The sequence below is a fragment of the Chroicocephalus ridibundus genome, chromosome 19 (assembly GCF_963924245.1).
Source record: "Chroicocephalus ridibundus chromosome 19, bChrRid1.1, whole genome shotgun sequence".
Taxonomy (NCBI): Eukaryota; Metazoa; Chordata; class Aves; order Charadriiformes; family Laridae; genus Chroicocephalus; species Chroicocephalus ridibundus.
In genome coordinates this window covers 3275313-3342218 of record NC_086302.1, presented here as the reverse complement: position 1 = coordinate 3342218, position 66906 = coordinate 3275313, and the positions used below count along the sequence as shown (strand labels likewise).

Here is a 66906-nt window from a genome sequence, read left to right as displayed (position 1 = left end):
GGATTTCTTTTTTTTTTTTTTTCCCCTGATTCGTTTCACAATATGCCAGAAGCATGGCTTGAGTTAGGGCTTTGGCAGGGGCTTTTATCATGATGGATATAGTGGAGGATAGAAAAGAAATTTGGTTATCAGAGGATGCCAGAACTCAACTTCCTAGCACATACATTTAATAATGCAAAAGTTCTCCTTTAAAGGTCTCCTTAGAACAAATCCTAGTCATCACAAAATCCATGGAGATAAATTAAATTACATTTTAATAGTGGAGGACTCATTCCTGGGCTGGGTGCAACAGTGAAAGTATGTTCTCTCTTAGACAAAAGTAGCCTCATCTCCCATCAAAATTCTGAATGTTACCATATGAAAAACTTAATTGGAAATGAAACCCTGAAGCTCCCAGGGCAGAGGCACTATGAGAGGCTGTCATGGCGATGCTAGCTGTCTTGCTGACATTGCAGTCACTGGAGCATCATTATTCTCCCCCCTTGGAAATGAAAAGGCATCTCCAAGAAATAGCATCTCGTCTGTTTGCTGGAACTGCCTCTGGAAGCGGCTGACCGCAGGCAGTTTTGTCCAGCAGAACCTCAGCTCTGCCTTGGGGAGAGAGTGGGCAGCCAGGAGCATCCCATGCCGTGCTCCCCGCAGCCCCGGCCTGCCTCAACCTTCGACTCGGGTCATTGCTTTCTGCTCTGCCATCGTTCGACGCCAGGCTCAATCCATTCTCTCTTTTACACTGTCATCTTGAAGATATCTAAAACAGGTACAAACGCTTCCCGTGCAGACACAGTTATTTAAAGTGGACGGTGTGTGCAATAAGTGCTGCAGTACAGGGCGGTGTGGGGTGATGGGGGCAGGGCCAGCCTCACCTCGAGGTCCTGCAGGATGAGCGCTTGCAAAAACTGAGAGAAAGGAGGAAAAAAGGCAGAAAGAGAGAGACGGAAGAGCTGCCACAGCTCTTCTGCTCATCCCTCCTGTCCAGCCGTGGGCCTGGCAGCTGCGGCTGGACCTGTCCTGGCATGGCGGCCGTCCTGCCCTTCAGTTCCTCATCTTCCCCTCATCCTCCCCATCTGGGGCTCCCCCTTCCCCTTGCTCCAGCCCCGGCAGCCTGAATCCTGGTTCTCTACCCTGCCTGCTCCATCCCCGAAAGCAGGGCCCGGCCCCCCGCGCCGCCCGGCCTCCTCCCTGCAGCTCCCTGCCGTGCGGGGCCGGGCCTCGCTCCTCGCAACGTCTGTACAATTACCAAAATCCCTCGGCAGAATTAGCTCCTTGCAGAGCACTGCATTCAATTAATTATATAGTTTAAAACACAATGCGTAGACATACCCCATCCGCACCAGCACAGCTTTTGGCTCCACTGGAAAATTTTCTGGAAAGTCACAGTGCAGCAGAAGGCAGGCCGTACGCACAGCCCTGGCTGGGCTCCTTCAGCACAGTCTTTAATTGTAATTACAATAATTATAGGTGTACTGCAAATATCTCGGAGAACGCAGTGGACCAAGCTCATTTCTACAGTTTCTGCCGCACAAGGATGCCCTCACATATGCGTTTGATTTATTTAGGTTCGTTTCAGTACAGTGATATTCCTGCATGGGCCTGGGCTGACCAGCATGGCTCCGTCCCCCGGCTCCGCCGGCCCGCCATTCCTGGGGACACGGGGACAGGCACTGTCTGCCCTTCCGTGCTGCTTCGGTACAACCTGGTGCACCAGTGTCAGCGCTGTGGCCCTTTGCGGGTCAGCAGGGTTCCCAAATCACCCTGGGGTCCCAAAACCACCCAAGGGTCCCAAAACTGCCAGGGTGCCTCCTGCCAGCAGCCTGCTGTCTGCGAGGGCACAGCTGGGGCAGGGAGGAGCCGAGCCGGGGCTCACCCTGGCCCCAGCCGCTCCTGGCCCCATGTTGGTCCCAGGGCCAGCCCAGCCGGCCGTGGCTCTCTGCTCTCGCTGCTGCAGGTCACTGACAGGGAGACTTGGGACTCCCGAGGTCACCAGCCCATGTCTCCATGCAGTGATGGGAGCCCACAACAATTACAAGCTTCCTGCGTGTCCTTCCTCTGGGCTTTTGTCACACATGATGTCTCACATCTGGGATTCGACCAGTTGGTGGGGATGGTAGTGCTATTTCCATGCCAAGCTGTAGCTTTTTTACCCCCAGCCGTTTCAGGGCTTACAGCTATTGTGTGTTTTTTTTTTTTAATGTTGCAAGAATTTATATTGGGAAAAAAGTGCTTTTTTTTTTTCTTTTCTCAATGCCCTGGGAAATGTCATCCAGCAGGAATGTTCCCAAGAGTTGCTCGTGGCCGAGAAGAGGATGGGCTCGAGTAGGGGCCCTCATTCCCAGATCCCATCCCTGTGCCCAGCCCCCCAGGACCAGCTGTTTGGGCCGTGGCTCCCCCAGGCTCCCCATCTCCGCTCCCCAAACTCTGCCCCACGGTCCCAGGGAAATGGGGCCAGCCCTGCCCCATGGCAGCACCAGCTCCTGCCCTGGGGCTGCTGAGCGCAATGGCAGTGGAGGCAGAAGGGAGGGGGCAGATGCCTGTAGAGGGACAAGCTGTTTGTGGAGCCGCTCCTGCTGCAGAGGCTCTCGGTTTCGTGTCCTCTTGGCTGTGCCAGTGGCCTCTTCCACTTCCAGCTCTGGACGGAGTTACAAGAAATGCTGGAAGTCCCAGCCCTGTGGTGTGTCATCATTTAAACTCGTCTTTAATAGCGTCCCAAAGCAATTTAATTTTCCCAAACATCAAAGCCCCCAGAGCAATACTGGGAGAGGCAGGGCTTCCCCCATGAATCCTGGTGGCTCCTGTGCCCCCCTGCCCTGTCCCACTCATGGCGGCTAGTCACCCTCCTTGGCTGTGGCCAGCACCCTGGACTGGTTGTCCCTCATGTTGGCCCACGGAGCAGACTTGAGTGAGAAGTATGATGTGCTTTGGAAAGGGATTAAGCACTGTGTGATGGATCAGGGTTTCAGAGGGCTGGAGCATCTCTCCTATGAGGACAGGCTGAGAGAGTTGCAGTTGTTCAGCCTGGACAAGAGAAGGCTCTGGGGAGACCTTAGAGCCCCTGCCAGTCCCTAAAGGGGCTCCAGGAAAGATAAGGAGGGACTCTTTTTCAGGGATTGGAGCGATAGGACAAGGGGGAACGGTCATAAACTGAAAGAGGGGAGATTTAGCTTAGATATGAGGAAGAAATTCTTTCCTGTGAGGGCGGTGAGCCCCTGGCCCAGGTTGCCCAGAGAAGCTGTGGCTGCCCCATCCCTGGAGGGGCTCAAGGCCAGGTTGGACGGGGCTTGGAGCAACCTGGGCTGGTGGGAGGTGTCCCTGCCCAGGGCAGGGGCATGGAACTGGATGACCCTTAAGGCCCCTTCCAACCCGAACCATTCTATGATTCTATGATTCAGCTGGGTTTGTTGAACGGCTGGACTTTCATCTTGGGCAGAGCAATGCATCTCAGGTGGGGTTGTGAGAGCCAGAGAGGGAAGAGCAGAGACATTGCATGCAGGATGAGAAGGCAGATCTTCCCCATGAAAATACAAGAGAGGTTTATATCGATTGCCCCACTGTGAAGCTGCTGGATGCCTTTTTCCAGGCTTAGCGTTGTATCACAGACCACTTCCACAGGACTCACTAGGGGACAGAAAGGCTGCGGGCCAATGGTTTTGCTATGACGGAACTCGGAGGGGTCTGTCTTATGTGTGGGGAAGGGAGGGCAGTGAGGAGCTGAGCTGGTGAAGAGCTGAGTGTCCAAGAAAGGTGCCGGCAACCCGGCCTGCCTGTTGGGCTTTTACACAGTGAGAAACTAGTAAACTCAGAGAGAGACAGCAGAGAGCAATGCCTGGGGCCATGCGTGGCGTAACGTATGGGGCAATGAGCAGGGCAGCGCACGGGCCGTGTGTGGGGCCATGCGTGGGCAGTGCAGAGGGACCCCAGCACTTGGTGTGAGGACCGTGGCAGCCCCAGCTGGGCTGGGGACATGCACCCCTTGCCATAACCCTGCCATCCCCAACGATGACAGCAATGCTGGGGAAGAGCAGCACGGCACTTGTGCTCCGGCACTGGGGGGACGGCTCCGCCTGGCAGATGTGAAGTAAAGGTGACCTGCCCAGGTATGACACAGGGACTGGGCAGGTGCTGGCTGGTGGGAGCAGGCACGGCTTGGCTGCAGCTGTCACGTGCGGCCTGATGACAACACACTGCAAAAATCCAGCCTCAGGAGCAGGTACCATGGGAAAAAAAATAATTAGGAGAAAGAAATAGCAAGGAGATGGCACCTCCTCTTCTGCCGGAATCCAGAGTGGCCCTCCACTCTCTCGCATACCAGGGGATGCTGGGGGATGCAGGTGGAGCAGCTCCTCAGCAGGACCCCCATGCCCAGGGTGCCCCCACTGTCCCACCAGCACTGCCCTCCTACCCAGCCTCAGAAGTTTTGTAGAGGAAATTTTATAGAAAAAATTGTAGCAGCTCCTGCCTCTACAAACACAGTGCGCTGCTGTCTCTGCCAGAGCTCAGTGCTGGTTTGCCTCAAGGAATCTGTGAGATCCGTCCTGCTGTGATCTGTAACAATATTGGGATTAAATTAGCTTCCCTGAGCTGCAGAGGGGTCAGTGTGTGAGGCCCCCTGGTTAATCCAGCAGGCCAAAGAGAACAGAAGCCTCCCTGCATTGGGAAAGGAAAACAACGGGGTCTGTTTGCAATCCATGGAGCTAATTCAAACAGCATTCCTTAAACAACAGGGGAAAAGGGCCTTCGAAGCAAATGAGAAAGGAGCGTTTCCCAACATGCGCATAATGTCGCTCCTTGGAAAGAGGCGAAATGTCCAGCCTGCACAGGGCACGGTGTCAGAAAGCCCGGCAGGCATGAAAGAGAGATCCTGAAAAGCAGGGCAGCTCGCCGGGGTGCACACGTCTGCCACTTGAACTCTGCCTTCCTGCCCCACGCCTGGCAAGCAGGAGGCAAGTCAGTCCTGTGGACCCGTCTTGATCTGCCCATGGCAGTGCAGGGGGTGCAGGCAGGCACCCAGCAGGCCGCCTGCGCCACGTCTGGGGTGGGTTGGGGCATGCGGATCTTGCTCTTCCATCATCCACAAAGAGTTTTACGCAAAAGTCATCTTCATGGCTCTGCAGCTCGCGGCTTCTCACCACCAAACCGGGGTGACCTCCCCGGGGACACTCCCAGACGGAGACACGCTTCCCACACGGGCCGCTGCCAGCGCTGGCCCCTCCGAGCGAGGTCAGTGAGCAGCGCTGCCCGGCTGAGAGCCCAGGCTTGCTGGCTCTGCCCGGGAAGAAGAGGCACGCCTGGGTGATCCTACCGGAAAGTCAGCTCCCTTTCCTCTCGCTCTCAGATCTCCCCGTGGAAGGCATTATCCTGCGTGCCCCCATGCCTGACCCCCCAGCGCGGCTTGTGCAGCCTCTGTCAGGAACTTGATAGTTGTCTTTGCAACCAGAGCAGTTGTTTATGCAATAAGTTAGGCACTTGGGATAACTGTATTACCAGGGACTGAGGCCTGCAGGTGTTCAGATATTATTAAAAACAATTGCCCAGGCTATCAATCATTCTGCAGGAGATAAGCCTTCTGCGAAGCAGACCCCTGTGTCAGAGCAGGATGCAGAGAAGCAGCACACCGCAGGTCGAGGCTAGGAGCGTCAGAGACAACTTCAGGACGTTCTTGCTTTCCTTCTGCTTTCTCGGCGAGCGTCTTTTTTGCTTTTTGCTTATGCTGAGATATTATCAAAGGCTGATGAGGCACTAAGAATGAGTAATGCGCCCTCGGTGCCAGCCAAGAACTTGTAGGCACTGGTACCTGCACACAGGGTTAATGCGGAGGGCACAGAGCCCTGGGTCTGACAGAAGCTGTGGTGCTCAGTGCCGGAGCTGCTGGGTTGCAGATCTGCTGCCTCTGCCCCAGGGACTCCTGCCCTCAGCTGGGACTGGAGGCTGAGGGATGCAGCTCCTGGCAGGAGGCGTCTCGGCCCTATCCTGGAAGTCCCTGTGGTCCCCAGGCAGGGTGGGCTTGCCATGGAGGAGAGGCCTTTCCCCTGGCCAAGAGAGGCAGAGGGGGATGCAGGGCAGGAATTGGAGATGGATGAACTCAGACCAAAAAATGGCAGGTTTTTAATTGGGAGAGGAACCCTGCACTTGAATGGTGGCCTGAGGGATGTGGGGAAACCAGTGGATGAGGATCTTCCCTTGGCTTCCTGCAGAACAGGACATGGAGCCCGGCGGGGAAAGGCTGGAGCCAAACGGGCAGGGTCACCCAGGCTGGGTGATACCTGTAGCGGAGGGCTAGACCTGCTGCTTGCTTTTCCACCTAACGCGACTGCAACTGGTGAATTCAGGCAGCCTTTGTCTGCTCTGGGAATACCCCAATGCCCCTTTCCCCGCACAGCGTGTTCCCGAGGGTGAGCTGTGGGCCGTGGACAATGCTCCCCTGGCACCGGGAGCTGGGACTGCAGCTACTGCCCGCATGGCCCAGCCAGAGGAGCCCAGGCTGCCGGGCACCTGCTCAGCAAGGACTTTTGTGGGCGGCAGAGAAAATCTCCCAAGTCAGCAGCTCTGCTTTCAATCTGGAGCCGCTTGGCGTTTTTACCCTGCTAAAATGTGGAATTTCATATCCTTTTGTACAAGAGAGAAACAGCCTGTTTAGGATTAATTTAGGATCAGCCTCAACAGCCATTAGCTAAAGAAAAACAAAACGGTAAATTAGCTGCCTGTCAGAAGGGGAAGAAATGTGGGACGATGCTGGATTTATTGTGGAGGGTGTTAAGGCAGGATTTAGTGTGATTTATTGTCCTCTGCAATGATACCTTCTAACACCAGGGAGCTGGCAAGCACGTCCCCTTTGCCTTCATTCAGATATACCGCTCTGTTCGCTAATTATTGACGTGTCCAGTAGCCCTGTTCTTGCAGCTGGGTTTGTCAGCATTTCCATTATAGAGCTCTGTCTTTGGGGTTTATTGCTCAGTTATAAACATTTGCTCCAGATTGAAACTTGACCTACAGCTGTCAACTGGAGTTGCAGTGCTTTGAGAAAGATTAGAAAGAAAAAGGTTTGGCTATTCAATGCAAGCATAAAATACAAGATCTTCGGTTTATGAGATCTTTTTACTCTTACAGTTAACTAAGTGATTTTGGCCCAGAGCAACGTTTGATGGTACTTCAGAATTTCCTAGAATAGAAAGTGAAAAATCTCCAAATATAAACAGAAAACATCTTTAATATGGGGACTCGCAACAGCGACCACTTTGCATCTGCCCAATATTCAAAACACATTCACTAACGCTCCTGTGAGATAGCGATGATCTCAGAAGATATCGTTTACAAGTAGGAAACTGGGGACATTTAACGAGGTGCCAAAGAAAATTCAGGATGAATAAAACTTCTATATACACACGCATTAACACAAACACAACGCAAAGGAAAAGCTCCGTGAAGGGTGAATTTTCCTTTTTGCCTCTTTTGGGTTATTTTGCATCTTTGTGTTCATACCTGCCCCTACACAAGCGCCGTGCAAAGCAGAGGTGATTGCAAGTGTGTGAAGAACACAGAGCCGTGGGACTCTTCAAGCCCCAGCGTCTTTGGGGGCTGCTCCGTGCCACCTCCCATACCCCAGCCCTCCTCTTCCTCAAGGCTGCCGTACCAGTCCCACAAAGAGCTCCAGGGCTTGTGCCAGCAACTGCTGGGGATGTTCAGAGACCCATCTTCAGTGGTGGCTTGTGGGCAGTGGGGTATTGAAGGGGACCTGCCCTGGCCCGCAGCAAGGGACCCAGGTGAGGATTCATGAGCCACTGTAGGGCCCTTCACAGCCTTTGGAAGAGCCTGTGCCCTCCGGCTTCCAGCTAGGAGCCCTGCAAGCTTGGGGAGGATCGAGTGAAGATAATGCTGCTCCTTGTTGCTCCAAGACTTTTGCTAAGTGCTACAGGGTGAGTCACTCTGCTTGGCATGGGTGTCTCACCCATCAGCGTGTTGTCCTGTGATGTCCCTAGGAACACTTGGAAGCTAAGACAGAATTTTACTGATTACCGAAGAATTATGGCATCTGCTCGAATGCATCTTACACCTAAAATAAATACTGAAAGGTGTTCAGATGGTTGGAGAAGTTGACTCACGAAAGGGGGAAGATAAATATGGAGCATACAGTGCATCTCCCTCTGCAGCTCGCTGACTCTTGCCTATTGCAAGTCACTGGTTTGGACTTCAAGGAGGCTACCTTCTGTTATGGCCAAATAACCTTCCTGTAGAGAGTTTAAAAAATATTGCCATTGATTTTTGCAGCACCTCTCAAAAAGCACAGCCTGTAAATTACCTTCATCCAGAGAAAGCCAGAGGCAACTGGACAAAGAAAACCTTAGAGAGGGGCAAGCTTTCTGTCCGAGATTCCCAAGAAAGGGAAGGTGAACATGAAGAAGCAGCAGCCTCCTGCCCAGCTGTGGAGGCCAAGAGCACGGGTGGTTCAGCAAAGTAGGGAGAAGACATACTGCATCCTCATGTACTAAGGATGATGGTCTTAAATGGTAAGGAAGGGAGGATGGATAGACTTTGCTGTCCCTTCCACCACACCCTTGTATCCTCCTGAGCCCATCCTTGGGTGGGAGTAAGCCCTGAACCTGCATCTTCCCAGGCTCTCGGGGGCACCAAAGGGAATTAACAACCTTCCCCGGGAGACTGCTGGGGTCTGAGGGGCTGGCCGGTGACTTGTCACACAGCCATGCCCCTGGGACCACCTGCTGGGGCACCAGGTCTCTTGGCAGAGTCCCATGGCCACAGGCACCACATCAGCCCCGCGGGAGCTGGGAACAAGTGTTGGTCATGCGCGGGGACCTCCTGCTGGTGGCCACATGGCACTGATGGGAAGCAGGCAGACACGGTTCCTGTTTATGGCTTGCACAGAGGCACCGACGCGGGGTCCAGCATGGCTCCATGGCCATGTGTCCCAGTAGCACCAGCTCCCCCACCCCCGGTCCCCAGTGCGGGGGACACACAAGCAGCCAGAACCCCCTACGCCTCCCTCAGGCTCCCCTGGGGCTGGGGTACTTCTGCCTCTTCCCTGGGGGACAAGTGTGCTGGGGATGCCCGCTGCCAAGTGCAACCTGCGTGGAACAGCATCGCCTGCCAGAAGGCTGGTGAGGGCGAGATGCCGGACACTGCCCAGGCCAGATCCTGCTCAGCCCACCAGGAGCAGTGCATCCTGGGGAAGGTCCCTGCTCCTTGACGTTCCCCTGTGTGCCCAGGCGAAGCAGGGGTCCAGCCCGTGCCCCTCTTGGCTGCCCCAGCTAAGGCAGAGGAGGGAAGGGGAGCTGACGGCGGCACAGGGAGGAGAGGTCCTGGGCTGCTCAGGTGTGATGGAGTGCAGGTATCCCAGCACAGCCTCACAGCAGTCACGCTGCTTTCCTGAGCACGAGCATTTCCTCCTGCTGTACAGCCAGAGATCGAAAAATAACCAGGCTTTCGAGCTCTTTGCCTTAGTGCCTTCCCCCCTCCAGAGGATAATAAGCTGCTTTTAATATTTGACATGTTTATTAACAGATGCAGTTGTGACAGCTGATGACTTCATATGCCAGTTACCACTGAAATGTTAGTAATAACTTGGAATTAACTGTCATAAATAAAAAAGACTACAAAGACAACTAGATGGTGTGTCACTCTGCAGTAATTTACTGAGACCCCGTTGGCTCTGGATGCAACGCTGGAAGGTCCTTTGTGGAGCTCCAGTCCGGGTTTTGCAACAGTCACAATATTTTGGCTGGATATTGTCTTAGGAGGTGGAACTAGTGGGGTGGAATTCCCTCATGCAGGAGTTTGCACTAGATGCCTTTACAAAGCTGGATACTCTGGTAATAATAATAATAAAAAACCCCTACCCGGTGGATGGGGATGGAGTCTACGGCATTGAGACCAGGATTTATTAATGTGCAAATTGCTCTGATATGATCACATACTTTCTGCTTTGCATACGCAGGGAGCAGCGTGGGCTGATGGAGTATGAACTAGCCTGGGCGATCTTTACGAGCTGAAATCCTGCACATCACAGAAGGGTTTGTTTCTCTGCGCAAAACCTGGGAAGCTGTTAGAAACCTGCTTTAAAAAACAAGTGAACAAAATCCCCAGACCCAAACGCACCAGACTGCTCCATGAACTCGCCATGAATATATTTTTCATTTTTTTTGACAGAAACGTGCATGTAACTTTCTCTGGAGGAACCGAGGATTTTTCTAGTTGGTCTTGTAGTCTTTTAAAACTGAGAAACCAGTAGAGTCTTTTCAGCAGTGATGAGGGAGTGACAAGTCAGAGGTAAGGGTTTCAGAATGCATGTTTGTTTAGATGAAGCTTTTGCAATGTGGGCTGCTAATGAGGAACGCAAGCCTTGTCAGCATCCGACTTGCGGGTTTGCCTTGTGCAATGTGGATAATGAGTTCAGACAATGAAAGCTGTGAGAAATCACAGCACGATCTGTTGGGATCCCCGTCTCCCCCACCCCCAAGGTGCATGGGGCTTTGCAGGGAAGCTGGGCTGCTGCGCGCTGTCCCCTGCCACTGTTTTACCTTGCCAGACCTGGGAAGGGGACACGGAGAGCTAGTCGCAACATCGATCTGTTCGCTGGAGCTTGTTGCTGATACTGGACCAGCCCCAGGGTCCCGCTGGCCCCAGCACAGACGCTGAGTGCCGCACAGTGGGCTGCAGTGCCCTGCCTGCTTTCCCACTGACTTCCAGAGCCGGGAGCGTGCCCGAGCTGAGCAATGAGGGGACAAGGTAGTTAAGCGGTTGCTGTCTCAATATTGTCCTGGCTGCACCTAACTCAGCCTCCTGCAGAGGACGGCACCCATGGGGGCATGGCAGGCACCTGGAGAGTGCGGGGTAAGTACGTACTCCCTGGGTTTTCGGACGGAGGATCAGTGGGGAAATGGTTAACAGCGATCATGGCAATAATTAGACGTCCGTGTTAACACCCCATGCTGATGTGCAGGGGAAGTGCTGCTGGATCTCGGCGCTGGGCTGCTGAGCCTGTGGGTTAGCGAGGGCTCGGGGCTCGCTGCAGCGTGTTCCCGCAGCCAGGCAGGGACACGGCTCCCCAGCGAGGGCTCGAGTCCAGGTGATATTTCAGCCTCCGTCCTCCTGGTCCTCTGTGCCGACTGAGCCAGGGTGCTGCGAGACGCGGGTGCAGGCGACTGGGGAATGGTCACCCCTGGGCTGCTGGGGTTTCTTGTAGGCTCAGGTGCGTGAATTCCCTTGAACAGCCCCAGAGGCAGACGAGGGGGTGTTCAGGTGATGCGGTTTGGGTTTGAAGGGGTGTCTTACAGTAAAAGGCATTAAAATAGGGTAGTACCAGCAGAAGCAAATGTTGCAGGGCATGGCAGGCATGGAGCCTGCGTGGGTCGGGGGGTACCAGTGCAAAAAATCCTGTTACCTGAAGGTCCGTGAACTTGGGGCAGGGCTTACAGTGCTGTTTGTGGTGGCCAGGTTTATGCTGAGATCCTGCGGGGACCCAGCACTTGCAGCGAAACATCTGCCCAAAGTGTTCTCCAGTTTGAAGGATTTTGGCTGAAGCCTGCCCGTGACCCTGCAGCAGGTGAGCTCCTGACTGCCCGATCACCTCATCCCCGCTGCGGGGCCGGGGCCGCGGAGGCTGGGTGGGAGGATGGCAGCAGCACCGCAGGCCTGGGAATGCCGGCGCTGCGACATGCCTGGAAACCACCCTGGAAAAAAGGCTCATTTCAGCTGGATCAGCTCCCCAGCCCTGGCGTGGCTGCTGCGAGAGCAGCAGCACCACCCTGAGGGACATGGCGGGGAGCGAGCCGGGGTTCAGGGGCACCCGCTCTGGGGCCAAAGGGGCACAGATATGACCCCCTGAGCACAGCCGAAATAAGCCGGCCATGCCAGCCCGTGCAGGCAGTGGCAGAGCAGAGCATAAACGCCATGTTTCCATCTCAAGATAGTCTTGAGCTGGCAGAGCAGCTCTCTGCCCATGCTACGGGGCTGTGGGACTGCGGTGAACGCCAGATCTGGGGGGCAGGTCAGCCTCCCCCAGCCCGCGGGGATAGCACCGGGGTAGGAAAGCAGGGACCTCGCAGCCGACAGAGGCAGGGACTGGCTGGAAAAGTCACCTTCCCCAGTGCTGTGTGAGAGGGACATGTCATCTCCCCTGAGGACAGAAGTGCCCGTCTTTGCCTGAGACCTTGGCAAACACAGAGACAGCTTTCCAGCCGTACCCATCAACAACCCGCCTCCAAGGATAATCCTCTGGGATTGCAGCTTCCCCACACACTCGTGCGCAGCCGGGTGGTGTGGGCTGGCTGCACAATGTCCTTTGTCGCAAACCGCCCAGGCGATGCCAGGCTCTGCAGAGCTCAGAGCTGGGTTTCCCGGTCCCAGCAGTGCAGGTTGCTGTCACCCCTCAGAAAGGCAGAGCTCACAAGTGGTTGTGGCAGGTCTGGAGAGAGCTCAGGCTGCCCGGCCTGCTCCCTCCCACCAACCGAACGCGCTGTCCTGCCCAGTGCCCAAAGCTGAGGCTGCTGATTATTTTTCCCAGTTGTGTTTTCTTCTGCTGCTGAAATCAGTGCTGCCTCTGGCTCTGCAGGGCTCAGGTTTCCCAGGCAGTGACATTTCGGTGGGAGAGCCAGTGCCCCGGGAATCCCTGCAGGAAGCTCACACTTGGCAGATGCTTCCTTTGCACATGGCCAAGCGGAACGCCCCAGGTGCTGTTTAGGGTCTTTGCCCCTGGGCTTTGTCTCTGCTTTTGCCTGAAGAAGCTGATTAGCACAGTAGCTTGTGACTCCCTGGGCTCCTGTAAGCCCTGGAAACTTGCTTTTAAAAAGCATGCATTTAGAGTCAGTTGTGGACGGTTGCTGTTCGGACACATTTACACTGAAATAAGAGGGGAACTGGGTATTGACCCGAACGGGTGCATACTGGTGTAGAACAAGAGCCTGAGCAGTACACCCTGGCTGTGCTTCCCATCTTGCATTAGACCCCCTGCTCCCCGCACGCTCAGGGTCTCTGGGAGCAGGGGCTATGTGCTAACACCGTGTGTGTCTGCTCTGCACCTCCCGGGGAATCTGCTGAGCGTATTGCTGCGCGGCAATAGGGCCTTTAGGGTTGTTGAGGACCCCTTTTGATGGAAAAGCGAGGTTTTCAGTGCCTTGCTCTGTGTTGCTCTGAGATGGACTGTTTTGCAACTCCTGGTCTGAAATGTGCTTTGGTTGCTGCTGTTCTGGTGCATTTTGTCCCTGGCTGGCACTCAGTAAGTGAGTTATTGAACTGTAGGAAGGCTTAAACCTGCAGGAAGTTGTACCTAATAGAAACAGGTTTGATTTTTTCAGTGACTGCATCTAAATCCCTGGGCAGCTTCCTGGTCTGCAGCACCGGAGCTGTGCCTGCCGGGACGACTCCAGTGCATTTTCGGATGCTGCTCTGTTTTTGTGGGAGAAATAGCACACACCGAGCCTGCAGCCTGCTGCAGGGCTTCGCTGCTTCCTTCTCCTCCAGACCAACGTGCCGTCTCTCTGCGCCAGTTAGACGGTAATGGAAATCCCCCAGTAAAATATTTCCTGATGTTTTACAATGCTGAAGCACAAGCGCTCCCGGAGAGAGGCCTGTGGCACTATTAATCGCAGCATTACTTGGAGCAGCTACTGTGCCGGGCACGGCACAAGGCGGGCGAGGAGCTGGCACCGAGTGGAGCAGGGGGCTGGAGCTGGTGGGGAGGCTGGGGTGCTGCTGCAGCAGAGCCCGAAGAGACTCCCGGCCACCAGGCTAGGGCAGAGGGGTGGCCATGGGCAGGAGCCTCTCCTCGGCGTATTCCCCATCAGCGGGTCACAGCACGGCTCCGCAGATCCGGGGAATGCAGTGCAGAAGCTGGTGGAAGGAGTCAGACCTCAACAATGCTGTGGAGAACTCTGCTGCCAGATTGGTTTTTATTATTTTATTTTTTCAGTGAAGTTTATGGGTTAGGGATTTTGCAGAACTTGGCACTGGGATATAATATCAAATGAAGACCTTCTGGTTCGGAAATTTGACTTAATGCAGCCTTCTTTTATTGCTTCGGGGATTAAGCAGAACAAAGTGGCTCTGCATGTGCATGTGCAGAGATGTTTGCCGGCTGGAGGCGCGTGAGACACCCTGTGGCAGTCGCGATGACCGAGCCGTGTGTGCATGGGACCTTCTTCCGTGGAGGGTTTCACAGCGCTGCTCGTGCAGCGTTAGCACTATCTCTGCCTTGCTGACAGGGGAACACCTCTCGGAAAGACAGCGGGGCAGAGAGACTTTCCCAAAGAGCTGCCCGCCAAGGTCAGCTCTGGTGACAGTCTCTTCCTGTGCCTGGATGGAGGCTCCCGCTCCATGCGCCTGCCGGCACTCGCCTCCCAGGGCTGGTTCCTGACACCCGCATCTCCTGGCAGGCACCGGGGGAGCGAGGGAAGATGTGCGCTTTGGAGCGCGCTGGCTCTGCTCCCTCGACGGGCTGGGGAGCCGCACAGCCACACCTGGGACTGCGAGCTTCAGATGTCTTGGGGAAACTTTGCTTGCCGGAGACTTTTGCCAAGGGAGGGCAAGGCATGCAGCGAGATAAATGCGTGTGTGGGCTTCTGCTTGTTTGAAAGATGCCTCCTCTCCTGCTGGCTCTATCCCATCTCTTGAGGTTCAGACGTGCTGCAAGAGCAGCTCGCTGCTTCCCGGGACAGGGCCAGGCTGGGTGCAGGGGCTCACGGTGGCAGCAGTGCCTGCCGAGTTAGGGTGCAGGGTGCCATGCCGGCATCGCCACATCCTACTGCTGCTTGACACTGGCCCGAGGGCTTTGGTGGGTGCCAGGGACCTGTACTACGCCTGGACAGGACAGCTGGTCCTGATGCCAGTCTGAAGGAGCATGTCTCCTCCTGTCCCTGCATAGTCTCCTTTATCTCCCCTCCCGTACCCGATGGGATTTGTCCTGCTCTGAGCCCTGCTCAGACATTGGGCAGCAGCTCATCGTGCCGGGAGAGAGGACCAGTGCATGCCCCACGGCCCCCATCCTTTCTCGCAGCCCTGCTCTTCTTAGCAACCCTCTCGCATTTCCTTCTCCTCTTCCTCCTCCTATCCGGGCACCACTATCATTATTTGATGGGCTTGTTGAAAGTTTACACAAAGGCAGGTTGGGGAATCTGCTGGCAGCATGGAGCTGGCCCCTGCCATAAAGAGCCTCCCCGGGGCCAGGCTCTGCCTGCCCTGGGGCTGGGGAGGGCGCGGGGCGATGTGTCCTGGGTGCCGTCTCCCACCCCTGAGCCTGCCGGGCGCAGGGCTGGGACCAAACAAAATCAGGTGAACCCCTGCAAAACCGCGACTCTTCATGCAGGCAAAGGCACTTCTGAAAACCCTTCTCCTTGCATATTTGCACCCCCTGAACAGACTGCCGAGGTGGAACTCAGATTCTCTATCCAGCTCCAGGACCTGGAAACCCAAATTTCCCTGCGCTCATAGCTGATGTCCAGCCGGCTGTTGGCAGCTGACCTGGCAGTTCCCGGGGGTTCATTACTGAAGCTGCTGTAATCAGACTTTGTCCTGCCTCCAGCCCTCGCACAAGCATCTGGTCCTTCTCTCCCAGACTCAGTAAACCTTTGGAGAGCCCGTTTACATTACGGATAGCCTGATACATTCAGCAAGAGGCAATATATCAGCAATTTAGTTATTGTGGATTAGGTCTCGAATATCCCAGGGATATAATCTTGGTCTTTCTCACCTTGTGTGTAGGAGGACTAATGGTAAATTATCTGGATGGTTTACATTTTCTGGTTTGTATTGGAGCTCCCAACGACCAATTTATCCTGATTGAATTGCAAACAAGGCTTACTGTCATCTCAAACGCAGGGGCCAGGTCTCGCCATAAATGAATTCAGAGCAATTCAGGTTACCCCAAATTCTTTCTGTCGATGGGATAATGGCATAAATCCTGCTAATGTTTACACTGGAAATTGTTTGCAGCAACCTGAGCTTGACTGATGGCTGCAACAGCAGAAAGAATCATAATTTGTGTCCTGAGCTGAGGGTGGGAAGAGCTGAAGCCTGGCCCTCATGCTGCAGCCTCTGCCGGTGGGCACGCCGCAGACTCTGTGCTTGCGGGGAGGTTTTGAAACACTGGGGTTATGCTAGTGACCTGCCTTGGCACTGCCTTTTCAGCATCCGCGATGCCAGTAGCTTTTCTGTTCTGAGTGAGCAGCTGTGGCCAGAGGACCAGGCTCACTTTGGGCTAGAAAGCAAGGAAACAAGGAGGAAAAAGTGTATGCTTGTCTGGTTTGTGCTTGTGGCCTCAAGGTTTCCCATGGCACTTCCCTGCCCTTGCGCTGAACAAGCTCTGAGAGATGGGGTATGTGGCGGCGGCATAAGCTTCACGCTGGCTCTTGGCACGCTGGGGCTGTATTTGCTCCCTAAGAATATCCCTGCACCGAGGGGACTTTGCCTAAACTGTGAGTGTTGTTGTGTAAACACTGCAGGACGCGGGGCAGGTTCAGCATGTACTTCCTGCGAACGCGCTTCACCTGCAAACCCACCGTAATTAAAAACAAGGAGCAGGCAGAGCGGGGCAGCGGCACCATGCTCCCTCCAGCGCAGCTGGCGCTCAGCACTAATTTGGGGGGAGTTTGGACCCTGTTGTACTGATGCTGCCCTGCTCACATCAGCCAGTGTCCCTGGGGTCCTCTGGCCGTGCTGTGCCGTGCCGTGCTGTGCCGTGCCGTGCTGTGCCGTGTGTTGCCATACTGTGCCATGTCGTCTGTCCGGAGGGTCCCTCCTCACCTCCGCGCCAGGGAACCCCACGTAATGCCCAGGTCCCTGCACATGAGCACGGTTGGAGGGTGGCTGCGGGGCCAGGGTGGGATCCCCTCTCCACACAGCTCTCCACTCTGGTAAACACTCCCAGCTTAAGCACTTGACAGTGTTTATAAAGCAGCTTGCAGCAAACAGACTTGGAAGTGCAGAACAAGTTGGTGTTTACACAAGCGACTAATTATTTATTTGAAAATCCCGTGGATGAGCTGTGGGCTGTAACGACAAGCACATGGGGAGCGCTGTGCTCCTGCCCCAGCAGCGCTCGGCAGAGTCGCAGCAGGGACACGGTGAAAAGTTCAAAGCCGTCGGGGCAGGAGGACGACGGCAGCGCTCCGCAGCACCCGATGACCTCTGGGCTCCACTGGCACACGTGGGCCAAAGCTGCCGTGAGGTCCCCGCTTCGGGACACCTCTCAGCATTGAGGCATGTGCTGCCACCAGGCCCGGCAGTACCTGGGTCACGTCTCCCTGCAGCGGCTGACTCAAGGTGCTGCCAGACTGCTGCCACTGCTGTGGGCAGCCCTCTCCCTTCAGCTACTTTGCTGCCGTAGCCATAACCACTCTACAGCTGGGCTGGGGCAGGGGAGCCCCTCGGCAAGTCCCCCACCCCGCGGGGGGCATGGGAGGGGGCCGGCAGCCTGGGGTCCGTGTCCGTCCCACGGGCAGCACATGGATTGTGGCCGGGCTTTGTTCCAGCACCATTGCCATTGGCCATTTGGGGCATCGGTGATTGCGCAGTTATTATAAAGGGATTAAAACCATTTTCTGTTTCATTTGACCTCACAGAGTGAGTGTTGTCACCTTTATTCCCACACAATGGCAGCCGTTGGCTGGGCTTTGCTCTGCCAGCTGCAGAGAGAAGAGCATGGCCCTGCCTGTCAGTGCCAGAGCTCTCGCTGCAGCCCGGAGGTCGCCAGTCCTGCACACCAGCCACAGGGCACATGGAAAACCACCGCCTGGGTCTTTTCCTGAGGGAGCAGCACATGGCTCAGCAGCAGCCCTGCCTGCGTTGCCTCTCCCCAGGAGCTGGGCAGTGCGGCTGGCAGGACCACGGGCTCGGCTGCACCAGGGCAAGGACAGGGCACGTGGTGGCTCCCGGGCTGTCTGTGCCCGGAGCCCTGCGCGCTGGGCTGCCATCCGGCAATTTCCCACCTCATTGGATTTTATTTGCTCTCCAAGAAGTTTATGCAGAGCGATTGGTTTGCTGCCCAGCCTGTCCTCCCAGCATTGCCGTCTCGTGGCCCTGTCCTGGCATGCACTTTGGGCACTCACCGCCACCGCTGCTTGGCAAGGGCAGCGCGGCACTTACAGCCAGGCTTGCTGCCGAACGCCGGGCTTCCTCCATTGGCAGGGCCATGCAGCTCCTGCGCTCAGCTCTGCTCAGCACCGCCTCTGCCCTCGCAGGCAGCGCTGACCCTTCCCTGCCGCTCCGGGGGAATTGGGAGCTGGGAGGTTTGGAAATTCCCTCTGAGCGAAAACGCGGCGCTTTGGGCAGCTCCTGGGACGATCCCGCCCCGTCCCCAGACAGCCCCGTCTCCAGCTTGGGACTGCAGGCTCGCTTTCGGCTCGGCTCGACTACCAGCCCCAGAGGTGCCCACTTGATGGGAAACATCTTGTGCGCTTGGCAGTCCACAGAGGCCATCTGCTACTCGAGGAGGGGCGGCCGAGGGGGACTGGCACTATTTTAAACAAGTTACAGCTATAACTGTATGCAGCATCGGCAGATGGCATAGCTGTGTTAGGCGTTTCTACGTGTGCTAACTGTTATTAAGCAACAGAGTCACTGGTGGATGAGGTTGGAGGGCGATTCGCTGTCTGCCTGCACCCCCTGTGCGCCGCTCCCCCAGTTTGCCTTGTGGCTTCTGTGCTCGGCCACCGCAGCACCCAGCCCAGCCGTTACAGCGGCGATGTCGACCGGCGACTTAATCTGTTCTCCTCTTCCTTTGCAGTTCCTGTGAGTGCGCTTGGAAACTGCAAGCAGCTAACGCTCACTGCCAGAGCCCCCAGATGGGACTAGAGCCAAGCTCCTGCGCTCCTTACGGGGATGAAGGTAGAGCCATGTTACCTGCTACCTAAGCTCGCTGTTGCTGATGTAGTTTGTGGATATGGTCCCGTACCAGGCTTCGTGCACAGACTCTCAGCTCTGATCCTGCCTGAGACGTTTTAGCAGCAGCAGAGAGATCCCCAGCTGTGGAGCGGGATCCTCCGACCACCCTGCGACGGAGGGGCTGCAGCGCTGGAGAGTTACTATGCAGCTTGGACTGTTTGTGGTGGTGGTTTTTCTAAGCTCGATGGATCTAACAGGCAGCAGCAAAGTGGTGAAGGGCAAGAGGCAAAGACGAAGTATGTATGAAACGCTTTTCTTCTCTACTTCTTCTTGTGATGCTGTACAGTTCATGCAGATGGTGAATGTGTTTACCAACACAGAGAGCTGGGCAGAGCCTTGAGGTGCCCCGCGAGCCCTCGGAGCTCCCCAAGTCCCACTCCTGTAGAGGTGTGCGTTACCCTGTCCCGCTGGACCTGCTGCAGCCCTGAGCCGCAGGCAAGTGCCCCGGTATCCGCAGGCAGTGCCGGGCAGGGACAGGGAGGAGCAGCCCTGCAGGCTCCGGGTCCGGGCAGGGACCGGCCAGCACTGCTCCCCGGGAGCTGCGGCACTCGGGTGAGCTGGTGCCCACAGCAGTGCTCGCGGCCAGAGTAGTTTGCTCTGCGGATAAGGATGGGGTCGGCTTCCCCCCTTCCGGCAGTGCCGGGGCTGCTGCAGCCCCTGATGGTCTTTGTCCCTGCAGGCACAGAGCAGGCAGGCAGGCAGCAGTGCATCCCACTGAGGCTGGCTCCCCCACAAGTGTCATGCGCCTTCCCGGGAGAAGTGAGTAGTAGAGGGAAGGGAGTGTGTGAGCAGGAGCTGCGCATCACTTCCCACCTGCCTGCCCAGAGCTGCCCTGCTGGCAGGCTCCCGTCCTGCACCGTCCTTTCCCCCGCGGCCACCCTGTCCCACCTGGACCCCCCATCAGGCTCTGCCCCAGGCAGCGTCCATGCACGGGTGCCCGCTCAGCTGCTGCAGGGGTGTCAGGACGTGGGGCGGCTTGGCTGCTGTGGGACCCCCGGTGCTGGGGGAGTGCGGGTTTTAATTATCCCTCCAGCCCAGGCAGTCCTTGGCCAGTCCCAGCTCAGGGCTCACACAGGGCATCCAGGCTGAATCGGCACAATGGGTTTGCCCTCGTTTATGTAAGCTAGTTTGAGAACTGTTTTACATTAAAACTGTTTTAAATTAAATTGTATAAAAATTATTTTATATTAAAACTGGGACTGCTGAGCCCTGTGAGAACAGGGAAGACTTGATGTCATAGCTAATGTTATAAAGTGCAGTTTCCAGCGAGGGCCCAGTTCATACCTTTGCCGTAGAGGCAGACCTTGGCACCGCGGCCCGGCACTGCAGGAGGGATGGGGTCGGATCCCCTGGGGGTCCCTGCGTACAAGGGGCCAGGGCCCAAAATGCCGAGGGTAGGTCCCGGTCCAGACCCAGCAAACCCTCCTGGCAGCCGGGCACTGAGGGTCCACGGGGATGGGGACCCCTGTCTGCTTTCTGTTTCATTTCCCCAGGCGTTGGCAGCCTCTGTGCCCACAGACCCAGCGATGGGGCTGGGACAGGCAGCAGGGGAGCTGCTGGGGTCTCAGGTCACTGTGGGGGGAGAGGAAAGTTTTCTTACCTCTCAGTCTGGCATGCGAACACTGCGGTGCTCCGCACTTGCTTTTGAAGTGTAGTAAACACAATATTTAAAAGAATACATTTTTTTAATACACAGCTTTTCTATAAACAAGGACACTGCTTGCATAATAAACTAATAAAAATAACCTGCATTCTAGCCTGCAAAGAATGCTATTGGTTTCAAAACAAGCAGCATTTTATATGATAATTAAAAGCAGAAAACTCTCAAGACATGGGACTGAGTATTTTTCTTGGACTGAATTTAGGAGCTGAGAACACATCTCTATTTTGGGGGCAGTGAAATCTCCTGCACTGCCAGATAAAGTTAACGTGAGCAGGGTCAGAGCGAGATGTAGCTTGGGACACAGCCTGGCCTGAAGTGCAGCGCAGAATTAGTCAGACGGTTTTGCTCCGGCACCGTGTGGCTCTGGTCCCCGCTCGTCCTGCAGCGTGCCCGTGGCTCGGCGGGGCAGCACCGCCAGCTCCAAGAGGGGACATGGCAGGGAGTCGCTGGCCCACCCGGGCACGTGTCCCTCGTGGGTGTCTGCCCAGCGCGGGCGGCAGAGCTGATGGTCAGGGCTGGGAGGCAGGGGGCTAGTGGGTGGCAGCGCTGGGACTCTGTAGAGTTGGTGGCTGCTTCTGGGTCCTGCTCCTCACTGCTGCCGCTGTCACGACCCTCATGCCTGTGCTCAGTGCGGTGTTGGTGCCTGTGGGCATCGGGCACAGGGCTACGATGCCCAGCTGGAGCGGTGCCGGGGGCTGCAGTGAGCGCGTTGGTGCAGCAGGACCCCAGCCCTCGGGCTGCCCCAGTCCCTGCCCTTCCCGCCGGTGGTGCCAGTGCTTTGGGTCCGCAGCCGGTCGTGCAGAGCCTGGCCACATGGGCGGACACTAACCGCTGCCTCTCTCTTGCTCTTCCAGTTAGCACCGAGCTGAGTCAGGGCTGTGCCAGGGGCTGCGACCTGTGCTCCGAGTTCAATGGGTGCCTGAGATGTTCCCCCAAACTCTTTATCCTTCTGGAGAGGAATGATATCCGGCAAATTGGGATTTGCCTACCATCTTGTCCACTGGGATACTTTGGCCTTCGCAATACAGACATGAACAAGTGCATCAGTGAGTACAGGGGTGGGAGGGAACTTCCTTGTGAGGGTGGTGAGCCCCTGGCCCACGTTGCCCAGAGAAGCTGTGGCTGCCCCGTCCCTGGAGGGGTTCAAGGCCAGGTTGGACGGGGCTTAGAGCCACCTGGGCTGGTGGGAGGTGTCCCTGCCCAGGGCAGGGGGTGGATTGAGGTGATCTTTAAGGTCCCTTCCAATGCAAACCATTCTGTGATTCTGTGATCCCTGAGTCTTCTGCTCACATCAGACTACATGACGACTTTGTGGTTTTTTTCCCCAGAATGCAAAATTGAGAACTGTGAGTCCTGTTTCAGTCGAAACTTTTGCACAAAATGTAAGGAAGGTTTGTATTTGCACAAAGGGAGATGTTACGTCACATGCCCCGAAGGCTACTCTGCTGCCAACGGCACCATGGAGTGCAGCAGTCCTGGTAAGCGACGCTTGGGCACCTTTCACTGAGCTTTTTGTGTGTCTGTCGGGTCCAGTTGCACGTATTGCTACAGTTTGGTTTAGATGATAAAATGAACCCCTGAGAGACGATGGCTCATCTTACCCATGTTGAGTGGGTGACGGTAGAGGCCAAATCCAGCCCTTCAGAGGGCAGAGTCCTCTGGACACCAGCCTAGACGGGGAGCAGCACCCCAGCGCTGCTGCCGTGTTTTTGTGAAGTGTGACTCAGAGTGTGCGTGGTATGGCAAGGAAGGGGGTGCCTTGAAAACTTAGGAAGCTGCTGGGGAAAACACATGTACCCTTCAAGCCTGAAGTGGGGGAGAGGTGCAATGGAGTGCGAGGGCCCTGGGAATCCCTGAGGCAGCAACGGAGAAACGAGAGTTACCGCTGTCCTCTCTCGTCATCTGGCAGCACAATGTGAAATGAGTGAGTGGGGCCCCTGGGGGCCCTGCTCCAAGAAGAGGAAGCTCTGTGGCTTCAAGAAGGGCAATGAAGACCGAACGCGGCGGATCCTGCAGGCTCCCTCCGGAGACGTGTCCCTGTGTCCTGCCACCACGGAGGTGCGGCGATGCACTGTGCAGAAGAACCAGTGCCCTGAAGGTGAGCAGATGTGGGATATCTCGCCATCCCTCCCCAGCACCCCTTATTTGTCAGGCACAAGTATTCAGCCAATTGTCCAGTATCATAAATGCGCTGCGCATCTCAGTACCCCTCTGCGGTCCAGGGAACAACGTGACGGCAGCTAGAAAGAGCCCTGGGTGGAACCAGCACAGACCCCGGGTGGGTGATGCTCAGCACGACTTGCTGTGTGTCCCTCGGCCTTTCAGATGTTTTAGCTTCTTCCCTGGCCAGAGAGCAGCAGGGCAGCTGAGCAGGCAAAGGCGCACGCCTGTGCGCTGCGGTGATGGGAGTTGTCTTCCCCTCTACCAGAATGCTTAGGTCTGGGTTTTTCCCAGGAATTAGAGTGTCTTTGGGATGAATGGTGGTTTGGTCATCCTCTTATGGGATGGACGAGGATTGCAGCTGGGTTGAGTGTTTTGAGGGAAACCGGTTCTGAGCAGTGAGTAACACCGCAGGGATTAAACCGCCGGGCAGGGGGAGGCAGACAGGGCCGATGTGTTCCTCTGCTGCACCCAGCAGCCTGCGTTAGCTAAGGGGCTTGGTATGCAGCCGCGGAGAAACGCAAGCGTTAACACTTCTGCTGGAGACCGACAATTACACAGCTAAATCCAGATTTGATCCTTCTTCCCTGTTTGTGTTTAGGCAACAGCTCGCAATGCCAAGCACGGCCTGGCAGATAGGGCGGCTCTGGGGCACCTTTGTGTGAGGAGGCTGCAGGCCCTTCGGGCCACTGCCGGCAGCAGCGGGCCACGGGCCAGCTCACTCTGCCGGGGAACCTCCTGATGCCCCTTTGCTTTTCTGCAGGGAAAAGGAAGAAGAAGGAGGAGCAAGGAAAGCAAGATAACGCGAATGGGAACAGAAATCGGAAAGACACCAAAGACGCTAAGTCTGGCACCAAGAAGAGGAAGAGCAAACAGAGAGGGGCCGCGGTCCCCGCGACGTCCGCCAGCCCTGCCCAGTAGCTGCCCCTTTACGTCACCTGATGGCAAGACTTCATTGCTGCTATGTATATGAAAGCTTTATTGAACCAGAGCACTGCTACACAACACGTACACATGTCCAGAAAGACAGACATATACTCCCAGACCGACCCACAGGCCCAACGAAACCACATACACAATACTTAAGGAGGCTGCACACCCCACCACCACCCAGGAGCGCAGGAGGACGCTGCCGAGGAGTGGGAGCGCGCTCGGAGGGAAGCCCACCTCGCCGGAGCTCCGCGGGGGACGCTGCAGGGAGGAGAGGTGGAGTAAGAGTCAGCCAAGGACCCGGACGAGAGACTTCACGACCAAAGGTCTCACCCTCGAGACCGGGCGTGTGGCCCCAGCGCAGCACGGCTGCAGCCCGTGGGACGAGAGGACGAGACTGGACCCGCATGGCAGCTCTCCCCGACCTGGGACCTGGACTCATGCAAAGGCCTCTCTCTCTTCCCCCCACCCTTTATTTTGTGTTTTAAGCTGTATGACTTTATCATTGCGAATACATGTTAAACGTTTGTGGTAAGAGGTCAGTGGTATCTGCCCTGAATCTGCTTCAAAGAGTTATTTCAAATTAAAAAACAAAAAAAAACCCAGAATGACAACCAGCTTCCCGAGTGTGTGGTTCATGCCTTGGCCCCTATGGAGGCTGATGTCCCACAGGACAGAGACTCACTTGTGGAAGGGAAACTCACCAAAGCTTTAAGAAAATCCCAGAAAATGTTGCCAGCTGCACTGCAGCCACAAGTCAGCCGTCCTGCGCTTGCAGGACCCCAGCTGTGCTCCGCGGAGCCCCCGAGGAATTTCCCACTGAAGGATCCAGTTAACATGCAGCAGATTGAGAAAATGAGAGGTTACAACAAACCACAGGTTGCCGAAACATTGTGACTCTGCTTGCACAGTCACAGCTGCGGGACTCCATCCCGGGCTGGGGACACGCTGCTCCATCTGCCCGGCCACCACCCAGGCGTGTCACAGGAGGGAAGGCAGGCGGGAGGGGGAAGGCACAGTTTGGGCACTGCAGAAGACAAGCAAACCATTATGTTTGGTAGAAACTACTGGTCTGCATGCCACCGACTGGAATTCCCTGGATTCAGCACAAGTGCTCCTGCTCTGCAAGAGCCAACACCTGGGCAGAGGAACTGGGACGAGGAACGTGCAGGACGGAGACCCACGCAGGGCACAGGCGAACGCTGCCTTCTCTGCAGCGAGAGCTCTACCCTCGGCAGCGTCATGGGTGGCATACTGCTCAGTTTTCCTTCTATTCTAACATGTTCTTCCTCGATATAAATATGTGCAGACATTTAATTCCTCTGGAGTTCAGCAAAAGCCCGGTGGTCCTGAGGGACGGAGCCAGGGGAGGTGCCGTGGCTCTCCGAGCTGTGCCTGGGGTGGATCAGTGACACGCTGCTGAAGCTCCCCCAGTAAGGTGATGGGCAGGGAAAAGCCCACCCCAAAGCTAAACCTGGCGAATACAGTCTCTGCTGCTCTTGCTTTTGTACCATTCACACCACCTGCGGTTTTGGAGGGCAGGTTTTGGAGCGAGCCAGTGTGCGGGGATGCCTGCGGGAGAGCCCCCGCTCGCCCCGATGGGTTGCCTGCCCGTGCCGCGCAGTCCCAGTCCTCTCCTGGGAAGAGCCGGCAGTTCGTGGCGCCGGCCGAGGACTCGGCCCTGGCAGCGGACACCTGAACTCTCCCCTCGCCCCGTGCGCTCTGCGGCTGGTTTGGCTCAGCGCAGGACGTGGGAGCTGCACAGTTGTTTCAGCTCCGGAGCTGTACCAAGCTCTCCGTGACTGCTCCGCTGGCAGCAAAACCTTTCAGCCCATCATCCACTTTGTGTTTAAGTAAACAAGAAGCCGTTATATCTTTTAAAGGGGATTCCATTTCAGCACAATGATAAACGACCAGCATACCAAGCAGAGAGAGAAAGAGGTTCTTAAAAGTCATCCTTTGAGTTGTTTATGGATCATGTTCAGACGATTCCTGAAAGCCTCCCAGCTGAAAGATCAGATCTCACTTTATTTTCTAGCCTGTGAGATAAGTATTTTGTTTGTGCCATGGCGTTGCATGTAAGCAGAACCATTTTTTCCCTTCCGCTTTTTAGCAGCAATAATCAGTAACCCTTTCACGAACCTCAGCTTGCGAATTCATAAACGACTCCTCCTTCCCTCCTGCTGCAGTATCTCAGTCCGGTTCTCAACAAGGATTAGAGAGAAGCCAGAGTGCATTAGTAAGGTTTTATTCACTCCGTTAACTGACTGGATTCCCTTCGGTCACTCATGGCAATATTAGCACAACTATTTCAAAACTCAACTGCATATAATAAATCAACACAACCTATTTTGTAGAACTTTCTAGAGGTTTTTTTTTAGAAAAACGGACAAACTTCTTTCTGTTGTAGCCTTCTCCCTTCTTTCTTCCCTTTTTATAGCAAAACGGGAAGAAAAATGGGGAGAAAGGCAAAGGAAAGTTTAAAATGCATATTAAGAAAATCCAAGATTTTTTCAGTATGGGTGATTTTAAAATTAAATGGTTTTAGAAAAATTAGGAGGAAAATATAAAAAAACAAATCAAATTTCTTTTCTTTTTTTCTAATCAGCTCGAGCATTGTGCTTATTCCCACTCCCAGAGAGCTGGTTCATTTATGACTTTAGAAACATTTTGCCTTTGACCCATGTGATCTGCGCACTGAGCTCCGCGGTCCAGGCCGGAGATTTCCTTAGACAGGGTGATGTCATCTCAACTCACATGCACACCAACGCTCTCTTTCCGCCCACCAAATGAAATCTGTTGTGGTGTTTTCTCCATGGCATCACTGTAAAATATGCTTCTTTAAACAAATAAATAAATAAATGGGTTTGCTGAACAAGCTTTCTTTGCTTTATTCACCAAAACTGGAGTCAAACCCCAACTGACCAGAAATGCCTGAAAGAGGGAGCCTCTCCCCAGTAACCTGCCACCCGCAACCGTCCAGAAGCCAAAGGCAGCCGTATGGAGGGTGGCATGGAAATGTTGCTGCTCCGGCTTCCGCACTATTTGCGTGCCGTGCTTTGACCCGACCTAGCTGCTGAACTGGAGAAGTAGTTGCTGGATGGACAGACAGACAGACAGGTCCTTTGTCAGAAACTCCGCTGCACAGAAAACACCGTCATTGTCACTGCGGAACAAACCGGTGTTTATTCACTGGACAGGCTTCTACCCAAAATCCGCAGTTTCTAGGCGGTTTGCTTAGCTTTTGGGCAATTCATCCCACGTAATGGGGAACAAAGGGCAAGGAGTAATATATTAACAGCCTACAGTCGTGGGTTTGGAACTGTTTAATTTCTATCTCATTTGCCGAGATTTAGGAGGTAAAGCAGACAAATTTCACCAAACACAGGTTGGTTGTATTATATTTTTATCCTCTCTGTGTAATATAAATCTGTATTTTTCATCAGCTACAGTCAAGTTAAATGTGTGCACACATACTCCTCAAATGGTAATTTACTGGCTTTTTACCCCCGTGGAGATGGAGGCAGTGTATACACTTTTTAGTTCATGTTTACGTTAAAATGATTTCTCACTCAGGAGAAATCTTAGCTTTGATTACAGGAAATAGAGTAGGGTAGTGAAACAGGTTATCCCTAATACTATTACTTGGATTACATCGTCTGAGGGGTCTTTTATAGATATTTACAGATTTTATTAAGTCAATAGTCTTCACAGAGAAAGATGTCAGGCATAACATTTAAAAAAAAAACTTTATTAAAATTACAGTCAGCATAAATAAATCACATCGATGGCTTTTATACACATGAGAATATATTATAGCCAACTGAATGCCAAACCATAGTTTAGATGGCCAGAATCGCCACGATTTTTGAAGAGCAGCAGGATCTTAGCAGACAAAGAAGAGCCAACCAGGTAGATAAGACATTGTTATTTACAGCACAAGCTAAAGAGCCTGGTTAGAACCTTGTCTGCCACCGAAACAGCCTGCAAAAGGCCACGTCAAATCCTGCGATGCGCAAGGCTAACATGCACGGTGCAGCACGTGCAGCTTTCCAGAAAAGGAGTCACTTCTCATGACTATTAAAACCAAATCACAAAAGTAAAACATTTAGATGTAAATGCTTCAGCTTCCAGATTGCTAGTAAACACTCAATTCCTGCGAGAGGGATCTGCAGCGCTGGCGGACGTTCAAGAGCGAAGCAGGAGGCTCTGCAGGCCCGCAAGAACGGCGCAGCCCGAGCGCGGCACTCGCTCCCAGGGCTCAATCCCGCTGGGCATGCGCCGCCCGCGCTCCCAAAGTCCTTTTCCATCTTTTGGCCTTTTTTGCTTGACTGCGATTTTCCCCTCCTCCCTCCAGCTTCCCTCTGTTGCTTTCCGTCGCCACTTTGGGAACTCCAGATCCAAGGCAACGATATCTGGGATCGCTTTTGGGTTTTTTTTTGCTAAGGAGCTGTCAAACCTGGAGCCTTTTGCCAAGGAGCCTCCCGCTCCTGTAAGTGATAGCCCTCAACTGAGCTGGGAAAACTACTGTGACGAGAAAGCATCTACGGTACGTTCTGGCCGGGCTTGGGATGGTTTGAAGGCTACTACGGAACCCAGTCCTTGCGCTGCAACAAGGAGAGTAAGATGGCTGATGTTGCCTTTATCCTGTTAAATAGAACAAAGTAGCTCAATACCACACCGAAAGTGCTCGGAGTACAAGTCCAGTCTTGTTCTGAAGTTTTGGAAATCTATCTTTCTTTCATTTAATTGACAAAATCTGTAGATCATACAAGGAAGACAGTCCCTGCCAAAAATCAACCATCACTAGTTTTTAATAATACAATGGGAATAACCCCTTAGAACATATGTAATTATGGCAATGAGTCATTCCGATGGCATCACACAACCACATTCACTGGGATTTTGACAAGGAAGAGGCCAGATAAAATTCAAAATGATTTCATTTCAGCAATGGCCAGGCTGGTCGTGTCAACGAAGCTGGGGCTGTTTGGCAGATCCGACAGGCCTGGCATCTATCACAACCCCCCTCTCCTGTCTGGCACGCAGCGCGGACAACATCGCGCTGCCGCCAATTTAAAAAGGGGAAAAAAAGTGAAAAATTGAAATGGGAGGATGCATCAATAGCAAACGAGAAGCTTGTGAGTCATACAGCAACATAAAATTAGTTTAGTAGAGTAAAATATCTGACTGGCATGTTATCAGATACACAAGCAAACAACCACAGCTACAGAGATACTGCGAGTTAAATACTAACTGTCAGCCCCAGCAGTGTAATTTTGGTCAGGAAAGACTTGAGAGAGAGGAGAGCGCAGCTGAAAGGATGAATTTCTTCCCGTTTGAATGCAATTCCCGTATGTTTTCAGTATAACCTTTTCTTATGACAGAAAATAGGGGATTGTAGCCCGCTCCGATTTGGGCGACGGGGCTCACCGTGAGCCAGGCTGGGAGAGTCACGCCGAGACCTCCCCGGGAAAGCTTCCAACGTGGGAATTCAGCAATTCGCTCAGACACATTACCAATAAAAGTTCTCCACGACATAACCTCATGTCTAAAGCTAGCTATTTCTATTCTTTCACAGAAAGAGACAGCATTTTTCTGGATGCACTCCAAGGTATCTTGCTAACAATAAAAAGAGTGTTTTCTTAAGGAAAAGGAAGAAAGAGTGGGGGAGAACAGAGCAAGGATTACTCAACTATTTAGTCTAAAAATTTGAAAATCAAAAGGATCTTCTGACAGATTGATATCAACTCTAATAGAAAACACACTTGTCCTGGGAAAACTCTTCTCCATGAGCCTCAAGTCTGATAGCTTAAACAATTATCTACAATTTGGAATTAATTTTTTATGCCCACATCAATGTGTATTTTTTAAATGCCCAAGGCATAGATAATTCTATTAAGAGAAAAAACAGAAATCATAGGCTTAACCAAAACAGACTGAAAATTCAAGACCGCCATCTTACAAAACAGCTCCCAAGTCTTGACTCATTAGGACTTTGTTGTACAACAGGGATTATGCACTACCTAAACGCAAAATGCTGAAAATCATGAAAAGAACAAAATCTTTGAAGCTCTGCTATTGTTCTGGATTTACAAGAGCATGAGCAGGACTGGAAGGAAATGGAACTAGCTGTGAATACTCTGCTGCTAGTAAGTATTTAGAAGCGATGGGCCAGACCTTCATTTGAAGAAGATTCCCCAACGTGCTGAGCAGCTTGGCCCCAGCCCAATCTCTGCTATAAATTAACACCATTTCAGTGGAGCTTTGTTAATTCCCCCAAGGTGAGGATCTTTCCAATTTCTATTAAAATCTGGCAGTAACATAACGTCGGCTCAGTCTTTAGACATATAATTTGCCTAAATTTGATTTCGTTTCTGCACTGTCCATGCAATTCTTTACGTGCATACAAAACCGCCAGTGTTGTTATTTCTAATTTTAAAAAGTCATTGCCAGTAACCTAGAAAAAACAGCCCCCTGTGCCCATAAACACCCCACCGCCGCTGCCCCGCCGCTGCGAGCGCGCCAGTGCTCCCACCAGCATCCCCACACCGACAGACCAGTCTGCTGACCACATGCATTCATCTGCGAATGGAAACGCGCGCGAATGCCAAGCGCTCCCAAATGATTCTGATTATGTGTCTGCGAACAAACAACATTTCACAAACAATGAGGCCTCCTGTGCCAGCACCCTTCCTTATTCCAGCCCTCTCCTCCCTGGAAGCGGCCCGCCCGCCCCGCGGCCCGCGCTGCGCCGGGAGCCCCCGGGAAGGGCGGAGGGGCCGGGAGCGCCCCGCGGCACAGGCCGCCCCGCCGGGCCCCGCGGGCGGGTCATGGCGGACGGGCGGCCCCGCGGCGCGGCCTCGAGTTAGGGAGGCCCCGGGGAGCCCCGGGGCACGGCGGGACGGGCCGAGGGGACGGAGGACATCGGGGGGACGGGGGGGACCGGGGCCGGGCCAGCCCCACGCGTTGCCATGGCGACGTGATTGTCAGGGCAACCGGACGCGCCTGCGCAGCCGGAAGGCTGACTCATCGGAAGTGCGTCATGGCGCCGACCCTCGCGCCGGAAGTACTTGTGCCGCCGCTTCCTGCCCGGTGTGGTGCGTGTGGCGGAGCGGCCTCTCGCCTCTCCCGGTCCGGCCGTGATTGCCGCCCGCCCCGTGCAGGGCGCTCCGCTCGCCGCCATGGTGAAGCCACGCTACAAGGGCCGCAGCACCATCAACCCCTCCCGCGCCAGTACCAACCCCGGTGTGTGTGGGGGCCGCAGGCCGCGCCGTACCGGGTTGTGCCGTGCCGTACCGTACCGGGCCTGGCCTGACACTGTCTTGTCTCCGCAGATCGCGTGGGGGGCGCGGGAGGAAACAACATGCGGGACCGAGCCACCATCCGCCGCCTCAACATGTACCGGCAGAAGGAGCGGAGGTGAGCCCGGGGCCCCAGGCCGCGCCGCGGGGTTTGCCGCGGGCCAGGCCGGCGCGCGGGGCCGGGCTCCCCGGGCACGGCGGTGAGCGGGCAGTTGCGCTGCCGGGCCGCGCCCCGCGGGACACACCGGCGCCGTGCGGCGCCGGGAGCGCGTGTGCCGGTGCGGAGCGGCAGCGTGGGCGCTGCGTTCAGCCGGTGAGGGCAGGTGGGACCGCGCTGAGGGCAGCTGCCCTTGCTCTGATGGCAGAATGCCTGTTAGTGGCGCGGAGCTTATCCTGAGCGCAGGCAGCGCAGCGACGTGTGTTGGGAATGCAGCTGGAAAACACGCTGATGTGATCCCACTGGAATGTCATGAACCCCAAAATGCCCAAATTCCTTCATTCCCCACAACAGTGTAACTCAAAAGCTCACCTTAAAATGTCTGAAGAGCCTGACAGCCGTACAGCCCCTTTGCTGGGAAACAGCCCTTCACTCCTTGGGAGTGTCTCTGGCTGTGGAGCAGCTCCCACCTTGTAAACACGCGTCTCTGCCACGTTGTAGATGCTGCAGGGGTTTCTGGGAGTCCTGGTTCAGATTAGCAGTTTTGTTTTGTTTTGCCAGATTTCACTGTGTTTTGAGAGCAGACTGGGGAATGTGTATTTTAAAAATTTGCTAAATTTAAGCTAGGTCTGAAGTTGGAAATTATTTTACAATGAGTGTTGTGCACTAGCTGATGGGTAGAGCTGATTAAAAATTTCCATGTGAGCCCATAAGAGAAGAAAGCAGTGGCTACTAGGAAATGGTATGGTGCTCCTTTGGGCAGCCCAGTGAGCCATTCCTGGTTTGACATAGCCCACCTTCATCAGGAGTCTGGTCAAGCTGGAGCGAGAGTGAAGGGTGTGCACTCGCTGACACCACTTCTGCTGCTCCAGAGTTTGAGTTAATGAGCCTTTGCAGGCAGCACCCTCTCTGGTAACAGTCTCAGGGGCACCAGTTCTAGATCGAGGGTGTGTCTGGATTTTGTGGGTGTACTTCTGGTCTAGTGGACAGAAGTGCTAGAGGGATGTGTGCTGCCCTTGCCTATTTACATGTGTTCTCATTTTTCACTTAGAAACAAACATGGTAAAGTGATTAAGCCTCTGCAGTATCAGTCAACAGTGGCACCGGGCACAGTTGCAAGAGTGGAACCAAATATTAAATGGTTTGGTGAGTTTTTTTCCAACTCTCAGACTGAGCAAGCTTAAAAACTGTCGGACTTTGTGTGTTTGGAGGGTGTTTATGTCAGAATTGTGGTCCCAGTGCTGTGTGGGACAGATACTGAAAATGAAGGTGAAGGACCCTCCCCGTAGGCATGGGTATTGGCGCACGCTTTGTGTATCCCTGTACTTTGGGTGTTTGCTTTCCGTGCACTCCTCTAAAGTGTGGTTATTCTGCTTCTTTTAATCACTTTCTGGGGTTTGCGAATGTGTATGTATGCTGTAGCCCGTGTATGTTAAGCGCCCTAGGGATACTTTTAAAATTTTCTTTAAATGGGAAAGAAAGGGATTGGCTTATTTATGCTAATGTGGGGTTTGTCACAAGTAAAATCCTCTATTTTTTGTCACTGGTATTTTTGATTCCAGATGGAGTATTAATAATTTATCAGTGTACTGGGGGTCTTTGAAGCGGTTCAGATGAGGAATGGTCGGGTGCAATATTTATTTTTATATGCAGGAAATACCCGTGTGATCAAGCAGTCATCCCTACAGAAATTTCAAGAAGAGATGGAAACGGTCATGAAAGATCCTTACAGAGTGGTCATGAAGCAAAGAAAGTTGCCGATGTCCCTTTTCTACGATCGGATTAAACCGCACGTGAGTGTCACTCACCTGTACAGAGTGAGGGCTGGGTTATGTGCACAGAGGTGTCGTGAATGGTATTTTTCGGTAGGCGATCATGCTGTGTCTGTTCAGCCTGGTGAAATGTTGAGTTCTAGAAGCATTGGGAGAGGCAATTAGGGCAGATGACTGGGGGAAAGATGCTTTTGAGAGCCTATCACTGTGGACATCGAACGTGAAGGCAAAGAAATGGTGTATTACTTCCCTGTAGCTTGTGAGAAGATCTGTTCTTTGTTAGAAATTCTCTTTTTCCAATAGGAAACTTACTCTAAAACATCTGAGGTTAGAGTACGACTTAGGATGACTGTAGCAGCTTGCCACCTTACCTTCTAATGCTTTTAATAGCTCCTGTAGCAGAGGGGCCTTTTTAGAGGATGCTTCTCACTCCAGACATTCTTCATGCGATGAATTTGAACTCAAATATCTCCTTTTTATATTGAATCAGAAATTCTTGTGCTTGCAGCCTTCATCTCTAGTACATCAAGTTTTAGTTATTATCAGGTTTCTTTCATGACAACTGAACTATTATTTTGGACTCTAGCTAGCTGTTTTTTCATGTGGAAACTTTCCAGGTTTATGTCATAAAAATGTTACCTAAATTAAGGAAAAAGTTATAAGAAACAAAAATGTGCATTACAAAAACAAATTACTTCTTTCAGCAATGAATTGAATGCTGTTCCAAGAAAAGTTGGCATTCATTACAGGCATTAAAATCTACAGTTTTGATTGTAATTGTCGCTGACAAAACTCTGTGAATTTGGCGAGATTTGTGCACTTGTTAGAAAAATATGAAATGATCAAAGATAGCAGCTGAATTTTCATCATTGTAGCTTTAATTACGTTTGACATCATTTATAGTGAAAGAACTGAAGCATAGTTCTTTGGCAAGTGCAGTGTGTTTTGTTGCTTATTAAGTATCCACCCTTATGTGTCTCAAAGATTAAGCTGGAAAACTCAAACATTATTAGGAAAGTGCCCGTAACTCTTGTCACAGGTTGCAGAGTTGTGTCTTGTACACTGTATGTCACGAGAGATGGAAAAAACACTGTTTGTGGGTTTTTTACCAACCTGTTTTTCCTTAGACCTCCAGAGTTCACATTCTTGACACAGAAACATTTGAAACAACGTTTGGCCCCAAATCACAGAGGAAAAGACCAAATCTTTCTGCAAGTGATGTGCAGTCTCTGGTGGAGAATGCTGAGGCCTCGTCAGGAGCTTATGATCAGGGCAAGGACCGAGACCTGGTGACAGAAGACACTGGTGTAAGGTAAACAGAAAGGAGAAATCATCCATTGTTTGCATTTCTGAAAAGCCAGCTCTATTTTTAAAGACGTATCTAGTACCTCCGTCAGTGCTGTTACTGTATGAGGAGTAAGGAAAGTGAAATTCGCTGAATTTGGGATTTTTTTAATGCTATGTATTTAAGCAAACTGTTGCTTCCATGGGACCCTTCTGACTATTCATAATTTGTTTTCTGTTGCATGTCAGAATATCTCCAAACTCATGTTTTGGGTTAGTAGGGAACTGACCAGTGGGCAGACAGGAGTCTTTGAAAGGCTGCACGTTTGTAGGATCTTTCTGCAAATGGGTGGATTGAAGGTGGGGGACGAGGAGGGGGGCTAAATCCCAGCTGTCTGTTACTTTGGTCTCCTCTCCTCCTTTGTCTGTCAATGGCTTTAGAGAAGACAACACTGTAACCCTCTTATTGTGGTTGCTGATGCCTCTGGTAATCCACTTCCAGGGATGAAGCACAAGAGGACATATATAGGAAAGGACAGTCCAAAAGAATCTGGGGTGAGCTCTACAAGGTAAGCAACGTTTATCATTTGCAGCACGCTCACGTCTGTCTTTCAGCCTTTACGAAGTCAGGCGCTTCAGCCCAGCGTTGGAAATGCTATACAGCAGTAATCAGAAAAGTTCTGAAAACCATTTATTGCTCTGTTAGGGAAGCTTTGATACAATTGAATTCGCTGTAAAGTTTCTTAGAAACATTAAGACAGTGACTTTGTTCGTGCATAAATGTCCTGAGTTTGACATTCCTTTCCCTGCTTTCCTGTCAGCCTCTTGAACTGACTGACTTGAAACCATACATCCTTTTTCTGGTACTGATACAGCACATAAATATGAACAGAAAAAGTCAGCTGTAGAAGAGAGCAGAGATTCATTTTCAAATCTCTGCCTGACTGAGCTTGATTCTTGAGCTCTTGTCTTGCTGGAACAACCAACCTTAAAACATGTGATCTGGACTGGCAGAGCGAAGGTAGGAGCTTCTCTTTGATTTCTGGGGCTTCACCGCAAATAAACCAGCCAGATGCCCTTAAGTTTCTTTAGGCTAAAAACATCTGGCACATTGATAGTGTCGTCTTTGGAGGACTCTGACCCTCAGTTCCCCATGAGCCACCTCAACTGCTACAGGAATGGAGGCTGAGAACGAATTAGGGCTGTAAGAGCAGTTTGCGTGCTCTCAGTGCCTGGTAGGTGTGAAATTGCCTAACTTCTTGCTCTGAATTTCTGAATGTAGCTTAAAACCTTTTCATTTAGATTTAAAAGCGTTGGGAATGATACAGCAAAACAGATTTCAGTAAGACGCTGCCAAAAATGCAGGAAATAGCTGTGAAACAAATTCGCTTGGCTTGAAGCAAGTCATAAAATGACAGCTCCCTGCTGTAGATGCTTAGTGAACTAACAGCAGGTTCCTGCTTGGTTGTGTGTTTCATATTGATCCAGAAAACATACTTTATATCCTGTTCCTTTATGAAATGGCAGAAATGAATTGCTGCAGAATGGATGGTGAGCGTTGTTTTTATCTACTGAAGCAATTAATTTTCCTGTTTGGGTGCAGTGTTTTCTTTCCCAAGCGCTCCAAGCATCTTCCTTGGTGCGTAAGAGCAGGTTAAAAGAAAGCTCTTCGGCTGTCCAGCCTGAATGTGGAGGGGAGTTAGGAGAAGAAAGAGTGGAGGGTTAATGGTTATTAGTCTGAGCTTCACTAGTCTGTGGGGAGCTAACAGTTGTTCATGGAGGGTACAAGGTTTCTAAACTAATGATGTAGTTTAGAAAATTACTAGTCTTCAGTTTGGAGGTATAGATGTCTTGCTTTCTGTAAAATCGTTTCCTTCTCTGTGATTTTTTTTTTTTTTCTTTTTTTTCAGGTGATAGATTCATCAGATGTTGTCGTTCAAGTTCTTGATGCCAGGGATCCCATGGGTACTCGCTCCCCTCACGTGGAATCTTATCTTAAAAAGGAGAAACACTGGAAACATCTCATTTTTGTCCTGAACAAATGTGATCTTGTTCCTACCTGGGCTACCGTAAGCACAGTCCTGCCTGTTACTCCATGGACCTTCTTTGTTCCTTTTGTAGCCTCTGCCTTAATTCTGTTGCCAGTCTTCATGCTGGTCTCAAAGGGCAGAATGTAACTGGGGCAATGGGAACTCTCTGCTTGCTTGCTTATAAAAGTAACAATTGCAATGTAAATCTGTCCAAGTTGGGCTGAGTTGAGCAACACTTACCAGCCACAAATTCTCTACTTCCTCTGTCTGGATTTAACAGTTCAGCTGATGTCTCCAGAGTATGTTAAATGTTAGTCCGCTTAAGATCCATATCCACCACAGCTGGTTTTCTTTATATTGTTAAACTAATTAGTTTTAGCTAGCAGTGAAGGCGTTTTTGGGAAATTGTTTGTCTCTTAGAAAAACAATACTCGATCCTTTTAGCTGTTGGGTTGGTGAAATGCTTCAAAGGTTCTTACATAGCAATTTTCATAGACAGTTGCGTTTGTGACCCGAGTGAAGATGCCGTGTACTTCTGCTCATAAGCAGATCGTTTCACCACCTCCGCAGCACAGGGTCCCTAACCGAGTCATGTTTTCCTCTTCAGAAGCGCTGGGTTGCCGTCCTTTCCCAGGAGTATCCAACACTTGCTTTTCATGCCAGCCTCACAAACCCTTTTGGCAAAGGTGCTTTCATACAGCTCTTAAGGCAGTTTGGAAAGGTACAGAACAATTTTGGGGATTGGTGTTGTTGTTTGGGGAGTGGTGGGTTTTAGTGTGGAGTGTTGTTTTGGTAGCCTTTGGGGCTCAGTACATTTCCCTATGGACATTCTGTCGGCAAATGACTCCATCAATAAAGCTCCCTTCTCTGAAGAGAAAATGGAAAATATTCCTTCAAATACATTCAAAGTGTTTGTCAAACTGAGGAGATCCAGAAAGAGCTGGTTTGACCACCAGTCTCTGGCCTAGGTTCCTTGTAGACAGAGTATCCCTTTGACACTCCTGGGTCTCATTTGAATGTGTACAAGAGAGGAAAATATTTCACACCGGTTTATGTCCTGCATGTATGTATATTCTCTTAAGGTATTCTCCTTTTAAGTGGCTTTATTTTACCAAGAAAGGTACTTTCTGTTACACCTCGTCAAGCCACATTTATATTCTGCCCCCAGCTACTGTTTGTATTTGCTTGGTTTCTCCACCTAAATGGTTTCTAACTAAGGCGTTCACAAGTAATTTTAGAGCAACCAGGAATGCAAGGGGTTCACATCTTCCTTTTGAAGTAGCAAATACTTTCTTCAGTGCTTGGAGTTCTTGGTGAGTTGGTTATACCCTTGTAGATCTCTTCTGGTAGAAAAGAGCTTATCTCATTTTTTGACCTGGTACTTCGGAGTCCCCTTTGCTTTCCAACATAGAGCAGTAGCTGCACAAATGTTCAGAACTGTGTTAGTAATAATTCTGTCTTTCTCTACGAGGTGCTCAAAAAGATGTGTTATTTCTTAACAGTTACACTCTGACAAGAAACAGATCAGTGTGGGTTTCATTGGTTATCCGAACGTCGGCAAAAGCTCAGTCATCAATACGTTACGGTCTAAGAAAGTCTGCAATGTGGCCCCTATTGCAGGTGAAACAAAGGTAGGAGGAGATCCCTACATGAAAGACAAAAGTTAATTATGTAAGTGCATTGTCAAAGGCAGAATTCATTTAAAACTAGCTCAATGGCATTTTCCAAGTCTAGCACTTGAACTGCACAGGCTATGTGACCCTGAGTCTGGCGAGTGGCGGGTCAACAGTCATGCTCTGAAGCACGGCTACTGGAAGCGTTCCTGAGTTCCCTCTCTGCCTTTACTGTAGTGCTGCGATCTGTGCTCAGCTGCCCTGACTCAGTCTCTGTGCTCTCCTGAATCCCGATTGGGTATATAAGTGCTGGTGTTCTAACTCTGTTCTTCAAGAATGTGACAGTAAACAAGAAGAGAAGGTTACAGGAATCTTCTTTGCTAGCCTGTTGGTTTTACTCCTACATATCACTAAAGTTGAGGATCATGGAAGAGGGAACTCGCAGAATATCAGAGTTTGTAGTTTCCTCACTTTGGTCCTGTGAATTAGTAGTTTGATGCAGAAGCGTAGGGATAGCACTGGCTGATAGAGAAGGAGCAAGATGTAGGATGTCTTGGCTGGCTAACAAAGCTGCCCGGTTATATTCTGCTTCTAGGTGTTCCCAGGGTGACCCCCGTGTATTAGAACTGTGCATTTAAAAAGCAGAAGAGAGGGCTGTGTGGAAGGAGGTAACATGGTGAACTACTGATCTCTTTCAGGTGTGGCAATACATTACCTTGATGCGGCGGATTTTTCTCATTGACTGCCCAGGTGTAGTTTATCCATCTGGAGACACAGAAACAGACATTGTGCTGAAGGGAGTGGTACGTATCTGCACTAAATGCTGGAAAATCTTTGCCGTTGTCCATACGACGGGTTCAAAGAAATGAATGCACGCTGTCCAAAGGGTTGATACTCTACCATTCGTTTTCAGGTTCAAGTTGAGAAGATTAAGAGCCCTGAAGATCATATTAGTGCTGTGTTGGAAAGAGCCAAACCAGAGTACATCAGAAAGACGTACAAAATTGATAACTGGAAGGATACAGAAGACTTCCTTGAGAAACTTGCTTGTAGGACTGGAAAACTGCTAAAGGTGTGACAACTTTCTGCATTTGCAGGCTGGAAGAGCATGTGGCCAGTTACTGAACATGGGAAATGTGAACGTTTCTGTTGCTTATGGGTAATAGAAAGGTGGTACGCCCTGCAAATGCGGACATCAATTGTTACTGCGTTCTTTCAGGGTGGTGAGCCTGACTTGCAGACTGTGAGCAAGATGGTTCTCAATGACTGGCAGAGGGGCAGAATTCCATTCTTTGTGAAGCCACCGAATGCAGAAACGGGTCCCCAGGTGAGAATGTGATGTTCTTGTCTCTCTTTTTTTCTCACATATGATTTGGTTTTCCTAATGGTATTCACTGGTGCTTTTCCCAGAGCGCCATGTAACTTGGGCGGTGCATGTCTTGGGCTCTGCCCAAGTCTGGTGATTCAGGTGTCGCTCACTTGAATTTGGTGAGGACTGGGTAGCAATGATGCTACAGAGATGTCTGAGCCATTTTACAATCATCTGACTACCAGAAATGTTGTAATTGTCACATTGTTAGCCTGTCATCTTGGGCTTTTTTCGAAGAGATAAAATGGAAGTTGCTCTCAGAGATGGTGGGACAGACTTTGTGGATAATATATCCATTACGCTCTTTCTTGTAGCCTCCTGCGTTGGAAGTAGCTGTGACATCAAACCAAGATAATAATGAGGAGAAAGTCTCTGAGTCAGTAGCATCAAGCGTGGAGCCAGTAGAAGAGAAGAATAATACAGACACTGAAATTAAGCAACTCATGTCACATGTTCGGCAGAACTTTGGGAGGATTAATGTGGCACCTCAGTTCTCAGAAGAAGACCTGGTTCCTGTAGATGTGCCAGGCTTTGATGAAACAGATAGTGAATCCTCTGGAGAGGAGGAGCAGGAAGAAGAGAAAGAGGAAAATGAGCAACAGCAAAATTCAGTACAGGAGGAATCGCAGGTCCCTGTACCAGGTGCCAAGGAGAGCTCTAAGGCAGTTCTTAAGGCTTTGGAGGAGAAGATTGCAAAATACAAAAAATTTCTGGATAAAGCCAAAGCAAAGAGATTCTCAGCAATAAGGTATTTGAATCTGTTCAGTGACTCAAATTTATTTCACAGGAGGGAGAAGGGTTAATGTGGTTCTGCTGTAGCTTCACTCCACTCATGATTGCTTGACTGGTTCCTCTATGTTGCCACAGCTTATCTAGTTTAGCCCCAAACATTTGAGCTTTGGTTAAGCGGCAGTTTGGTTTGGAAAGATTATTCCAAGAAGTCCTGTTTACCAGCACAACTAAAAATGTTCTCACTGTTGGAAAGCCGCCTCTTAAGCTACGGATTAGAAATCTGTTGGTATTGTGGGTAGCAGTATTACCTCCTCGGATCTGTCCTTAATGTTGAGTTCTTTCTTGAGCAATACCAAGGCTAATGTCCTACCTGCATATGCCAGCTGGTCTTCATGCGTGTACAAGAGTATGCTAGCTCATGCAGCAGGCCCAGTTTTGGCAAAGCTCATCCACCAGCCTTATGAGGACTCCAATTTCAAGATTAAGTCTTACATTTTGTCCCTTTGTGCAGTGCACAAGCCCAGTAACTCCAGAGACGAGATTACTGTAATAGGTTTATTAGGTGCAAAGGTTGTGGCTTTGCTGCTGATAGGCTACTGGGATCTACTGGGGACTGATCACCTCTCAGAGGTGGTTACATTTTGTGTTGTGACATTCTTTTATTGCTTATTTTATCTTTTGTAGAATCCCTAAGCAGCTGAGTGAAAAAGTGTTTGCAAAATCCATGCAGAAGTCTGAAGAACCCAAAGAAACTGAAGACAGAGGTAAAATAAGATTAGTAGATGTTCTTAATCTACATTTGGAAATTCCATAAGCAAGAGAAGAGAGGAGTTAGGGGGAAAAGTATTCAGTAGCTCCTGGTCACAAGTTCTTTTTCCCCTAAAGCTATTTAAATCTTTCCATAAGCTAACCTGAGGGCTGCCTGATGACCTTGCTGTAGCCGTTCTGTAGGACACCTGCCTGTATAGTGAGGTGTGTCCCTCTACCAGTGAACGAGGGTAAAGTGAAGAGAAATGTTGCATCTCCAAAAAAATGGTGCTACGGACAGATTGCAGTCGGAGCAACTTCCATTCCACATGGTGTAATATTACACAGCAGGAAGTGGAAGGATTTACGGCATTATAAAAGCGCAGAGGTACTTCAGGTTATAGGTTTTACTGTGGTGACTTCAAGAATGTGGCTTCGGTTTCCATAGAAAGAGTGATTAAAGACAAAATCATATGAGAGAACCCTATTCTGACAAGAGTCTGAAATTCTTCCGGACTTGCACGGGGCTTGAAGCAATCTGCTTCTCAAGAGCAGTTTTCATAGCAATAGCGAGTGATTATCTGGTAAGGAACATGCGTGTTGTGTTGGTAGAAGCTATTAAAATACAACCAAAAGAATGCTTTGCTGAAGTAGATGGGATGGTGACCCCAGCCTGAAGTTCTGCAAACAGATGGGTGTTTTGGAAGATGCCTGACTATGTGATCTCCGCTGTTTGCAGGCAGCGTAGAGAAGAAAAGAAAAAGGAAACCAGAAGGTGGTGATGATGATGATGATGACGGTAAACAGCCTTGCAAGAAGCTGACATCCAAAGAAGTAAGTGTGATTTCTTGTAGTACAACAAATGAGCAGGGCAGTAGAGCTGGCGCTTTTTTATACATAGATTGCCCGTTATCACTTAAGAGCTTTGAGACTGGGCACTCGTAGGAGGAGAGAGCGCAGGGACGGTAGCTGAGGTAGGAGGAGTGTGAAGACAGGGTGACTTGCTGCTGACGTGAGATGTGACAGTAGATGTGACCCATAAAATGGTCCAGCAGATGACTACAACAGAAAGAGTGAAAGGGCGAATCCTTTGTGGGCAAGTGTTGTGCTGTCAGCATTACCTCGCGCACTGGTGCTGTTAAGGGAGCAGGGGTCTAAATGCCGGGAGATGGGAGAATTTGGAACTGGATGGGCAGTACTATCCTGTCTTCAGAGAGCTGCTGCTGCTTTCTTCTGTTCATGTTAGTCAAGTCTAAAAAAAATTGCAGAATAACTTAAATACCAAGTGAAATAGTCTGTGTGTCTGAGTTTGAAAGTGATTTGTAAGCAAACTTGTACAGCAGGGGCTTTTTTGGAGCACTGCTGTGGACTGTTAGGACTGTCGGGGGGAGCGGGAGACTGAATTCTGTTTGTGAATGTTCTGTCACATCTTATGTTAAAAGACCTCTTAGGTGACTGTGCACGTCAGGTTGCTTCTTGTATCTTCTTTACTATTTTTGTAAAGGTTAAAGGGTATCTTCATTGGTAACATTTGAAGAGCGTTGGGTGGGTGGATTCCATATAGATGTCCATATATTCACATCAGCAATGTTTTGTTTGAAATTACTTATTTTACTTGAGGCATGTGGAATGCAAAGTGAACAACATTTGAAAGAATGCAAACAAATTCAGGCTGTGGATACTGTGTGTTTGCTAACGTGTGTCGTGTGTATTTACAGAGAAGACGAGCTGAGAGGCAGCAGCGCTCCAAGAAAGTTGGAGTCCGGTATTATGAAACTCACAACGTGAAAAATAAGAATAAGAACAAGAAAAAAACTGGCTTGGAGGAACAAAGATCAAAGCACAAAAAATACAAACATAAGCAATAACTGCTTATTCTATTAAATTTTACATAAACCAGCTCTAGTATGCAGTGGCTTTTTTTAATATAAAACTTGTAGTTCCCATTCAAAGCCTAGTTTGACTTGTCTGTCTTGTTCCCAGGAGTAGCATCTCACTCTTTGTTTCTGCATCATCTGAAAGTTCTTTATGCAACTGGAGGTCGTGGTATTTCCACATCGCCGTCTAAGGCCAGTAAACACTGCCTTGGCAAAACATATCCTGAAGTGTTACTCAGTGGTGGTGGCGGGTTTGTTGTTTGGTTTTTTTTCTGGAAACTATCTTTGTGGAGTTTTTCATATGACTGGAGTGAATTCCCTTTCCCACGTCTGCCTGCTGTGTATATCCAGCTGGTTACACAGGTACCTCAAGTCAAGATTTCATTTGCTTCCACTGAGAGGTGACCCTTGGCATGGTATCACGCCCTTCCATTTTGTTAGAAATAACCATGTTAGAGAGCTTTGGGTTTGCTCATCCTGGGTTACTTCCAACAGTTCTGACAAGGGATTTTGATGTACAATTAACAGCAAGTTGCCTGTACTCAAGGAAATGCCCCTCAAACACCTGTCCGAGGATTACCTGCAATTTAGTTCTCAGTGAATGTGACTTATGCAAAGTGTTTACAATAAACATATTGTTTCTGAATTTTCTACAACATTTTCAAAGTAATAATATTACAGAGATGCTTGCGTATAGAAGTGTTTATTAGTTTATTGCTTTGAAGGTCATCTAGCGTATTACCAACAGGCAAGTCCCAGACAGGTTCACTGTTCAAGGAGCTGGATGCTGGGATCGCATTGAAAGAGGGTGCAGTAACTATGGTCTTGAATTTCAACTCGTCAAGAGAAAAAGAAAGAAAGAAAGAATACAATTACGCTGCCTTCAGTTGCCGGTAAGTGAAAATTCAAGATCATTTTATGAAGGCAAATCTTTGTCACTAATTGCAAACTTCTTACTCTGACAGCTCTTCTGAGCACTGCCTGGAGGACAGCAAAAAGATCTACTTATTTGGTGCAATGATGCTTTCAAGTTGGGCCTGAAAAACAAATGAGACGGTAAGTCAAATTAGATTCAACCTAAAAAATAAACCCGCGTTGCTGAAAAGTGATAAATTGTCTGTTAGATATTCAAAGCGAGGAGCTGAGGGATGCTGCAATACTTCAAGAGAAGCAGGCCAGGGTTTTTTTCCCTAGCTATTCCATTCCTTACTACATGTTTTATAAATTAGCTTTTCATTCTTGGCATACACACTTGTTGCATTCTGAGAAGAAAAGAGCTGGCTGTGGTTCCATACAATGAGACTCGTTTTGTAATGTAAAGCATTGAAGAGGAAATTAAATAAAAGCTGTTGAAACAGTGGTCTGAATTCTCTGATTTCAGGCTGGAGTACGTTAGCTAAATTAAATATTTGGCTCTCTGGCATTTGGAACACAAACTCTGACTCTGGGACAAAAGTAGCTGGGAACAGCAAGTTTTTCAGTTCCTGAGACAACCCAATTAGACGCCCAATTAGTAGCCTGATCGGAGAGCTACCCGTGCCTAGGGAGCGTGTGGGGTACGAGGCTTCCAGGACGCTGAGATTGCCTCTTCCTAGAGCTGCCAGCAAAAATAAACTACCGCGGCGGTGTACGCGCAGCTGTTAGAATATTTGTACTGCAAGGAAGAAACGGATTAAGTGGAACACGTATTTGATTGAAAAGTTATTTCATTTTGTGCCCTAAAACACTTCAAGATGGTGTAAAGATGTTGGTGGTTTAGAAAGGAGAAACTGTAGGAACAGTGAAGATAAGGAAAGCAGCTCGGTGTAAATGAAACGTTTTTAGCCCAGAAACATTTAATGTTTATGGTAACATTTTTTCTTTACTCAAAAGATGTAGGGTGTTTTCCGTTCAAAACCAAAGTAATGAGCAGAAGCTTTGTCTTCACCAAAGCAGCATGCACAAAAGTACTCCCGTAATTGCAGTCCCTGCTGCCTAAGTACACAATTGTTATTATTAGGTAATACCGAACGGTAAGTGGTGTATCTTGTTATCAGGGAGTCGACTTTAATGCCCAACAGCAAAGAAACGGTCTGTCTTAATTTGTCTTCACTAGATTTTCTATTTTGTAGCTGAGAAGGGGTGCTAACTATTACATCTTTGCAATCAAGTTATGCAGAAATAGATTCCTGAAGTATGAGTCGGGTTTGAAGGCTCTGCGTTTGGGGTTCAGCTGTGTGCCTCTGCTCCGCTCCAGCTGACTACAGCAATTCATCATTTTCTAAACAAACTCGCATCTCTCCCTGGCAGACGTGCGTATGGCTGGAATTCAGATAATCTGACTTGCTGTTTGCATTGTCAGGTTCACTAGTAATGACGAATTGCTGAAGGAAGTAGAGGATGCAAAAGCACTATTTTCCCATTTCACTGAGCATTTAAAGAAAGTGGAACATTAATGCAAATGCATCATAAACGTAACACTTCTAAAACTATAAGGAGAAAGTGATGTTTACATCTTTCTAATTACAAAATGACAAGTTTTACCATTACGGTTTGGAATTGCATTTTTTTTACTCACCTTCAGCTGTTGATTTGTTTGTTTCAGGAACTGAACCTCTTCAGTGTGTTTCTTCTCTTCTATCCGTCGCCTTTCGGTTTCACGTTTTTCAATAGCTTCACATCTAGCTTTCTCTTCACTCACTTGTTTTTCCAGCTCCCGCTTTTCCTCTTCTAGCTCTGCAATCTTGGAAGAGAGTACACATTTCTCAAGTTTTGTGTGTTAGCAATCAATTTTTAGTTAAGATGGGACAAAGTTGTATGTTGTACAGCCGTTAGAGTGTTCCAGATAAAATAACAGATAATTTATGAAATGGAACTAAACTGTAGGAAAACAAGGAGACAAGTATTTTGATGATCTTTACTGCCATCTACTGGAAAGAGAAATGACTGATTTCTTATAAAATTGTGTGTGTAATATCCCTGTGCTGTCATGTGCAGAAAACTACACCAAGGGGTTAACAGCCCAACTTACTCTTTTCTCCATGTCAGATTTGCCTTGCTCAGCTTGTAGTGCCTTCCGCATGCCAAAGGCAACGCTGCTCTCGTACAGCATCTGGTAAGCAGCAATTGTCATTTGGATTTCATCCCTGACTCGAAGCAGCAGCAGTCCTCGCTCCGCACAGTTAATTGTAGTTTCACGGATCAATTCGTCTTTACAGAAAGGGCACAAGAGCCTAGTTAGAGAAGGTACTGTACATTTACCTGGGAATGCTGGATACACACGGGGTCCAGAGCTTACTGTATTTTACCTATTTTCTGCACCTCAAAAGCAACATGGATAGTCATAATTATTTTTTTTTTTGTTACATTACAGCTATAGCATCAAGTGCTAGCAAATAAAGGCAGAGTGGGGGTACAAAACCTATGGTAATAACTGTGATACTGATCCACTAAAAGCAAACACCTAAAAATTTGTGATGATTTTTTGCAGGTTTTGGGAAATCTCCAGAGGAGTTAAGATCCTCCATCCAATCTCTTGTGTTCGGAAGATGAACATCGTGTCATCAGTGTGTAGGAGTGCTTAACAGGTATATAGTGTTTTAAGTTATTTTAAGTTAACTGATGGGTTAAGTACAGCTATGAGAATTTTAAGCTTCTTTGCATCTTTTGCTATTACGTTGTAACGGTATGCCTACACAGATGTGTCTTTTGCTTTGTAAACAACATGAGACTGTAAAACGCTCTGTATGGAGGCTGACAGCTTGGGTGGGGGATGAGGATGGGAGCCCTGTGGCTGTTGGAGGAGCCCCCCAGCCCCGGCTAGCCCCCCGGCCCTGGGAGGAGCAGGAGTCCCTGTCCCCAGGGCCAGGGGAGCCGCAGCCCCTCCGGGAGGGGGTTCCCCATTCCCCGCTGCACTGACCGAAGCACTGCGAGTAGAGCTCCCTGCGCACGGGGCAGATGCCGGTCTCCCGCGCCTGCCGCTGCTGCAGCCGCAGGTCCAGCTGCTCCTGCAGGTGCACCACGTCCAGGCGGGTGCTGGGCGCGCTGGACACCTCCTGCACCCAGCGCCGGTTCTCCTCCTCCCACTCCCTAACGCCAAAAGCACCGGCTGTTACGGGGCGGGCCCGGCCGGCCGCTGCCCGGCGCGGCTGGGCCTGGCCCCGGCCCCGCTCACCGCGGCGGCAGGATGGTGTTCAGGATCTCCTGCGGCTGCTTGACCGAGTCGGCGGCGGGCGTCCGGGGCGGCGGCGCGACGGGCCCGCTCGAGGTGGGCGGCTGCGGCGGGGTCCCCTTCAGCGGCCGGGCCTGCGGAGAAAGCAGAGGGCGGTAGGTGCGGGCGGCGGCGGCCCGCGGGCGGCCCGGCCCACCCGGCCCCGCTCACCCCGGGGGAGCGCTTCTCGGTGCGGCGGCTGACGAGCACGGGCGGGTTGTACCGCAGCAGCGAGTCCGGCGGCTGGATCATGGCGGCGGCGGCCGTTGTCGCCATGGCGACGGCCTCTGTGCGGCGGACGCATGCGCAGGCCAGGCGCGCCCTTCCTCTCGCGCGCCCAAGTGCTTCCGGGCGGCGCGCGCGGGCCGGAAGCGGCGCGCACTTCCGGTGGTGGCGGCGGCCGGCGGCGCCATGGAGGCGGCGGCCGAGCGGCGGCGGGAGCGGCGGCGGCGGGAGGCGGCGGTGAAGGCCGAGAAGCGCAGCCCCCGGCGCTCCGCCTCCCGCTCTGCGCGGGGCAGCCAGTCGCCGCCGGCCGAGGAGCGGCGGGGCCCGGCCGGGCCGCGCCAGGACAGCCGCGGCCGCAGCAGCAGGTAGGGCCGCCCGGCGGATGCGGGCCCGGCCGCGGCCCCGCACTTTTCCTCACCCCTCCCTTCCCTCCCCTTTCCTCTCGTTGTTTTCAAGATCGCCCAAGAGGAAGAGCAAGTCCGGGCGGAGGAGCCGGTCCCCGCGCGGCAGGAGGAGCCGGAGCCCCCACCACGCCACCGTGAAGGTGAAGCAGGTAAATGGTGTTGTCGGTAACAGCGAGGCCCGGCCCTGCCCGCGGAGGCGTTAGCGGGGCCTGGTGCGCTCCTGGCCGCGCAGCGGCAGCGGTTCTTGTGAGTCTCGCCTGTGCGAGGTACGGAAAACGACTTCTCACCCGGCAGTTCTTCTCTCCTACTCCCCGTAGGGTGTCACGTCAGGAAAAGGAGGGTCTCGGTGTTTTAATAGCTCGTGCAGCCCACTTCGGGCTTTGTTATAAGTGGCAGGGTGTGCACGTGTCTGTGAACCCACCCAGCCTTTGCCTCTTAAGCAGGCTGCCCCTGCAAGCTTCTTCCTGTGCCCAGAGCAGGTGACGCACCGTGCCGTTTCTTGATCTTGCTTTATTCAGTGCAAATTGTGGGAATCCAGGTAGGCTGGCAAGGAAATGAGTTTCTCTCTCCTTGCATTAGGTCTATGCACAACGTATCCAAGTACATGTTTTCCATGCGAAGGATTGTGGTGTTCTTAAAAGCCGAGGTAGATTCACTGCTCTTTCATTCTAATCCTGAATGCATCACTATAAGCGATTCTTCATTACAGGAGCGAGACGATCATTGTCGTAGAGGAAACGAGGAGCGAAAGCAGAGGTACCCGTCAGACCAAGAACACAGGAGAGAGAGAAGTGGAGACAGAGATAAACACAGAGACCACTCAGACAGAAGGAAGAATGCAAACGAAAGGCCTGGAGTTCGAGGCCATGAGCGAGAGAGGGAGGTTCAGAACATCCGTGAGCAGCAAGCAGAGAGGGAGTTTTATAATGAGAGAAGACGAGAGCATCGACAAAATAACGAAGGTAGTGGTGTTGACCAGAATCCGGAACTCGGGCAATCTGATAACAAACCTAAAGAAAAAGCTGCTGTAAACAAAGAGAAACCAAGCTTTGAACTGTCTGGTGCGCTGCTGGAGGATACCAACACTTTCCGAGGTGTTGTGATTAAGTACAGTGAGCCTCCTGAAGCTCGGATTCCGAAGAAGCGATGGCGCCTCTATCCTTTCAAAAACGATGAGTTTCTCCCAGTCATGTACATTCATAGGCAGAGTGCGTATCTACTGGGCAGGCACCGCAGAATCGCAGATATTCCCATTGACCACCCCTCCTGCTCAAAGCAGCATGCCGTGTTTCAGTACCGGTAAGTATTGCCCTGCCTGCTGCTGAAACGGGGTCATTCAGGAACTTATGAAGAAAAAAAAAAAAGAACCCAAACAAAAAGCCCTGGATATGCACAGTTGAGAGGTATGAGTTTGCTGTAAGAACGTTAGAGAGAATTTATGTTTGACTGACGCATATCATCCGAGCAGTAATCAAAAACATCTGTAATTCCTCTCATTTAACCACAAGCAGCCTTTTAGTAAGACAAATAACACAGCAGGGTTAAACACAGGAGTGTGTGTACATCTGAATGAGAATAAACCGGCAGGTGTAATTGGCAGTAAAAGTATTTCAAGGAGAGGTTTCATTCATTTGGTCTTTTACAACAAAGTCTGCTGATCTCCTCTGAAGCAGCAGGGCTTGCGTGCTGCTGGAGACAAAGATGCTCTCTTAAGGAACAGCCATCTGTTCTGTTGTCGGAATTACTGTGTTATATCCTCAGAAGTTTAGAAGGTGATTGCAGTCTGTCGGAGTCTGCTCGGTCTCACAGTTTCTCATTGCTCTCATCAGGCTTGTTCAGATCTCTGCAAGTACAGATAAGTATTAACTGCACTGGGGCTCGTCTGTTGGAAAACCCGTCTGCTTTTGGAGTCCGCTTTCTGTCTCGCTGTTGTGATTGAAACGGTGTTTTGTGTTTTGCTAGGCTGGTGGAGTACACTCGTGCCGATGGTACCGTTGGCCGCAGGGTGAGGCCCTACATCATCGACCTGGGCTCTGGGAACGGCACTTTCCTCAATAACCAGCGGATTGAACCTCAGCGTTACTACGAACTAAAGGAAAAGGATGTACTGAAGTTTGGGTTCAGCAGCAGGGAATATGTGCTTCTCCACGAATCTTCAGATAAATCTGAGGCTAACACAAAGGACGATGATGATGAGGAGGAGAAGGAGGAAGAGTCTGACAGTTAACAGATGAGGAGGAGATTGAGAGGGGGGTTAAGGGAGAGAAGTTCTTTGCGGTTGAACACATGTTGGGGTGTAAACGTTGGAGCATCACGGAACTGATGCCTCTTACTGCCTTAAAGTCCTTTTTCTGTTGCTGATCTGTTCTCGTAGTTTATTTTGGGGGACTTCACTGATTATCATCTTTGATAGTTCTTCGTATCAGGAAATACAGCTTCTTTTTTTTTTTTTTTTTTTATGCTTTTTTACCTCCCAACAAGCAAAAGAGCACCTGGATGTGAAAGCTCTGATGCTGGAAATATTCAACAAATGTTGAAAGACTGTCCCCTTCTAGGAAACGATGTAAAACACAGCTGGCATATTTAAAATTATTTTTGTTGCCTGTTTGTCATAGCCCTTTGAAAATGCTACTTAAGCGAAATACTAGTTAGAAAGTGACCTGATGCATTTTGTAACATGTCTTGTTTGGTAGTTTGCCAAATTCCTTTGCCTGTTCGGAGTTCTAGACAGGAGAATTTACCAGGCTTGCTACTAAAAAGGCGGAAATGTTTGAAGGCCCCTCTTGTGTTTTGGGTAGTTATTTTGCCTTGTGATAACTTTCAGGGCTGGGCATTTCACTGGAATACACTACCTGAAAATTGCAAGGTAATCTGGAATAGAAGTTAAAACGCTTCCTGGGATTCGGGGGGGCGATACTGTGATTTGGAGGCCGAGGTCTCGGTCAGGGTCTACCCAGGACGCGTCGCAACCTGCGGTGCTGAAACTTACTGGATGTGGAGTGTCCAGGTCTAAAACTGAGGCCTTTATTTCTGATACCATCCCGGCCCCACAAATAACTCCTCCTTATTTTTTGTTTGTATTACGCATAAATACCTTTTATTCGGTGACATGTGTTAACCGGAGTTTGCACTATTTAAGTTTTCTTTTTATAAAAAGTTATACTGTCACTTGTTTAAAATAGTCTTCTCCCCTATAAAAGAAAACAATGCTTTAAGAAGAGAAACACCAGTTCCACTCACTGAACGTACTTGCATCTTGCATATTTTTGGATGTCTTCTCCCAAGGGTTTGCTTTATGGTATAAGAAATGTATATTTTCCACATTGTTTACTACTTTGCCTGGATGTTTGTTCTGTGGTCACCAGCTATTCATACCTGCTGTGTATATACGTTGTGTATACAGGTGGTGCGTATTGTATACACGGGCTGGAACATTTATAGTGTAAATATGGGGCATTGATGTAGGTTTTCAAAAGGTAGGTAGAATGAGTTTTGACTAGGAGGATCTCCTTTATATATACTCTAGGGGTTTTTAAATAAAGAATTTGTAAATTTAGCCCTAATTACTTTTAGTTGTAATATTTTTCTCCTGTCTTTTTTCTTTTTTTCCTTTATGTTCTTCATATAGATGATCCTTCAGTATTCACTTTGATATTGAGGACACCAAATAAGTTTTAAAAATAAATATACACGCGGGATTGTTATCATTGGGAGGCCGGGGAGGGCTTGTGCCCGTCTCACCTGGGTGGCCCCTTCCGTGTGATGGGTGCCCCGGCAGGGTGAACTCGCCCCTCGGGCTGCGCTTACTGAGAGAGTTCATAGAAGCTAAAAAGGGGTCGAATCGGGCAAACGTACACAGGGTTGAAGTCGCCGGTTCTGAACGTGCTGTTCCCCGGAGTCGCGGGGTCTCCGCTGTCCCCGACTCCGGGACCCCCCGCAGCGGGCCGGGGCCGGTTCCGGGTCAGCGGGGACACCGTCCGTCCGCCCGCCCCGGCGGCCTCGCGGCACGTCGAGGGGGGTGGCCCCCCCCGGCGCCGGTCGGGGCGGAGCGGTGGGGCCGGGCTCGGCGCTGCCCCCGGCGGCTCCTCCCGGCAGCGCAGCCGCCGCCCCGCCCCGCCCGGCCCGCGCAGGCCGCCGCCGCCATGGCCGCGCTGCACGCCAAGGCCGGCGGCCCCCCGCAGATCCCCGACACCCGCCGGGAGCTGGCCGAGCTGGTGAAGCGCAAGCAGGAGCTGGCGGTGAGCGGCGGGGCCGGGGCGGGCGGCGGGGCTGGGCCGGGGCCGGGCCGGGCCGGGCGGTGGGGCCTGGGCCGCGGGCGGGCGGGCGGGCGGGCGGGCGGCGGCGGCGGGGCCTGCGCTCGGGGCCGGGCCCGCTGCATGCGCCGCGCTGTGCCCGGCAGGAGACGCTGGCCAACCTGGAGCGGCAGATCTACGCCTTCGAGGGCAGCTACCTGGAGGACACGCAGATGTACGGGAACATCATCCGCGGCTGGGACCGCTACCTCACCAACCAGAAGTGAGTCGCGGGGCCGGCCCCGCCGCCCGGCCCGGCCGCCCCGCCGGGCCCCCGCCATGCCGCCCGCCTGTCTGTCTGTCTGTCTGTCTGTCTCTGCTTCAGGAACTCCAACAGCAAAAACGACCGGAGGAACCGCAAGTTCAAGGAGGCCGAGCGGCTCTTCAGCAAGTCCTCGGTCACCTCGGCAGCGGTGAGTGCCCGGCGGACTTCCCTGCCCCCGTCCCCGTCCCCTTCCCTGTCTCCCTGTCCCCCTCCCCAGCCCCTCCGTCTCCCTGTCCCCTTTCATCTCTCCCTGGCCACCTCCCTGGCCCCTCCGCCTCCCCATTCCTGTCCCTGTCCCCTTCTCTGTCCCCCTCTATGTCCCCCTGTCCCCCTCCCCAGCCCCATCCCTGTCCCCTGCCCTTGGTGCTCCTCAGTGCAGCTTGTCCCGTGGTGATCTCCCCGGCTGCTACCGGGCCAGTTTTCCATTTAAACTCCTGCGCCTGCCTGATCTCCCCCAGCCCGGGCATCTTCGTCCCCATCGCAGCCTCTTTCAGAAACCCTTTTCCCGGTGCCCAGGGTGGCGGAGGGGGAGCGCAGGCGAGAGCCACCCGTGCCACACGCTTGTCACTGCCACCCCTCTCTCTCTGCTCCCAGCCCCGTTCAGCAGTGCCGTGCTGGTGCTGCTAGGTCGAAAGCTCTTTCAAGCGAAGGCCTGATAACATCTTTCTCTGTGTTTTTGAACGTGTGAAAAGCAATAAGTGAGCTGCTGCTTTCGTTAACGTCCCTTTTGGTTTTCCAGGCGGTCAGTGCATTAGCTGGAGTTCAGGACCAGCTCATTGAGAAGCGTAAGTCACTTCTTCACTTCTCTCAGAATTTGGGAAGAGCTACACCTCTCCCCACAACTCAGCTCCGTCTCCAGTTGTTGGGATCGGTGCCGTGCTGGCTGCTCCCCACAGCGCTCCCCGTCCAGGGACCTGCGGCTGCCGCTCGCTGGCCGCTCCCCGCTGCTCCCAGCGCAAGTCAGCAAAGCGGCACTGCGAGGAACAGAATTCAAGTTGGGCTTCTTCAAGTAAACTTTTGTGCTCGACAAGGGTTTATTGTGCATAAAACTTACTGAAATGGGTTTGGTGCCCTGGGGAGAAGGAGGCCGGCAGGGCTGAGGCAGCGCGTTTCTGTTTGTGTCAGTCAGTCGCAAGTGACGTGGGGAGGAGCCGCGTACGTTCAGGATTTTTAAAAACTCTTCTGTAATCGATACCGAATCAGATGCAATTCTAGTGTGCCCCAGTTGCTGAAGAGGTTTAGCTTGCTGTCCTCCAGAGGCACTTCTCAGGTTCTCTCGTTTACATCCCGGTGTGGTGTGGCAAGGCTCGGCCTGTCTCTGCTGCCCCGCACGCTGTCGCTGGGCGTTGCTTCTCCTGTGCAGGGCTTTGCCAGGGCAGCGCGGGGTGGGAGCCCGGGGCTGTAACCGCTGTGCTCCTCTGTGTTTGTCCTGCTCTAGGGGAGCCAGGCAGTGGCACAGAGAGTGACACTTCTCCAGACTTCCACAATCAGGAGAATGAGCCCAGCCAGGAGGACGCTGAAGAGCTGGATGGGTCTGTGCAGGGGGTGAAACCCCAGAAAGCGGCTTCCTCTACTTCTTCTGGGAGCCACCACAGCAGCCACAAAAAACGGAAGAACAAAAATCGACACAGGTTAGTGGTACCAGCAGCCTTCTCGTCATGCCCTTGGAACGGTTAGCTGTTGCTGAACTTAACTTTTATTATGTGAAAGGAACTAGTAACCTGTTAGAATGACGAACAGCTCGGGTCATTTGTTTTGGTAATTTGTCTGGTTTTCAGTTGTACGCGTCCTGTAGCGCCCCTCGGGACCCCGTTGTATCCAGGAGGGGAAGCGCGTTGACGGAGCTGCAGCAGCAGTCGGCACAGGGTGCTGGCTCCAGCTCTGGTAGCGCTGTGATTTCCACCTGGCCTTTTCGACTCTCTGGCTCTCCAGGGGAATAAAGCCAGCGTCCTGCCAGTAGAGGAGGATTGCAGTCCTGGCCTCCTGGGCTGGCTTCTTGGTTTCTGCAGAACCAAGTAAGATAGGAATGTCAGTACTTGCTTTGGGAAAGAAGGGTGAAAAAGCGAATGGGAATGTCGGGGGGGGTTGCGGACACTCCTCACGAAGATTCCCACTCCCCGAGCCTTTCAGTTTTCAGTGTCCCAAACTGAGTCTCTTTTGCTCGTGGCATGGAAGACTTGCTTCGTCACGTTCACCTCAAAGTGTTTGATATTAAACTGACCTAAAATTGCTGTGAAACGAAGCTTTCCTGAACTCTTTCTGGTTGAATTTAGATGACCGGTTCTGCCCCTTCAGGTGTGTCCCCGAGGTGTGGTGCAGCACGGGGGGCTGGCGGCTCGGAAATCCGGGATAAACTCCCAGCCTCGCCGTGCTGCTCTCCACGGGCCACCTAATGCTGCTGCGTAGCCATGGCTCGTGGCCCTCCGCAGAGCTGGCCCCTACAGGGTGTGGTGGTGCGCGGTGGAGTCAGGCCCTACGCAGAAAGGACCGTGGAAATCCATGCTTTTGGAAAGGGGAGACATTTACTGCAGAACTGCACCTCTCTGGGAATGATTGCTGGAACTGGTACTGAAAGATTATTATAAGTAAAAGGAGCTTTTAAAAAAATCCAGTGTTCCTGCCAGCTTTGAGCTTGTTGGCTTTGTGTACGGATGGGCTTTCCTCTTTGAGGGACCTTCTCGTACGATTAGGAAAGAGAAATGTTTTAAGGAACAGTGGTTAAAAATCTACAAAGATTGCTGGGGAGAGGCTGGTTTGGGAGATGCAGAGGTAGGTATAGTGCTTGAAAAATGCCTAACTCCTTTTTCTCCTTCATTAGGTGTTGAGTCGTTAGCGTGTCTTTAATTCTTAGATCAGAATTCCCTTCCTCCAGCAGTCTTAATTGGGCAAACATTCGAAAGTACTGGATGGCCCAGATGGGAGCTGGGAATCCAAAGCAGTTCAAAACTCTTGGGTTTTTTGCCTGTAGACAATTGGAAAGAAGTTCAGGAATAACACAAGACACTACGTCTGTAACGAGTTCAGAGAAACAGTCTGTAAAGCTGAAATACAGCTTAAGAAAATTGCTATTTCAAGCAAACGATAAAGTATTCCAGCCAACACGTGCGTGGGCGGCAAACCAACGCGCTGCAGCCGCAGCGGGGTGCCGTGCAGGTGCTGTAAATAATGCCAATTCTTTTGCTCCGTTGCATAACCCGAACTTTAGCGCCAGGAGTTAGGAAGAAACTGCCCCACTGCCAGGTTGTGGCTTTGGGGTTTCTGCTGCATTCCCTCCGCTGAAGCAGCTGGTGCTGGCCGCTGTCGGGGACAGACTATTGGACATGAGGAGCCCTGCTCTGATCCGGTATGGCGATTCTTCTCCTCTAAGAGATTCGGCAGGCACAGCTACAGTACGGAAAGGCCTTTGCAGTTAGTAATTCACTGTTTTGTAATGCTTAGCATGGCCAGATAAGTAATTAAAAGAAGATGATAATTAAGTTTGTCTGTAATAAAAACGCTCTTAAAGTTGTGATTGCTGTTACTGACTATCCCCTAAATTCTGGCAGAAAAGACCAAGCAATTTTCAAGTATATCTAGGTTAAAAAAACCCGAACAACAAAACAGTCCCGGCCTACCAAAAGTAGAACTTAAGTGCTTTAAGCGTTTTAAACGTACTGCAGCCCAGAGTGCTCTTTAGGAAGGGACCTGCCTGTCTGTTTCTTGGGTGTCATGGAAAAAAAAAAAAAAAAAAAGAAAAGAAATAACTGGCATTTCTTTTTGATCAGAAGCTCTTCCGTTTGCCAGTGTTATGTTTGGGTTCTGCTCACCCTGACAGCGCGCTGGCTCCCCCGGATTTTCTCCTTCGTGCCCACCGAGAGCGGTGCGGAAAGTTGGATTCAGACTGGGCAGAACTGGTGCGAATGGGCAGGTTAACTGCAGACAGTTAAGAGCAGGGAATCAGATGGAAGTTACAGTGTCGTTATCGCAGTCATCCTCTGTTCCCTCTGAGACCACAGGAAGGCGAAGATGATTATTTTCTGTGTGCTCAGCAGTTTTCACGGCTAAAAAGTCTTTCAGGAGAAAACAACGCTGTTTCCTCTTAGAAATTCAGCGCTGAAAAGCTGCTGAGTTACAGCTGATTCGATGATTCGTCCTTTCCGCCAAATCCCGGTGTTAGCTTTGGGGCAGGACTGCTTCTAGAGCCGGTGCCACCGTGTGAATGCCGAGACGAGGGTGGAATGTCACCAGACTCTTCCTTAGCGCTGGCCCGGTGACCGTGTTCTCCGTGCGGCTCTTGGAAAGGCAGGGGGTGCGAGGGGCCGCGTGTGTGCGTGTGCTTCGGGAGAATACCCCAATGCAAAGTTGGCCGCTGAGCGCCGTCCCGCGCTGCTGCCCGAGCTTCGCTTTGCCGCAGTAACCGGAGCCACCGCTCTCACCGCCCGCTCTCCGGTTTCACGAGCAAATCCGTTCTCCTCTCCGCCTGCGAGCCAGCCTGCGCTCCCAGTCGCCCATAGCTGCCTTGTTCAGCACCTAAAATTCCCTCAGAAAACCGCTGTGCCTCTCTTCTAACACCTCTTTTTCCCAGAAATCCGATTGGGGAGGGGGACTCTGGATTGCCAAGTCTGGAGTGCTATTTGTGCCCGATTCTGGTTACGATATCTTAAGAACTTTATGGCATTTGAACACTGGCTTTATTATTTATTTTATTTCGTTTTATTTTTTTTTTTAGTAATCTCGCTAGGGTGGCTAATCAACTAATTTATTTAATTCATTAGTATATTAATTTCTATTGCTTTCTTCCTTTCAAATGCTGCCCCTCAGCCCGTCTGGCATGTTTGATTATGACTTTGAGTAAGTTTGACTTGAATTAGTACTTGTGCTGTGTTGTTAGTGTGTAGACACCAATGTGCCTTTTGAGACCTTTCTAACCCATAGTTTATCTGTTTAATTGTAGGTATGTATATTAGGTTAGGCTGGGAAGTTTTTTTTAAAAACAGAAAAGCGTGATGGAGGTAACATTTTATTTAATAACTTCAGCAAAATTAAATTAACTTCACTCTTCTCTACCTTTCTGTTTCATTTTTAAATAGATAAACTTTTTAACTTAAAAGCTTAGTTTAAAAACTGATTCTTCTGGCTTTGCTTCTTAAGGAGATTAGTGTAGACTTGGATATTTCCTTCTGGAAAAATGTAATAAACTCAATACCTTTGACTCATTTAATCCCTGTCACCTTAAACGCCTCTCTCTGTTCTGAGTAAATAACCATCACCACTATGTCTGAATAATTACCTGTGGCATAGTCGCACTTCTAACAAATTAACATAGAGCATGCGTAATTAACCTTATTTCTTTATGCTGCATAACTGCCCTGTGATTTTTGTTATGAAGCTTGATTAACTCTTTTTTTTTTTTTTTTGTGAGTGGACGCAATATGCATTTTGGCAAATAATAAAGAATCCACTCTCCGTCTCTTTGCCGCTCTCTTGTCCAGTAACACTGGGACAGATTTGGCTCAGCCCAATTGAGAATGTGGATTGCATTAACCAAATAGTCTTTGTTGTAGCCTGTGCCATATGCAGTAGCTGGTTCTTTGAACTCTAGTCTTGGTTTCGTGTATTGAAATGGACATTTCTCTTATCTTTCCAACCACAGGATTGATCTCAAGTTAAACAAAAAGCCAAGAGCCGTAAGTATCAGTGCTCTGTCCTTGTTTTCATTGCTCGTCTGTAGACTTGAGTGGCTGACTGACTCCTAATGTTAAAAAGCCTCCCTCTGCTGTAATTTAACATCTTGTTTTCACGGTTGAGGAATATCATGGGATGAAATAAGCATTGTCTTGTGGATTTAATGATAAATAAGCCCAGGTAGGCGTGTTACGAAGCTAGGTCACAGTTAAGTCCTGTGCATTTTCTGTGAAAAAAGCTGGTTTGCGTCCTGTTACCTTGTCATGATCTGGGACATTAAAAGCATCTGGTTTTGGTTGATGCGTTCTTGAACTAAGGTTTTGAAGGTTTAGCTACAAGAAGAAAAATCTCTTTTCTTTTTTGCCTGCAAGTAATGGTTTGTAGAAATGAGAGAAGGCTGAGAATCCCAGCTCTGCAAGCAGAATTGGAAGTAGAAAGATCTCAATGTGCCCGGCCTTTCCTTTCTCTGCAGGACTACTAGACTCATCAGTGCTGATGCTTCTGGGATTTAGGTCTGTGTGAATCCCCGCTGAGAAAAATGCCGGTCGACTGGATGATGAGCACGACGGCAGCTCTGGCCGAGCGTCTGCAGACGGGAGTGGCTCGCTCTAAAGACCTTAACCAGAGGAGAAAATCTTGGACCATGTACTTTGCATCATTTTAAAATCACCTGAGTTGCAGGAAGACTAAGGTGTAGTAGTAGTAGTAGTAGTAGTCCTGAATTCCTGACTATTCTGTGCTTCCACCTCAGTCGGGAGCTTCTTAAAATTGGCTGATGTTGCTGCTGCCACCCCTGTCACCCGCCAGCCCTCGGAGAGGTGTTTCTTTTTCCACTGGAACTGGGGTGTGATTCAGTATGTCCCATCCGTGTTGTAAGACTTAGATTACTTTTGTTGCTGATATTTAGCGTTGTAGTTTTGGTTTGGGGTTTTTTTTTAGTTGTTTTATTTTTTTTAGAAAAAACCAAAGTGTATAGTTAACAAATTGACTTTTGGTTCCTTTGTTTTAATCCACCACGTAGAGTGGAAAGTTCTTCATTGTGTGGAACAGCTCATTTTGATTCTTCCTCAAGCAGAGAAGAAGGTGGTTAACCCTTTTCTCTAATTTTAATCTTAAACACCATCCCCCTAAAATTTACACAGTATCTAAAGATGCAGGGACGGCTGGAGCTCAAAGCCATCTCGCTCTTTGCTATCTTTGAGGTTGGGTGGATTCTCTTTTTAATACAAACTTCTGTCATTTGTACATAAACAATAAAGTTACATGTTTGTCTCTCTTCTCATGTTTCGTTCAGTCCAAAATTTGACTCCTAGTGCTTTTTATTCTCCATCTGCTTTATGAGGACTTTGCTGGAATTCTTCCACATTTCCATAGTAGCTGCTCCTTGTTTCCCAACCCGTAGGAGGTTTCCGTTGTGCTTGCTTTGCTCTGGTGTACGTAACACTTGAGTACTTGCAGGGATGGCCAGGCACCGATCTCCGGCTGTCTTCAGCTAATCCCGCTTCCAGGTAGGGCTTGGATGGAAGTCTTGCTTGCCGATGGTGGGGGAATGCCCGGAGGTGAGGGATGAGCCGTCGGGATTGGCACCGGGAGGGCGCACAGAGGGGTGAGTGCTGGGGGCCTGTCCCGGCAGGCAGGTGGAGATCCCAGTGCTGACGTTGAAATTAGCCCTTCTTTCCCCAAGGCAGTAAATTGCCTTTGTTACCAGCAGCGTAATGCATTTGCGTCTGCCTAAACGTTGCGATGGAGAGTGCGCCACGGGCAAAGCTGTGTCACATCCAGCCCCCCCCGTGCCCGCCTGCGTGCTTGTCACTGCTGAGTTCGTTCCGTTCTGCTGCACCTCTGCTCTCCTGCTGCCGTGGGTCTCTCCCAGCTCCCTCCGGCCCGGGCCGAGCCGTACCGAAGAGTGAAGGGCAACGGCCAGGAGCGAAGGTCTCCCGTGTGCTCCTGTCTGGCTCAGGGCTCAAGGCAGCTCCGTGGTTGTGGGGGTGGGAGCTGGCTCGTCCCGCAGCGGGGCCAGCGGCTGGCACGCGGGGGGTGTCGGGATGTAAGGGCTCAAGGGGCGAGCTGCAGAGCTGTCCTCCTGCTTTGTGTTTTATGTTACAGAGGTTGAATACAGGGGGGTGAAAGATCTAGGAAATAAGAAACACCTAAAAGGCCTTGCTTTTACACAGTTCTGGAAAAAAGAAGTCTTAACTGAAGGGGTTTGATTATTTGGCCTTGGTACAAAGGCAGTTTTTCTCCCCCTGCTGCTGCTGTTCCAAAGCAAGAATTGCAAGAACGCGTGGACTTCAGAGGGTAAAAATCTCTGCTGCACCACTTTGACCTCGCGCAAAGCTGCCGTACCTTTCTGGCCAGAACATCCACCCGTGGAGAAACAGCAAAGGGCTCCTGTAGCTTGGAATCCTGTGTGTTCAGGCGTGTTTTGTGGCAAAGTGTCAGTCAGCCCCGCTTTCCCTGCGATACGCGTTAGGGGTGCTGCGGGGACAAGGGGAAAACACAACCTTTCCTGCCTCCGGCAGTGTTTGTCACTAAAGGAAGGGGACAGCCTGTTCGGATGAGGACAGTGTGATGGCAGCAGCCCTGGGGAGCCAGCGCATCGATCAGCGCAGAAAGCTGAATGGCGAATGCGTGGTTCCAGATAAAGGCACCTCGTTGTGCCGAGCCACAGCTCTTCCCCGCCACATCCTTCTGACCCGCAGCCCTTGGGCTGCCAGGAGCGGGGTGAGATGAAGGGGCTGGGGCTCCGTGCGGCCTGTCCCAGCAGAGGGAACCAACCGTCCCTGTCCCACAAGCAGCACTGATGGCCACAGCTCTGCAGCACCAGCTTCCCTGCGGTGGGGAACACAGGGGGGGTCAGCAGCGTGCGGGGTCTGCCATCGCTTTGGGAACATAAGCACCATCGCCTACGAGAGGGCTGTGAGACGGGTGCTGGAGTCTGACTCTGGCAGTTGCGCCTATAACTTCTATTTTATTTCTGAAGACTTCTATTTTTCTTCCCAAACAGCCAGCGTGGCTAAAGATCCAGAGAGCCAGTGCCTGGCCTTGGACACAGGGGGCACAGAGAGCCGCACGGGCTTTTTCCTAAATGCTAATGAAAGCTAAAAGTAGTAGCTAAAAATAAATTGCGGCTCATTTTCTTGTAGATCCTGAGCAGAGCAAATGAGGGGTGGCAGAGCAGCAACTGTCCTTATGGCCACCAAAGGTGGAGCAGGAGCAGCGCTAATCCCCTGCACAGCCTCGTCACCAAGAGGATTAGGCAGGAGTTTATCGAGCCCAGGGAAGCGGCCGCGAGCTGACAGCAGGCAGGAGGGGCAGCGGCCACTGGGGAGGGTCCGCGTGTGGCGCAGCGCTGGGTAAGGGGCAGCTGGGGTTGGTGGGGGGGAGCCGTCGTCCCCCCGGGCACGTGCCCCACGCGCTGGGATCTGGCTCTCGGCGAGGCGGGCTGGACGCTGCCGTGTGGTGGTGCACCCCGTGGCTGCCACGCGTCCCTCCGGTGCGCCCAGCGTGGCAGGTGAGCAAGGTGGCGGCTCCCGGGGGGGGTGCCGGCACATCAGCTCTCTGTCTCCTGGTCTGCAGGGTCCCCATGGGCAGGCAGCGCGGCCCGCGGGGGCCAAGGTGGAGGCAGCTCCTGCGTGCTGGGGGCCGGTGGCTCCTGTGGCTCTCCGGGATGGCGTTCCAGGGGCTGCGGTGGCTCTGGAGGCTGGCATGGGTCGGTACTGTGGGACCCCCCCCCTTCCCCGGGGCCATTCACACACTCATGTCAGCCCAAATGTGGCACGTGTCCAGACCAGGGGTCAGGCCATGGAGTGGGGGTACTGCTGGGGTTCATCACCTGTCCTGGTGGCACCGGGGGGGGCTGGGGCAGGGAGGGTGGGTGTCACCACCCCATCCAGCAGCATGGCTGGGGGATCAGGAGCCTCATCCGCAGGCGGCGGCTCTTGGCTGAAGGCACTGCCTGGTTCTGCCCACCGAGAGCTCTGGGGATGTGGGGACGTTGCTCTGGGCTCGGCGCTCCCCGGGGAGGGTTTGAGCCCACCGCTCTCACCACACGGCCGCCATCCTCCCCCCCAGTACCTGCTGATCTGCTACAAGAGCTGCTGGGACGGCGCCTTCCAGGTCACTGAGGAGGTAACTCCCCCAACATGCCCCTGCGCCGGGAGGGCTGCCGAGATCTCCAACCCCCGGGACATGGCTGAGCCCGGTGACATGGTCTATGGGTGGCACCAGCGGGGCTGTACGTCCCCAGGGCATGGCACGGTGGGGTTCCCCAGTCAGGGTCAGTGCCAGGGGCCACCTGGGCTCAGCTGCCCGTGGACATGTCAGTCCCCAGTGTCCGTGGTGGCTTTCAGCTGGGCACGGTGCTGCGGTCAAGGCTGGAAAGTGGCAGCGAGGGGAGTGAGGAGGAGGACAGGGACGCCACCTCTGCGCTGGAGCCGGGGCTGGCAGGTGGGTCCCCGGCTCGGCGGTGGTGGTGGGGGGGGGTGGCCCTGCTGCAGAGGGTGGGGGGGGGGAACGGGAGTTGCGGGGCGCTGGCGGGACCTGAGCTGTGGTGCCAGGGCAGTGGTGGAGTGGCAGCGGCGCGGTGACGCCAGCGAGGCCGTGCTGGGGAGGCTGGAGGCGCTGGAGGCCGACGTCCGCTTCCTCTGCACCGAGCTGGGCGCTGAGAAGCTGCTGTGGAGCAGCCGGTTCCTGGAGCTGCTGCGGGAACAGCAAGGCCTGCGCCAGCGGGTGAGTCCCGTCACCCCCACCCCCCACCCCCACCCCTCCCACCCCCAAAACCCCCCATGGGCCCCCCAGACCCACTGGTCCCCCTGACGCCCATTCCCATCCCAGCTGCAGGAGCGCCCGCGGTGGTGGGACGGTGGTGACAGCCCCGAGCTGCTGGGGGAAGCGGAGGAGCAAAGTGCCAGTGGGAGCGAGGAAGAGAGCCCGGGAGGTAGTGGCTGGGGACCTGGGGGGCATTGGGGGGTCGGGGAGCGGGGACCTGCCACCTGCAGCCAGGGCTGGGGATGGGGCACTGTGCTGAGCTCTGCCAGTGGGCAGCCCACCTGCTCCCAGCTGGGCACTGGGCAGCACTGGTGGGCACTGGGCAGCAATGGGCTGCCCTGGTAGGTACCTGGGAGCAGAGCGTGCTCAGGAAAGCTCCCAGTCCTCTGTACCAGTCGCCACTGGAAGCCCGGCTGGGCCGTCCCCGACTCAGCAGAGCTCTGGCCATCGCTTCCCTCTCGCCCTTTCGCTCAGCTGAAGGTCGCCGGTGGACGGAGCCACGCTGGCAGCCAGCCCCGCGCCCGGGCAGCCTTTTGGGGCCAGCAGCTCCGTGACGGGCAGCAAATGTAAGTGAAGGTGTAAGCAGGGCGTTGGGGAGCCGGGAAGGAGCCACATGTCCCTCCCTGCCCAGGCACGGCAGGACGCAGGCCAGGCCGGCGCGGTCCCGGTTGTGTTCCCGTGTCCCTGTATGTGCCTCCATCCCTCGGTGCCAGCCGGGCCCTGCCCCGTCCTGCCCCTTCAGCAGAACTGCAGCGTTTCCCAGAAGCAGGAACAGCCGGGAGGCGGCTCAGGGCAAGCCAGTGCCTCCTGGGCTGCCCAGGGCAGGTCACAGCCACCCCCTGCCCGGGGCCACCCCCGGGGCTGACTGTGCCCCGGGCGGGTTGTCTCGGGTGGAGCCCAGCGAGGAGCATCTTTCTGCTCTGCCGCAACGTGTTGGGAGCTTCCAGGAAAGAGGAGGAAAGTCACCGCCAGCTCCCGGCCGCCTTGCACAAGTTGGAGACGCTGGGGCCACGGGTGGATTGCAAAACCCAACTGCTGCCCCGTTTACTTCTTCGTTGGCCAGATCAGGCCCCTCCGTCAGCTGCTCCGCACACGTGGCGCAACTCTGGGCTGGCTCCTTGCGACCGCGCTCGGGGGAACTGGCCGTGCTGGGGTGGCCAAGGGGCCCCGGAGAATGGCTCCAGCAGGGATGCTGTGCCACGGGAGTGCCAGCCAAGGGAAGCAGGCTCAGGGCTGCCTGGGGCACACGCGGACAAACCCTCTCTGCCCTCCAAAGTGTGGTGTTGGGTCCCTCAGCCCCTGGCCAGCGAAGGGCGAGGAAGCGGCTGGAGGAGGGTGCTGAGCATCCCACCCCAGGAGGGCAGACCCGGCATGGCCACGGGCCCCGACACACAGCAGGACTGGCCCTGGGCTTCCATGCGAGGCGCGGGGGCAACGGGCCACCCTGTGCCCAAGCCCCGGTCCAGCCGCAGGGGGCTGCGTGCCGCTCCCACCCTTCTGTGGGCTCCCGGCGGCCGCCGCTCTGCTGCTGTGAAATACAGGTGTCTGCTTTCCGCACGGTTGTCTGCCTTTGCTTGGTCTTTCCCCTGCGCGGGCCGGGCCGGTGGCCCCCCTGCAACCTTTCGGGGAGGGGGTGCCCAGACGAGCTCTTGCCGCAGCGGGGAGGGGAGCGGTGCCCAGCCCGCGGCCGCAGCGGTGTGTGCCGTGGCGGTGATTCAGACAGGGAAGTGTTCGCCGCAGACGTGAAAGGTGCCGCGGCAGGGAGCGTGTGGCAGCGGCGCTTCCCGCCCGGGAGATAATCCTGCCTGGCGCGAAGGCTACGCAAACCAGCCGCTCCTTGCCAAGCGATGGGCAAACTCTTTCCATCGCTGCTCCCACCGCTCAGAAATGCGTCTCGCCAGCTCCATGTGCACGGCCCTTCCCGGCAGGCCCTGGCACCGCGCTGTCTGCCCCCGCCGGCTGCCTGCACCCTCGGCAGCGGTGACCCCATGGGTGTCTGGCACTTAATAACTCCCCAAAAGTGCCAGAGAAAGGGGGATGGGAGCTAGTGGCTGTGGCTGCCCCTGAGAGAAGGCAGCCACCGCTGCCAGGGCGTCTGCCCTTGGCCACAGGGGGGTCTGCGGGACACGCAGGCACAGCCCACTGGAGCCGGCCATGCCACCGCACACCCACAGCAAGAGGAAAGTGCTGGACAAAGCCATGCCCGGGACTGGTCCCCCCCATCCACCGCACCGGCCGGCGTCTTCGCCGGGACAGGCCAGAGGAAACTCCCGTTTCTCCTGCCCCCTCCCCAGCCGGTGCCTGCTGGGGGCCGGATTTTCCACTTGGGCTGAGTGTGAAGAGCCCCCCAGGCACACAGCTGAGGGTCCGCCAGTGACCCCACTGCTGGTGGTCCTGCAGCCCTGAGAGCTGGGCGCCAGCACAAAGGCTTTTATGGGAATACTTTCATTCTGGTTTCGTTGCCAGCGCCGGGCGGACTTGTCTCATGCTGCTTGGGAAACTCATCCCGCAATGCTGCGGGACGGCTGCCACGACCCTGGTCCTGCTGCCGTCCCCAGGACCCAGGGAGCACACGGACACTGTCCCCACAGCCCTGCGCAGCCTCTGCGCCCGCCCCGGCAGCAGGGACCGGGGAGAGGCTCCTGCAGCCAGCAGGGATCATTGCTCCCAACGTGCCCGTGCAGCACCCCGCACCGCCAGGGAACTGATGCAATGCAAATAACAGCAGCCTGACTCAGCCTGCACCAACCTGGCTCCGGCACCGGGGTTGAGGTGGGAGAGCCCCACGCTTCTCTGAAATACCAAAATCAATCAGGTCCTGCGAACGGCTCCCTGCTGCAGCGAAACCCCAGCCCCAACTCAGGCGTCTCCTCCCCTGCAGGAATCCCAGCAGCAGCCGCGCAGAGACCTCGGGAGCGCCGGCGACAGGACGGGAGCCCTGCAGCCATGCAGCGCAGCTGCCCGGCGGCGATCCATGGGCTGTGCTGGAAATCCCCGCTCCGAGAGCGGCCCAGCGACTGCCACCGACGGGGCTCAGGGGGCGGAGGTGAAATCAAGCAGCGTTCGCGGCACTCCCCAGCTCTTCCTCCAGCCCCGGGGGTGGGCAGCCCCCATGCAATAGCTGCGGGAACCTTTCCCCAGGCCAACCCGCCTTGCAAATCCTCCTGACCTATTGCTCAACCAGGCAGCTGTATTTACTCCAAAATATTTGTGCAATGCGGGCTTTGGGGGCGCGGGGGGGAAGCTCAGGGCTGGTCCATGGCTTGGCCGGGAGGGCTGAGCCGGCTGCTGGCCCCGGTGGCTGCGGCAAAGGGTTGAGCTTTGCTCGGGGCGGTCTGCTCCCAGAGAACCCGAGAAAGCCAGAAAGCACTTCTGCTGCCCTCAGGCACCTCCTTAAGGGAAAACTTTCCACGGGCAAACCCTGGCCTTAGGGAACACAGGGGTATATTCAGGGCCTAAACCCCAAGGCGCAGAGAAAGGCTGGCTCCAGGCAAAGCGAGAAGCGCGTGGCTGGAGGGCGAGCGCTGCCACCGGCAGCACGCTGCTGCGCTCGGGACGCCTCTTCCTATCTGCGGGGAGAGAAAGGGAAGCAGCCCTGCAGGCTCAGAGCTGCGTGAGAGCAGCGGTTTGACGCTGAACCTGCTTCCTCGTAGGGTGGCCTGTGGCGGGCGGTGGCCCGGCCGCAGCCCCGCGTGACGCTGCGCACACATGTGCAGCCCCTTTCCCACGGCCCCTCCGGGAGCCCCGGGTCAGATTCCTGCCTCTGGAAATGCCTTGAAATGTTAGGGTTGAGCTAGCCACATCCTGGAAATCCCCCGATGGGAGGGAACCAGATGGGTTCAAGTGAAAGTTCGGGAGCAAGAAGGGCAAAGGCAGCCGGCGCAGGGGAGGGGGTCCCGCTCCGCTGGCCCCGCAGGCACCGGGAGCCGGAGCCCCACTGGGCTGGGAGCCGGGGGCTGCGTTCACCGCCCAGGGCCCCTCCTGGGCCACCGACCGCAAAGGGAAGGAGATGAGCAGTCTCCACCCTGACCTCTGCCACAGCACAGCTTCCCCTTTCTTCCTTCCCTCTTTTGAGTATCGATTTAAAAAAAAAAAAAAAAAAAAGTTAAGATAACCTGCAGCACTGACTTCTGCAGCAGGGCTCTTCCCCTGCCCGTTCATCCTTCCCTTGTGCAGTGGAAACAAAGCCTTTCCTTGGTTGATATTTACCTTTTTCCATCTATTTCTAGCACAACGGGGAAGGCAAAGAAGAGATTGTTCTCCTTCTCCATCCCCAAAACACATTGGTGGACCCCTCATTCCTCTTCACAAGCGCTGCCGCTCACATCCTCACTTCCAGGAGGTTTTTCCAACCCCAGCCCCCCCTTCCCTGGCTCCTCTCACACCCCCTCGCACTTCTGGGGAGGATGCGACGACAGCAACCTGCTCCTGCTGAGCACCGGCACCCGGCTCCAGCAGGGACACCGGTGACAGTGACTGGGTGGCTGCTGGAGGGGGAAGGACGGCACACTTGGTTTGGAAGGAAGGAGCTGGCGGCGGACCGGCTCAGCAGTCTCGTTTTGCAGAGCTCCACCGTC

The 66906-nt window shown here is 52.6% G+C and overlaps 5 protein-coding genes across 15 annotated transcripts; 4 read left to right on the top strand and 1 right to left on the bottom strand.

Annotated features, from left to right (window-relative positions):
- The first annotated feature begins 9800 nt into the window (after positions 1 to 9800).
- Positions 9801 to 26484, top strand: RSPO1 (R-spondin 1). 2 transcript variants are annotated; one of them, XM_063356163.1, is made up of 6 exons: positions 9801 to 10275; positions 18725 to 18825; positions 21400 to 21591; positions 21874 to 22023; positions 22455 to 22643; positions 23469 to 26484. In XM_063356163.1, exons 2-6 carry the CDS (start codon positions 18783 to 18785, stop codon positions 23624 to 23626), a joined length of 732 nt encoding a protein of 243 aa, XP_063212233.1. In that variant the 5' UTR covers positions 9801 to 10275; positions 18725 to 18782; the 3' UTR covers positions 23627 to 26484. The 2 variants fall into 2 exon arrangements, with proteins under 2 accessions (XP_063212233.1, XP_063212232.1); XM_063356162.1 differs by having other exon boundaries at positions 18725 to 19118.
- Positions 26485 to 30690: 4206 nt separating this feature from the next.
- On the top strand, positions 30691 to 43122 carry GNL2 (G protein nucleolar 2). The gene is made up of 16 exons (XM_063355656.1): positions 30691 to 30883; positions 30973 to 31057; positions 32148 to 32242; positions 32750 to 32889; positions 33996 to 34180; positions 34655 to 34721; positions 36063 to 36221; positions 36790 to 36903; positions 37685 to 37813; positions 38494 to 38598; positions 38709 to 38867; positions 39015 to 39122; positions 39479 to 39912; positions 40581 to 40660; positions 41383 to 41477; positions 42362 to 43122. The coding sequence occupies exons 1-16, from the start codon at positions 30820 to 30822 to the stop codon at positions 42509 to 42511; spliced, it is 2169 nt and encodes a 722-aa protein (XP_063211726.1). The 5' UTR covers positions 30691 to 30819; the 3' UTR covers positions 42512 to 43122.
- A 317-nt stretch (positions 43123 to 43439) lies between these two features.
- Positions 43440 to 46985, bottom strand: DNALI1 (dynein axonemal light intermediate chain 1). 2 transcript variants are annotated; one of them, XM_063355658.1, is made up of 6 exons: positions 46881 to 46985; positions 46674 to 46804; positions 46419 to 46588; positions 45531 to 45709; positions 45078 to 45242; positions 43440 to 43557 (listed from the first exon to the last, which is right to left on the bottom strand). In XM_063355658.1, the coding sequence occupies exons 1-6, from the start codon at positions 46983 to 46985 to the stop codon at positions 43522 to 43524; spliced, it is 786 nt and encodes a 261-aa protein (XP_063211728.1). In that variant the 3' UTR covers positions 43440 to 43521. The 2 variants fall into 2 exon arrangements, with proteins under 2 accessions (XP_063211728.1, XP_063211729.1); XM_063355659.1 differs by lacking the exon at positions 43440 to 43557 and having other exon boundaries at positions 45000 to 45242.
- A 12-nt stretch (positions 46986 to 46997) lies between these two features.
- SNIP1 (Smad nuclear interacting protein 1) lies at positions 46998 to 49805 on the top strand. Its single transcript, XM_063355657.1, has 4 exons — positions 46998 to 47299; positions 47391 to 47487; positions 48048 to 48637; positions 49301 to 49805. The coding sequence occupies exons 1-4, from the start codon at positions 47121 to 47123 to the stop codon at positions 49563 to 49565; spliced, it is 1131 nt and encodes a 376-aa protein (XP_063211727.1). The 5' UTR covers positions 46998 to 47120; the 3' UTR covers positions 49566 to 49805.
- Positions 49806 to 51418: 1613 nt separating this feature from the next.
- Positions 51419 to 58841, top strand: MEAF6 (MYST/Esa1 associated factor 6). 9 transcript variants are annotated; one of them, XR_010073734.1, is made up of 9 exons: positions 51419 to 51576; positions 51738 to 51853; positions 51956 to 52043; positions 52635 to 52680; positions 53334 to 53526; positions 56696 to 56725; positions 56829 to 56886; positions 57528 to 57561; positions 58032 to 58841. XR_010073734.1 is itself a non-coding variant. In XM_063355891.1 (8 exons), the coding sequence occupies exons 1-8, from the start codon at positions 51481 to 51483 to the stop codon at positions 58038 to 58040; spliced, it is 612 nt and encodes a 203-aa protein (XP_063211961.1). In that variant the 5' UTR covers positions 51419 to 51480; the 3' UTR covers positions 58041 to 58841. The 9 variants fall into 9 exon arrangements, 7 of the variants coding, with proteins under 7 accessions (XP_063211961.1, XP_063211963.1, XP_063211959.1 ...); XR_010073735.1 differs by lacking the exon at positions 56696 to 56725; XM_063355891.1 differs by lacking the exon at positions 56829 to 56886.
- Positions 58842 to 66906: the final 8065 nt, after the last annotated feature.

Excerpts from the sequence above, each read along its gene's own strand:
- RSPO1 (XM_063356162.1), top strand. The coding sequence starts at position 19,025 with ATGCAGCTTGGACTGTTTGTGGTGGTGGTTTTTCTAAGCTCGATGGAT. Across the intron at positions 22,024-22,454 it reads CATGGAGTGCAGCAGTCCTG|CACAATGTGAAATGAGTGAG; the intron begins GTAAGCGACGCT and ends GTCATCTGGCAG. Across the intron at positions 22,644-23,468 it reads GAAGAACCAGTGCCCTGAAG|GGAAAAGGAAGAAGAAGGAG; the intron begins GTGAGCAGATGT and ends GCTTTTCTGCAG.
- GNL2 (XM_063355656.1), top strand. The coding sequence starts at position 30,820 with ATGGTGAAGCCACGCTACAAGGGCCGCAGCACCATCAACCCCTCCCGC. Across the intron at positions 32,890-33,995 it reads ACGATCGGATTAAACCGCAC|ACCTCCAGAGTTCACATTCT; the intron begins GTGAGTGTCACT and ends GTTTTTCCTTAG. Across the intron at positions 36,904-37,684 it reads TCTTAAGGCAGTTTGGAAAG|TTACACTCTGACAAGAAACA; the intron begins GTACAGAACAAT and ends ATTTCTTAACAG.
- DNALI1 (XM_063355659.1), bottom strand. The coding sequence starts at position 46,985 with ATGGCGACAACGGCCGCCGCCGCCATGATCCAGCCGCCGGACTCGCTG. Across the intron at positions 46,805-46,880 it reads CCGAGAAGCGCTCCCCCGGG|GCCCGGCCGCTGAAGGGGAC; the intron begins GTGAGCGGGGCC and ends CTTTCTCCGCAG. Across the intron at positions 45,243-45,530 it reads AATCTGACATGGAGAAAAGA|ATTGCAGAGCTAGAAGAGGA; the intron begins GTAAGTTGGGCT and ends CTCTCTTCCAAG.
- MEAF6 (XM_063355889.1), top strand. The coding sequence starts at position 51,481 with ATGGCCGCGCTGCACGCCAAGGCCGGCGGCCCCCCGCAGATCCCCGAC. Across the intron at positions 52,044-52,634 it reads CCTCGGTCACCTCGGCAGCG|GCGGTCAGTGCATTAGCTGG; the intron begins GTGAGTGCCCGG and ends TTGGTTTTCCAG. Across the intron at positions 56,726-57,527 it reads ATGTTTGATTATGACTTTGA|GATTGATCTCAAGTTAAACA; the intron begins GTAAGTTTGACT and ends TTCCAACCACAG.
- SNIP1 (XM_063355657.1), top strand. The coding sequence starts at position 47,121 with ATGGAGGCGGCGGCCGAGCGGCGGCGGGAGCGGCGGCGGCGGGAGGCG. Across the intron at positions 47,488-48,047 it reads CCACCGTGAAGGTGAAGCAG|GAGCGAGACGATCATTGTCG; the intron begins GTAAATGGTGTT and ends TCTTCATTACAG. Across the intron at positions 48,638-49,300 it reads CATGCCGTGTTTCAGTACCG|GCTGGTGGAGTACACTCGTG; the intron begins GTAAGTATTGCC and ends GTGTTTTGCTAG.